General features: G+C 45.0%; 2 protein-coding genes and 1 long non-coding RNA gene across 6 annotated transcripts in view; 2 read left to right on the top strand and 1 right to left on the bottom strand.

Annotated features, from left to right (window-relative positions):
- PXMP2 (peroxisomal membrane protein 2) overlaps window positions 1-5,495 on the bottom strand; it is an 11,190-nt gene extending 5,695 nt beyond the window's left edge. The window contains exons 1-3 of the mRNA XM_034438440.3: window positions 5,222-5,495; window positions 4,278-4,382; window positions 512-674 (exon numbers count right to left, since the gene is read on the bottom strand). Coding sequence (XP_034294331.3) covers window positions 512-674; window positions 4,278-4,382; window positions 5,222-5,370 — 417 coding nt within the window. The 5' untranslated portion in view covers window positions 5,371-5,495. The remainder of the gene's footprint in view (window positions 1-511; window positions 675-4,277; window positions 4,383-5,221) is intronic.
- A 19,117-nt stretch (window positions 5,496-24,612) lies between these two features.
- LOC148111681 (uncharacterized) lies at window positions 24,613-38,768 on the top strand. Its single transcript, XR_015730243.1, has 2 exons — window positions 24,613-24,741; window positions 38,060-38,768. It is a non-coding gene; the product is annotated as an uncharacterized LOC148111681 (long non-coding RNA).
- Window positions 38,769-45,639: 6,871 nt separating this feature from the next.
- On the top strand, window positions 45,640-62,427 carry RFLNA (refilin A). 4 transcript variants are annotated; one of them, XM_034438438.3, is made up of 5 exons: window positions 45,640-45,882; window positions 47,530-47,668; window positions 48,835-49,055; window positions 56,488-56,597; window positions 60,629-62,427. In XM_034438438.3, exons 3-5 carry the CDS (start codon window positions 48,837-48,839, stop codon window positions 60,963-60,965), a joined length of 666 nt encoding a protein of 221 aa, XP_034294329.1. In that variant the 5' UTR covers window positions 45,640-45,882; window positions 47,530-47,668; window positions 48,835-48,836; the 3' UTR covers window positions 60,966-62,427. The 4 variants fall into 4 exon arrangements, with proteins under 4 accessions (XP_034294329.1, XP_034294330.1, XP_087736206.1 ...); XM_034438439.3 differs by having other exon boundaries at window positions 45,872-46,598; XM_087880080.1 differs by lacking the exon at window positions 45,640-45,882 and adding an exon at window positions 45,958-46,797 and having other exon boundaries at window positions 60,629-62,049.
- Window positions 62,428-70,484: the final 8,057 nt, after the last annotated feature.

Here is a 70,484-nt window from a genome sequence, read left to right as displayed (position 1 = left end):
TGTTATATATAAAGAGAAGTTATTGAATCCTGCTGAATCAGTTACTTGTGTGTGCTTTCTGGATGTGATTGCTGCTGCAAAATCTGACAGTCCTTGCAGCAAACAGCCAGGTCAGCTTCAGCACATTATTACAGCCCGATTCAGCACAAGCAGCTGATTGGCGGGTGGATCAGCCTCATGGAATATCCCCAATCAGCTGTTCCAGGATTGCCAAAGACCATCGCCGCCTCCATGCCTCACATTTTGGCTACATTCGGTGTATAAGACGCACCCAAATTTTCACCCTCTGGGGGAGGGGTGAGTGAGTCTTATACTCTGAAAAATACGATACCTGAAAGAAAGAAAAAAAACAAGCCACTCTTCCCAGTAAGAACAGTAGAACTGGATATGTCCAAGCAGAAACTGGACAACTATCCATCTAGATTCTAGCAAGGGGAACAGGAGTTAAACCAGCTGCCCTTGCTTCTAGGAGCCCTGGATCATCTCAGATCATCCCTAAGCTAGATCCTACCTCCAAAAAGTTCATGACCAGGAAAAAGAGGGCCAGGAAGGCCGGGGAGACAATCAGACGGTCCACCAGTAGTCGTTTGATGAGAGCAAATTGTGCGTTCGAAGGAATGAGTTGCTCCAAATAGAGGTAAAAGTAATGGCTGAGAGGTCCGGTGAATAAGAAACTGCAAAAGGAACAAAACCAACCGATTATAAAATCCAGCATCTAACAGATTAATATTTAATAATAGGCTGCAACACCCCTTCCGTAAGGGCCCGGCATCAGTCATTGGCATCAGTCATTGGCTGAGCTGCTGTGTTATCATCCAAGACCCAGGAAGCATTCCAGATACTCCTGGGAAATTGGAGTGGAGTATTGATTCACTCCACTACATAGGGACGCTGTGGCTCAGTGGCTAAGATGTTGAGCTTGTCGATCGAAAGGTCGGCAGTTCAGTGGTTCAAATCCCTAGTGCCGCCTAACGGGTGAGCTCCCGTGACTTATCCCAGCTTCTGCCTACCTAGCAGTTCGAAAGCAGGTAAAAAATGCAAGTAGAAAAATAGGGACCACCTTTGGTGGGACAGTAACAGCGTTCCGTGCGCCTTTGGCATTGAGTCATGCCGGACACATGACCACGGAGACGTCTTTGGACAGCGCTGGCTCTTCGGCTTTGAAACGGAGATGAGCACCGCCCCCTAGAGTCAGGAACGACTAGCACATATGTGCGAGTGGAACCTTTTACCTTATTGGTTCGCACTCTGCAAAGCAAGTAAAAAGCAGGCCTGAAAGAAAGAGGAAAGGATCTTCATGCCAAGAGACAAAGGAAAAGAAGTGCAGACAGAGAGAAAGTGAGAAAGTCCCAGAAAGCAGACAAACGGAGGAGAGGTTAGGGGAGACGGAAGGACAGGCAGAAGACAGAAAGAGAAGGAATGTCAAGGAAAGCTAAAGTGAAGGTGATTGCAATCTGGAACGGAAGAAAAGCTTTTAGCTTGGACTTTGGAATAAAACGCACAAAAAGTTAATAGGATGTAGACAGGCAGTGAAGGAGCAGTGAAGCTCAGCAGCCACTGCAAGAATAGAAGGGGAGTGACAAAGCTGCCATCCTTGGCTCGCAACTAGATGCCAGTCTGCCATCAGCCATGGGGAGAGGGAGCTGGGGGGGGGAAGACGGGGGAAGGGGAAACCGAAAGTCCTCTCGGTGCCATCCCGAGACATCCCAAGATCTTGGTCCTGGGAATGGAATGTAACACCCATCCATTTATCCAACCATTGCTACCAAATCATCTTATTTCAATGTGCCTGGACAATGGGATGATAACAGAAGGGTGTGGAACACAAAAGGGGAAAGCGTGAGACTGACCACAGCTTTACTACTCCCTAGGAAAGAACGACCCTTAACTCCACAGGGGTTAAAGAAAAGGTACTTTTACTAGAGCTGCAGAGTGCAGCAGTGAGCGAGGCAAGCTCTGGAGGAAAAACAGCGTGAAAAATCACATTGAAAGCAATCACCAATGTCCCAAACCCTCTCCCCACTCCTATGAGAGTAATCCAATCAGGTTCTTTTCTGATGTTTTGGGACCCTGGTGCCTTAGGCACCAGAGTAAATGCCTTGGTAGAACAGTGGTTTAAAGCACCCTGTTATTAACACAGCTGCCTGCAATTACTGCAGGTTCGAATCTTACCAGGCTCAAGGTTGACTCAGCCTTCCATCCTTTCTAAGGTAGGTAAATTGAGGACCCAGTTTGTGGGGGCAATAAGCTGACTTTGTATAAAATATACAAAAGAATGAAGGCTATTGCTTAGCGCATTGTAAGCCGCCCTGAGTCTCCGGAGAAGGGTGGCATATAAATCAATTTTTTTTAAAAAAAAGCCTTTTCCAGGGCCGGTGTCCTTGAAGGCAGGAAGATGGCTCAGTCTGGCACCTCTCGTTCCTGTCAGGGTCCATATTCCCCAAATTTCCCACAACATTCCTTTACACCTCCAGCACTCTTCCCCTCCCCAATGCCCCCTGCCCCGTGGCTGCTAGTGAGCTTCAAAGAAAGCAAAGGTAGACGGCTGGCAGAAAGTTAACTAGGGAATTTTTGCGCACAAATTCTTAGTTCTGACTTTGCATAACTGTAACCCCCTGGCTTTTAGTAAAAAAAAAATTTAAAAAAATATTTTCGCCATAAGAAGAGTCAAGAGAGTTCCTTTCCTGAAGGACCAAGCAGGGCCAGGTCTGACATTAAGCCAGAACCGCAATATCGATCTACCCAGAGCTAATAACTAACAGGGAGACTGTGCAAACATTGTGCATCCCTGAGAAAAGGAACATTTACTTTGTATTGTTTGCATGGGAAGTGTTGTGGTCCGCCAGCAGCCTGCGGAGCTGGCAGTGGAGTCGGACAGTAAGAGGCTGAGGAAGAACATGGCCCAGTCCTGGAGGCTGGGGAAGGCCTGGATGAAGGCTCTGCCATTGGGAGTGAGGTGTGGACTCCGGAGCCTCCAGAGGCTGACAGCAGAGAGGCAGAGGATAGGAGGAGCCTGTTCCTAGTGCACGCATGAGAAGAGCTGCCAGAAGGCAGGAGCAGCTAAAGCAGAGAGGACGACTCAGGAGTAAGGCCAAGAGATGATTGGCCCCTCCCATAAGGCTTAAAAGACCAGCAACGGCTCTTGGCCTCTTTGCTGGAAAACAACCGTTGAGAGATTTGCTTCTTGTTTGGCTGTAATTATTTCTTCTGTTCCTGAAGTGTTTTATTTTATTATTCATATTTCTATGCCGCCCACTCTCCGAGGACTCTGGGCGATTTACAGCAAAGACAGTATACTAAATAGCATATTGCCCCCAACAATCTGGGTCCTCATTTTACCCACCTTGGAAGGATGGAAGGCTGAGTCAACCTTGAGCCGGTGAGATTTGATCCGCTGATCTGCTGAAGTAACAGTCAGCTGAAGTAGCTGCAGTACTGTACTCTAACCACTGCACCACCTCAGCTCTTATAGTGTTGCCAAGAAAAGCCTTTGGCAATTTGCCTAATTATCCCAAGGTCAGAGATAAACTAAAGACTGGTGTTTTGAGAAGTTTGCTTTCATTTCATTTGGAATACGCTGACAATGAGTTAATTCTCAGCTGTTTTAATAAAATCTGTTTGTTTTTTGAAACTGTTTTGCATTTAATATTAACTACGTGGGCCTGGGTCACAACAGGAAGATCTCAGATTCAGCTTCGCTACTTACGTAACCATTTAAGCTTCAGTAAAGCGTCGGGAACAACTAGCACATATGTGCGAGGGGAACCTTTACTTAAAAGCAGGGGTCTCCAAACTTGGTAACTTTAAGACTCGTGGACTTCAATTCCCAGAGTTCCTCAGCCAGCTATGACTTGTGGACTTCAATTCCCAGAGTTCCTCAGCCAGCTATGACTTGTGGACTTCAATTCCCAGAGTTCCTCAGCCAGCATAGCTGGCTGAGGAACTCTGGGAATTGAAGTCCACAAGTCTTAAAGTTGCCAAGTTTGGAGACCCCTGCCTTATACTCCTGGCAAAAACAAACAGCTAGGGGTCTTTTTTTGCTAGATAATTGAAGGGGACAGCTGACATGTTGCCCCTGAAAAAAAACCCAAGCTCTAAATGCCAATGGATGGGGTTGGGGGACGCCTCACCAATTTTGGGAACTTATTGGAGAGACTGCGTGATATAACAACATCCAAAAGGCAACCCCAGGGATGAGATCTCCTCCCAGACTTTTCAGGCCACGCAAATTGCTTGGCTGCACCTCCCATGAGCATCTTCCACCAGTTCCCTCTTACCCATAGGCAGCAAATCGAAGGGGTTCCCGCCAGTTAAGGCTCCTCTTTTTCTGGCTCTTCTCAATTACTTGGGACAGGAGACTCCCTAGAGCTGACAGGAAGGCACTGTGGGAAGAAAGGAAGCAAAAATGTAAAAGATGGGAACAAGATGCCACACTATAAAAAAGATGTTGAGACTCTAGAAAAAGTGCAGAGAAGAGCAACCAAGAAGATTAGGGGACTGGAGGCTCAAACGTAAAAAGAACGGTTGCAGGAACTGGGCATGGCTGGTCTAGTGAAGAGAAGGACCAGGGGAGACAGGAGAGCATCTTCCAATATTTCAGGGAATGCCACAAAGAAGAGGGGATCAACTTATTCTCCAAAGCACCAGAGGGCAGGACAAGAAACAATGGGTGGAAACTGATCAAGGAGAGATTCAATCTGGAATTAAGGAGAAACTTCCTAACTGTGGGAACAATTAACCAGTGGAACAGCTTGCCACCAGAAGTTGTGAGTGCTCCATGAATGGAGGTTTTTAAGAAAAGACTGGACAGCCACCTATCTGAACTTGTGAAGGGTCTCCTGCTTGAGTTGGGGGCTGGACTAGAAGACCTCCAAGGTCCCTTCCAGCTCTATTCAGATTGAATGGCAGAGGGGTTGGTGGATGGACTAGAGGATCTCTAAGGTCCCTTCCAGCTGTATTTGGATTGAAGGGCAGAGGGTCTCCTGCTTGAATTGGGGGCTGGACTAGATGACCTCTAAGGTCCCTTCCAGCTCTATTCAGATTGAATGGCAGAGGGGTTGGTGGATGGACTAGAGGATCTCTAAGGTCCCTTCCAGCTGTATTTGGATTGAAGGGCAGAGAGTCTCCTGCTTGAATTGGGGGCTGGACTAGATGACCTCTAAGGTCCCTTCCAGCTCTGATTCTAAAAGCGCGTCCGGAAGGGCGGACAGGCGCACCCTACCTGGAGGCGGCCTTGGTGAGCACCGGATAAAGGCGGAGGAGGAGGAGGTAGCGGGCCAGCAACCTCCGCGAGAGCGGCGCCGAGTCGGGCTTGGAGTGCACCGGAGACATCCCGCAGAGCCAGTACCCCTGGCGAGCCCCTCTGCGCATGCGCCTGGCGGCCAAGGAGCCGCGCCTCCCGCCTTTAAGCCAATCGGCGCAGAGGGGAGGGGGGGAAGGCGGAGCTCCGGGGCGGAGTTCAGGCAACGAGTGGGGCGTGACGGAGGCGGGATCTCCGCCTACCATTGGCTGCCCCGCGGGGCGGCCTTGTATTCGCTGCCGAGGGAAGGTGAAGTTAAAGAATCTGGGTGGCAAGATGAAAGGAGTCCTTTCATCCAATCGGAGGAGAGAGGGCGAGGGCGGGATGGAGCATTAGCGAATGGGCAGGGGGAACGGAGAGGAGGGACGAAAATAGACACTGGGAGGAAAGGAATGGCAAACTGCTCCTTTCCAATTGGTCGTCGCGTAGTACCGAGACCCAGGCGTAGAAATCTGATTGGTTTTAAGGCCAGGGGTGGGGAATCCATGGCCCTTTCATGACTTGTGGACCTCAACTCCCAGAATTCCTACCCCAGGCAAGGCTTGCTGAGGAATTCTGGGAGTGGAAGTCCACAAGTGATAAATGGACTCTGGTTTAAGGACTCTTTGAGGCGCGAGAGCTGCGAAGTCTCGGCGGATCTCGCGAGATATTCCTCAGCGCGCGAAAGGCGGTCGGGTCGCCGGCGAGGTTGTCGCTGAGGGAGGTTGATGAAGGCGGCGAGTGGAGGCGCCCGGTGGGCTGCGGAGCCCCAGAGAGGGACAAGAGGGACACGCCGCGGCCAGGAGGACCCCGAGACCCCCCTCTCGTGACAAGATTCTGAGCAAGGCCTTGGCATAGGCTGTCCTCGACTTACAACGCTTCGTTTAGTGACCGTTTGCCATTACAACGGCACTGGAAAAAAGGGACATGACCGTTTTTCATACTTAACGACCGTCGCAGGATTCCTCAAGGTCACAGGATCAAAAATCAGACATTCGGCAACTGACTCGCATTTACGACTGTCGCAGTGTTCCCCTGAGGGGGAGGTCACACGATCCCCTTTTAGGACCTTCCGACGAGCAAAGTCAACGAGGAAGCTGGATTCACTTAATGATGGGGGTCACTAAGTTAACCACTTCAGCGGTTCACTTAACAACTGTGGCAAGAAAAGCCGCAAAACGGCAAAACTCACTGAACAACCGTTTCGCTGAACAGAAAATTTGGGCTCTATTGTGGACGTAAACTCGAGGATTACCTGTGGCAAGATCTTCCTTGTTCCTATGTCTTCCAACCATGTGCTTAGTGAACGTTCAAAGTTACAACGGCACTGGGAAAAAAAATGACTGATGACCATTTTTCACACTTAACGACCGTTATGGCACCCCTGTGGTCACAAAATTAACATTCAGACGCTTGGCAACTGACTCACATTTATGACGGTTGCAATATCCTGGGGTGGGGTGGGGGTCACATGATCCCCTTTTGCGACCTTCTGACAAGCAAAGCCGATGGGGAAGCCAGATTCACTTAGCAACTGTCTGAGTAACTTTAACAACCGCAGTGATTTGCTTAACAGCTGTGGCAAGAAGAGTCATAACACGGGGGAAAGCTCACTTAAACAAATGTTTTTGCTTAGCAATGGAAATTTTGGGTTCAATTGTGATCGCAAATCAAGGAACCTGTGTATTTAGGAGCCCTGATGGTCCTGCATCCCGAAGTGTCCTAGACAAATGCAGAGCAGAGTAGAGTTGGGAGTAAAACTGACATAGTCCTAGCCTCAGTTCTCATTTTGGGGCTCACCCAGGGAAAGGGGGTGCCCCTGAGCTATGCCAGGAGGGTTTCCTTCTTTCTGACAGGATAAGTGATGCATGGCTCCCCTCGCAGACTTGTGCCCCTACCTTGTTGGCGGGATTGTCCTTTTACACATAATCCTTGACTTACAACAATTCGCTTAGTGGCCATTCAAAGTTCTGCCATTGAAAAAAGTGACCTATGACCATTTTTCACACTTGAGAACACACAATTGTTAAGTGAATCATTTGTTGTTAAATCAGTGACATGGTTGTTAAGTGAATCTGGTTCCCCATTGACTTTGCTTTCGGAAGATCACCAGAGGGGATCACATGACCCTGTGGGACACTGTGACTGGTCATAAGTGTGAAAAATGTTCATAAGTCATTTTTTTTCCTTGCCGTAACTTCAGACGGTCACTAAGTGAACTGTTGGTGCCATTCCCCCAGTCGGCCAGCCAATCTCAGGAATTCCTGGATGTATTCTGCCCCCAGCCATTTCCCCTGTTTAATAGCTAGGATGCGGATCTCCACTCGTCAGTCGGCTCAAGACTCATGTAAAGACATCAAAATGATACAGTTGGATAGCAATGCTCCAACATTGGAAGTTTTTAAGAAGAGATTGGACAACCATTTGTCTGAAATGGTATAGGGTTTCCTGCTTAAGCAGGGGGTTGGACTAGGAGATCTCCAAGGTCCCTTCCAACTATGATTTTGTCTTGCCTCTGGAAGTTGTGGGTGCTCCATCACTGAGGTTTGTCTCATTTAGCCAAGACCACAAAACCTCCCATTGTGCTGACGGAATCCATGTTGCCTGCTTGCAACCACCAACCACAAGCAAACCACAATGCACTACTACTGACTGGAGCAAGCTCTCACTGGGTGTCTATACTCTCTGGGCCCATAACCTGTCAGAGTGTGCATAGGTCTATCCCGTGTATCAGTCCAGGAGCAAGTACAGCCAACAGTGGTTTGTATCAAATAGTGATTTTTATCTACAAAAGGAATATAGAAATAGTATACATACATGTTCTACAAGCAGCATCTAAACAACCAGCAATTATAGCAGGGAAGAAACTCCCCGAACCAATGAACACTCTAGCAGGGCCTCCTCTTATTGCACAGGCTCTTAAAGGGATAACAGCCAAAGACTCTGCTTACTCCCTTCATTGCATCAGCTGGTCAGCTCTTAAATTATCACCTTGACACATTTGTCTGAAATGGTATAGGGTCTTGGGCTTGAGCAGCAGGTTGGACTAGAAGGCCTCCAAGATCCCTTCCAACTGTTATCCTGTAACTAATTCTGAAGCTCCGGGTATTCCTCAGTTTGATAAAGCCAGAAAAGGTGCAATGAATTTGCTAACCTATGAATAACCAGAACATTAACACCTTCCTAGCCAATTTTTTACACAGACCTCAGTTCTCTCTGGAAGAAAAACAATTTAAAAAAAACAACAACCCAAACTCAGACTTAACTCTTGGTGTCTTTAAGACATCTTGGTGTCCCTTCCTCAGCGGTGACCCCAAAATGCTTTGCCTTCGCTAAGGAAAAAACATTTTAAAAGTGGGCAAACGGATTTAAGAGCCATTCTTTTGCCAAATGACCCGGCTCTGTTTTTCGAAATGTCTGTGTTTATTTAAATTGGAGTTCCCAGCGCATAGAACCCCTTCTATTTACTCTGGTGGTTCAGGTCACTCTGTCCGCCAGCTGTTGCTTTAACCGCTCGTCCAGATGTGCAACAGTCACGCTCCACTGCCAGCCACTGAATCGATGCCATTGAGAAGTGCAACACAGCCTAAAGTTGAGAAAGAGGCCGGGATGCCCGGGCGAGGCCCGACAGCTCTGCCTTTCAAGAGTCGTTTGTTTTCCAAAGGGACCGCTGGGCTCGCCATGGTTCTGGGAAACGGTGGGAATTGCTGGATGGCCGGGGAAGGAGGCCAAAAAAATATCTCTGGCTGTTGAAAGAAGAACTGCGACCTCAGATACATGGCACAAATCCGCAGACGGGATGGGATGCACAAGATGGCAGAATGATGGATTGTTCCTTCTTTTGCAACTTGTTTGTTTTATAACTCTAATCCAGAGACAGGTGTGAGATGTATATCTATATCTCTGTCTGTCTGTCTACCTGCCTGCCTGCCTATCTCTATATCTATCTACAGTACCTATCTATCTAAGCCAGCAGTGTGCAGCAGCGGTCAAAAAAGCTAATACAATTGGGTTGTATAAACAGGCATAGAATCAAAATTACATGAAGTATTATTAGTGCTGCTTTATAAAACTCTAGTAAGACTACACCTGGAATACTGCAACCAATTTTGGTCACCGTACTACAAAAAAGACGTTGAGACTTTGGAAAAAGTTCAGAGAAGAGCAGCTAAGATGATCAAAGGCCTGGAGACTAAAACACATGAACAGTTGTAGAATTTGTGTTTGGCTAGAGAAAAGTAGGACTAGGGGGGACATGATAGTATTCCAGTATTTGAGGGGGTGCCACAAAGAAGAACAAATTCTCCAAAGCACCAGAAGACAAGAAACAATGGTTGGAAATTAATCAAGGAGAAAAGCAACCTGGAATTAAGGAGAAACTTCCTAACAGTGAGGACAATTAACCAGTGGAACAGCTTGTCACCAGAAGTTGTGGATGCTCCATCACTGGTGGTTTTTAAGAAGAGATTGGACAGCCATTTGACTGGGATAGTATAGGTCAGTGATGGCTAACCTTTTTGCCATCATGTGCCAAAAGTGGGGGGAGTGCGGGAGGATTGTGTGCGTGTGTGCCCACACCCATAATTCAATGTGCCCCATCCCCCACGCATGTGTGCATGACCCCTCCCCCATTCTCCCCTCACTTTTTGCACACAATGGCACGGTGGGCCCGGTAGGCCCATTTTTTTTCCCTCCCCAGGCTCCAGAGGTTTTCTAGGAGCCTGGGGAGGCCGAAAATGGCCTTCCCGCCCCCACCCCCCGGAGGCCCGGAAACAGCCCGTTTCCCGACTTCCGGTGGCCCGGAAGGCCTGAAAATCAGCTGGCCAGCGCACTGGACTGAGGTAGGGCAACGCTTGCGTGCCCACGAATATGGCTCCGTGTGCCACAGGTTTGCCATCACGGGTATAGGTTCTCCTGCTTGAGCAGGGGGCTCAACTAGAAGACCTCCAAGGTCCCTTCCAGCTCATTCATTCATTATAGATATCTATCATCGCTATACCTGTCTGTCTATCCATCTATGTCTGTCTATCCATCTATATCAGTGATGGCTAACCTTTTCCGGACTGAGTGCCCAAAGTGCACCCAAACCCCTAGAATGCAAGCGCATGTGCTCCCTGCATATGTGCCCTGTGCATGCAGATGCCCCCCACAGCACCCTGCCCTTGTGCACATGCCCTGCCCCCGCGTATGCACACGTGGCTCCCCGCCCTCCTGTGCATGCACAGCAGAGACCCGATGACCAGCTGGCTGGTGGGAGGCGTGCGCGCATGCACGGCAGAGCTGAACTGGGGTGATGGCTTGTGTGCCCACAGAGAGGCCGCTGCGTGCCACCTATGGCACGCATGCTACAGGGTTGCCATCACGGCTCTATACTCATCCATCTATCTATCTTATCTATCTATCTACTTCCTCCCATCTAAGGATCATAACCTTCAGGATAGGTTCTCTGTCCAGTTTCACCCATATCCTGCTCTGATCCCTGCAAATTCCTTCAGATTTTTTCCAGATTTTTCCCTCCCCAAAAGTAATTTGAAATGCTGGCGAGCGGACATGGAAACTAAATCAGCCAATGCATCCCCTCTTATCAACATCTAGAGATAGAGGGAAATGGCTTTATCCTTTAAAGATAGCATCTCTCATCTGTTTCTGATTTGGAGGGGAGCAAAATCACAGTGGATGTTTTGAAGATCTGGTTTCTTGAGCTTTGAGGAGGGCAAAAAGAAAAAAAATAACACGTTGAAAGGGCTGTAATGTGAAGTTCAGGTCAGATAGGAGAATGACTTTTCTGTAAAAGGTTCCTGGTGTTCCTCTCTTCCATTTGGTAAATGAAATTTCAGCTTCTAGAGTTGCAAACTGTTTTTTTAAAACCCTGTTGGCTTAAAAAATAAAATCTTCAGGTGCCTTGCTGTGAATTTGCAACATTATAGCTTCAGGAACATTTGAATCATTTTTGCTTTCTTACAGTTTAGGAACAGAGATGCTTTCCTGCCTGGATGGTGCTTTCCTTCTATCAATTACGGAGTGATTTATTAAGAGCACCTACTACGAGAAAGCCATCGGCTTAACTGCAAGGCGGAGATTTCTTTCTATTAAAAAAGGATAAAATGCCCATAAAATCCACTACTAAGAGTTCCTACTTCTGCTGCTGTGAAAAGCAACATCTGTCTTTAGATAGCCGGTGGTTGCTATCACTGCATTGTTGAAAGGCTACATCTCGGTCATTGGAGGATGAGTATGTAAAATGAGGTGGACAGCTTGGGTCTTTGGTGGTGTGGGAAGTCCTCAAGATGCTTCCGGGCATTCAACTTTCAACTACCCTTGATGAGAAATGAGATTTTAAGAACAGCAAAGTGCTGCTTACAACTTGGGAGGAAGAGATGGTTGACCATGTAGCTCCAGATGATGAGGATGTTATCCATTAAGGCATGACTGACTTGGTGATTTTATGGGCCAGGTCTCTTCACGTCTTCCAATCTTGCAATGGAGCTCCTGGGAAAAAACAAGACATGGGAGAAGACAAGACAGAGGACAATGTTTTGAGCATAAAGTAGAAACTAGCAGAAACTCTCGAATTCCTCAAAACGTAATCTTCAGACGATGAAAATGCTTCGTGCAAAATTCCTCCCCTGCTCATTGTCACTGAAGAACATCTAAAGAAGGTTTGATGGCCAGTTACCTGACACAAACACTTTGAACTTAAGAGATTTAATATTATAGAATCATAGAATAACAGACTTGGAAGGGACGTTGGAGGTCTTCTAGTCCAACCCCCTGCTCAAGCAGCAGACCCTATACCCAATACCCTATACCATTTCAGGCAGTTCAATGGGAAAAATGCCACCAGACATAATCCTCTATAGATAGTCCTCAGCTTACGGCCTCAGTTGAACCCAAAGTTTCTGTTGCTAAGTGAGACACTTGTTAAACAAGCTTTGCCCTATTTTACAACCTTCCTTGCCACAGTTGTTAAGTGAGTCACCGCAACTGTTAAATTAGTGACCTGGTTGTTAAGTGAATCTGGCTTCCCCATCAACTTTGCATGACTTTGCAAAAGGGGAATCCATGACCCTGGGGCACTGTAACCATCATAAATATGAGTCAATTGTCAAGCATCTGAATTCTGATCACGTGACCATGGGGATGCTGCAACGGTCGTAAGTGTGAAAACTGTCATAAGTCACTTTTTTCAGAGCAGTTGTAACTTTGTACAGTCACTAAAAGAACTTGTAAATCGAGGATTATCTTATTTATTTCAAATATTATACACTTGGGGCACACACACACACACACACATACATACACATTGTATTTTTTGGATATAAGATGCACCTTTTTCCCCAAAACAAGAGGGTGAAAATCTGGGTGCGTCTTATACTCTGAATGTAGCCCCGCCGAGCCTCACAAGCGGAGATTTCAGAGGCTAAAAGAAGCCTCTGAAAGAAGCTTCAGAAAAAAAGCCTCTGAAAGGCTTTTCTCTAAAATAATATGGCAAGCAACAAAAGAAGAATCAGTAAAGGTTCTAACTAAACTATGCTAACAAATCTGGAGAATGACACAATAACCAACAGATCGGAAGCTGTTAATCTATATACCAATACCATAGAGATTGAACAGAGTACAGATAGTCCTTCAGAATAAAAGCCTCTGAAAGAGGCTTCAGAAAAAAAGACTTTTTTTCTGAAGCTCTGTTTTGGAGGCTTTCAGAGGCAGAAAAAAAAGTTTTTTCTGAAACAGAGTTTCAGAAGTTTCAGAGGCTGGAAAAAAAAGCAAGGCACAGAGCTCACAACCAATGAATCTGTTGCTAAAATTCACCTCTGGGAACAGCTGATTGGGGGTATTCCGGGAGGCCGATCCACCTGCCTATCAACTTTTTTCTTATTTTCCTCCCTGAAAACTAAGGTGCGCCTTATACTCCGGTGCGTTTTATATTCCGAAAAATACGGTACATACATATGTATAGGGAAATATATATTTCATTCAAAGCAATAATGCTACAAGCTGATAAATTCAAACACAGTCCAGTAAAAAGTCATTTTTTACCAACCTATCCACAGGACTTTTGGGAAAGTTAAACAAACACAGTAACACATTGCAAGGATTCATGAAGCTTGACATTAAATTTCGTATGAATTTTGCACCCATGTTCTCAAAGGGTTCAACAGGCACCCTGACATCTCAACAATAACATTTCTCTACTGCACATGAATAACAAACCAGGAGATTGGAAGCCAAACGGAGGAAAATCACAATATTTCTATATGTCGGCACAACATTCAAACTGCTGAAATATTTCCAGTCATGTATGAAATAACGTTTTTTTTCCGTATCTGTGCAGACTACATCAGCCTGGGTTTAAGAAAGGGAGTTGCAGGGAGTCCTTGACTTATAACCATTTGCTTAATGACCATTTGAAGTTACAATGGCACTGAAAAAAAATAAACACTGGTAGCCATTTAAATTGTAAATGGAGGGTTTCTCTGTCTGGAGTTATACCATTGGTGACCACAAGGTGGTGCTGTGCTGTATAAATATTTTGCATCTCTAAAAATTGGTACATTGGTGGCAGTGTTGATGGATATTTTTGGATATTTTTAAGGACTTACTTCCAATGTAAAAACATGCCTGATTTCAGATGAGTGATTTGCAAGCAAAGCTACAGAAATGTTTTTTCCCCCTGTGATCAGGTTTTCTGGAGTGATCCCCTCCTCTGGCCCACGTAAAATTCAAGGCTGGATTACCACTTCCAAGGCATTGTAAATTTTAATTTTAAATGATACAACTGCTCTAGAAAACTTTGATTCTTCAGCATCGGGAAATCCAAGTTGGGGAGCATCTACCCATCCATCTTCTCAAAAAAGAAGTTCCTTCTTTACTCTGACTACACATTTACTCTTTTATTTTATAAAACTGTGGCAAGCAAGGTCAATGGGGGAACCAAATGCTGGTTCAGTTCCAAGCCAGGAGAAAGACACTGGAAACATGGAGGCTGATTGGAAAGATGGTTTAATGATGAAGCAAAACCACATGGATTCTGGGTACCTGACCACATTGAGGTGGGGTGGGGGGTATTTATACTTTCTATTGGGCTTTGAACTTGAGCTTCCTGTTCCTGTGCAATAACATGTATTCTACTGGTTGTCGTATGGATCATAGCTGGTTCTGTAGGTTGTCTGAGCTAAGTTTGGTTGAAGTTTGGAGGGTGATGCAATGTCCTTAGGAGATTGTGTAATGTAGTGAGCTCTGTGTTTTAGTGGGTTAATCCTATTATGTCCTGGAGGGTCATGTCTTAATCCCTTCACCCTGGAGCTGAAGGTCTTTTGTTTTGTAGATAGGCTGGCCCAGTCTCTCTTAATGGGCACAAAATATCTGCTGGGGGCAGGGAGCTAGGGCTCCGAGTTTCTGTCTCCCTTAAGATTTTTAATTTCTCTTTTAGGGGAAATATTTTATCCGGCCCTTTTTAACATTCCTCAAAATATTTCATTCTTCTAGGAAGGGGGTGGGTGCTAACTTTCTACAGCAGGTTTGCTTAATAACCATATAATTCATTTAACAACTGCAGTAGTTTGCTCAAAACCCGGCAAAAAGAGGTCGTAAAATCCAACACGGCTCAGTTCGTTTGGCAGTGGAAATTCTGGTCCCAGTTTGGGTCGTAAGTTGAGGACTACCTACAAATCTGAATTTGAAATACTTCTGATTTAAAAACTGCTGTGCTTTCTACCCTCCAGGGCATCCCTGCCGCCATTTGTGGCCTGCCCGAACATGGCTAATTGGTTGTTTGTTTAAAACAGACAGCCTTTCAGCAAAACGTCTCCCCAAATTTGAACGCAAGGTCTTCTCACTCCGAAAACAAAACTTTTACACTTCGGTGTGTCTACGCTTAGCTGTGGCTCCAGGCTCCTTTCAAACAGGCTGAGAGATTTTGCAAGAAATATTCACCCTGTTCAAGACTAGGGTTTATTTTTTTATTTTTTTAAACCAAGCTGGAGAGATCAGCTTACTGTAAAAAGAAAAAAAAAGAAAAAAAGGAAGGGAAAAGAGGAAAGAAAAAATAAGAGCTAATAATTAACTTTGTGAGGAGCGGAGCCAGCTGCAAAAGCAGACAGCAAATGAAGGCAAACAACTTCGTTGCTACAAGAACCGTATTTTGCTGCTGGATGAAATGTTCTTTTGTTGTTTAGAGCCATATCCCCAATATTTCTCTGGCCAAGCCAGATTTAGAAGGAACAGCTCATTCCAGCCACATGCAATGTTCATAAATCATCACAATCACACCTTCGGCAATAGGTACAACAAATTCCATTTTCTTTTGTCAATCATCAAAGCCATTTTTTTTTGTCTCCTGGGATTGTTGGATCTCTCCAGGTAAGTCCTTGATTTTGGACCAGTTGCCTAGCGACTTAAGTCAAAGTTAGAGCACCCAAAAGGTATTTATATCCCAGATTTGAAGTTTTGATGGCCGTCCACCCTCCTGTGGTCACGTGACCATATTTTGGGCACTCAAGCAACCAGACAGCATTTGGAATCGTTTTCAGCATCCTGCAATCACATGACTGTTATTTACGATTTTTTTTTATTTTTTTATGGAAACCGGTACTTATTTTCAGTTTTTGGCACAACTGGCTCATAGCAAACCGTGGGTTCGCTTAACGACTTTGCTTAGCTGCCATAAAAAAGATTTGTAAAACCAAATGCAGTCCCCTGGTGACCCACTTAATGACTGGCATGACTTAACAACTGTAATTCCGGATCAACTGCAGTCATTAGTCGGGGACTATCTGTATAGAGTTGCCCTGTGACGAGATGGGCGGCAAACAAATTTATTAAATAAACAGTCCATGTTCAGATGACTAAAATGGGCTGGCCCAGCACCTGAGGCCTCCCCTCGACTTTTTCTCTCCTATTAACATTTGACGTTAAAAGCAAGATTTGGAAAGGGCACCTCCAGGTGATCTCTTTCTTTCTTTTTTTTTTTTCCCTGCATCTTCCAGGTGGGAAAATTAAGGCTGTAAAATCCAGGCTGTGAGTTTCAGAGAGCTCAATTGGGCCCTTGGCTAATCCGGCAATGAAAGTTTCCGCAGCATCTTCGGTGGAATTTCACCAGCCGGTTATTCATCATTTCCTAAATTGGAAAAGGATTCGCTTTTTTTAATTCCGTAAATTACGGTAAAGCTCTGGGTCGTAAAGATAATAAGGAGCCAAAATGAATGCCTTAAGCGGCGAGAGGCCAAACGTGCGCAGTTATTTTAGGAGAAACAGGTTTCCAGTTGGGGTGCATTCCAGAGGTGTTGGACAGCTACAATTCCCATGATCCTCAGCCTAAATGGTCTAGCGAAAGGACAAATTCTTCCAATAGAAGGAAATCTCTAGCTCAGGGTTGAACTGTGGGGTGATCTCTGAGCTGCGGGGGTGGCTTGCAGATCCTGGCCCCGCCCACCTGCATGGCCCCACCACTTAGCATCTTGCACCCTCCCTTCTGCATCTATTGGAGCATTCTGGCCCCACCCACCTGCATGGCACGACCACACCCACTCAGCATCCCTCACCTGGCGCCCTCCTCTCTGCATCTATTGGAGCATCCTGGCCACGCCCACCTGCATGGCACGGCCACGCCCACTCAGCATCCCTCACCTGGCGCCCTCCCCTCTGCATCTATTGGAGCATCCTGGCCCCGCCCACCTGCATGGCATGGCCACGCCCATTCAGCATCCCTCACTTGGCATCCACCCCTCTGCATCTATTGGAGCATTCTGACCCCACCCACCTGCATGGCATGGCCACGCCCACTCAGTACCCCTGCCCCTTCACTTTTCCAACTGTTAGAATTTCACTTGATCCTGCATTCACCCACATTTTCCTGGACCAAGCCAATTTATTCCAGACTGTTCAAGCCTTAACCGCTTCTATTTTTTATTTTTTTAAAATGCCTATTTATTTTAGAAAACAGAACAAAGCATGAGACAAAGCAGCTGTGAAAACCAGAAGGAAGACAAAATCAATACAGCCCCCATAAATATTATCCATCACATTACGCATCTCCTTGTGTAGATATGTGTATAAAACTCTTTCTTTCCCATCAAGGAGGAATGTATTTCACCGCCTGTCCTCTTGTCCATGATCTACGACTGCAAAAACTTGTACTTACAAGTCACATCCACTGAGTAATGGGCTCCATAAATTTATCATTTCAATGTCAAAAGAACTCCGGTCTCTTACTAATAAAAAGGACATTTCTTTTTTGCCAGCCAGCGGGATATTTTTATTTTTATTTATTTTTTCCTGATTTGCTCCAGTGAACGCTCGGCTACTTGCCGGCGACTCATAAGGCGGAGAAATTAATTTCAGATTTTGGAGAGCTCTTACGAAACGCTTTTGCTGCCTTTCAACTCCCCAGCTGTGGCTACCAGGTTGTTGGTTTTTTGTTCTTTTTTTGTCTGTCTGTCTGCAAAAAAAAACACCACCCAAGATTCTTTTTCCAACCAAGACAGGGCCGTGGGTTGGGCTCTTCAACGTCTGCAAAACAGGGCAATTAAAAAGCAGTCTGACAGGCGGTGTTAATTAGGAGTTCTTTTCCTTTTTTAGAGGCTTGATGACAAGCTACTCCTTTTGAATCTCGGTTTCAAACAGGCATGATGGTTGGGGCGTATCCAGGATTTGGGGTGGAGGAAAAATCTATCCCTTCCAGAGGTGGTATTCAACAGGTTCTGACAGGTTCTGGCGAACCGGTAGCGGAAATTTTGAGTAGTTCGGAGAACCGGCAAATACCACCTCTGCAGGGCCCCATCTATTCTCTGCCTCCTGAATCCAAGCTGATCGGGAAGAAATGGGGATTTTGCAGTAACCTTCCCCTGGAGTGGGGAAGGAATGGAGATTTTACAGTATCCTTCCCCTGCCACGCCCACCAAGCAATGCCACACCCACAGAACCGGTAGTAAAAATTTCTGAATCCCACCACTGATCCCTTCGCTCCACTTTGGAGGCCCAAATTGGGACTCCATGGATGGATGGATGTGGAATTAGCTTCAAAAGCAGGTGAGACTCAGCTCCATAACTGGGTCTTCTCTGTGTATGGACAGCTAGTCCTTGACTAATAAAAATGAAAGAGACAGACAGACTTCTAAGTTAAGAATCATGGAAAGTAGAATACAGGTAGTCCTCGAGTTACAACGCTTCATTTTAGTGACCAAAGTTAAAATGGCACTGAAAAAAAGGGAGTTGGGGCCTTTAATGATACAACCGTTGTGGCATCCTCATGGTCACGTGATCAAAATCCGGATGCTTGGCAACTGGCATGTACTTATGACGGTTGCAGTATCCCTAGGTTACGTGATTCCCCTTTTGCGACTGAATGAAAGACACACACCCCTCTCCTAGAAGAATGAAATATTTTGAGAAATATTAAAAAGGCAGAATATTATATTTCCCTGGATGATAAAAGAAGAAATATGTTTTAAAAACAGAGAGCAGCTCCCTGCCCCCAGTAGATATTTGGTGCCCATTGAGAAGGACTGGGCCAGCTTATCTACAAAACAAAAGGCCTCCAGCTCCAGGGTGATAGGTTTAAGACATGACCCTCCAGGACCTAATAGGATTAACTCATCTAGCAGCAGATGGCACAATCACCTGGGGACATTGCATCACCCAGCAAGCTTCAACCAAACCTGGGACTCAGACAACCTAAAAAGTTAGCTATGACCCCCTACAACAGCCAATAGAATACATGTTCTTGCACAGGAACAGGAAGCTCAAGTGCAAAGCCCAAGAGAAGGTACAAATACCCCCCTCTCTCTCTCCACTCCATGTGGTCAGCTGCCCAGGACCTCAGCTGCCCATGTGGTTCTGCTTCATCACGAAACCGTTTTTCCAATCAGCCTCCATGTTTCCAGTGTCTTTCTCCTGGCTTGGAACTGAACCAGATGGATATGCCTTCCAACACGACCTTTTGACAAGCAAAGTCAATGGGGAAGCCAGATTCACTTAACAAATGGGTTACCAACTTCTCAACGGCAGTGGCTCGCTTAACAACAGTGGCAAGAAAGGTCATAAAATGGGGCAGAACTCACCGTCTCACTCAGCAACATAAATTTTGGGCTCAACGGTGGCCCTAAGTTGACTCCCTGTATCAAGAGGTCATCAAGCCATCTGAGAAGAACTCCACGTTACATCACCCCCCCAAAAAAGATGGGAAGTCCAACCTTGACATAGTGGAAAACAGAGTGTATTGTTTTTACAGAATTGTAGGAAGACAGGCTGGTCTGTGAAGAAAATACATTGTATAATATACAGTACATTTCTAATCTCATGAGCTAGGCTGAAGGCTGACAATTGTATGTAGGAAGGCCTCTGCTATGCTAGAAACTGGCCTTAACCAGAATTTACTGATATGATAGTTATTGTAGATAGTAAAATATCTACAGACTCCTCATATCCTGGATATAAATTGCTTCAACTTCTACCCTCAAAAAGACGCTATAGGGCATTGCACACCAGAATAACAAGATACAAAAGCAGGTTTTTTTATGAAATCTGGAACAAATTTTATTATTGGATGGAGAGGAGGAGGAATACCGGGATAAAGGATTATTGATGAGTTGACTGTTTAGAAATTTCTATGTTAGTTTTCTGTGATATATAGGAATGAATTTGGTATTGATGTAACCTTCACAGACGAAAGCACTTAGGTGTTTGAAATGTGATAAATATTTGAAATGTGATAAATGTGATGAGGAAGTATATCTGTTGCAAGGTAAAACGATGAAAATTTTTAAACCGGAGAAATCAAACCATGTCCAATGTTTTTAATTTGTATTATTAATAAAAAACTTTTTAAAAAAAAAACAGTTTTTTCCCAAACGCCATCAGACTGCTTAACAACTAATTCCCACAATACTGTCAAATAATTTACTAAGACAGTATTACTATTCTTCTTCTCTTCCTTACTAGTATCTATCTCTTCCCGCTTATGACTATAACCGTGTTGCTTGTCTCTTTCAATTTATATTGTTTTTATTTGTTTCCTAGTATGATTTGATAGCTTATTAATAACCTTGTGGTATCTTTTTATTCTCGATGAATGTATTTTATTCTCCTTATGTACATTGAGAGCATATACACCAAAGACAAATTCCTTGGGTGTCCAATCACACTTGGCCAATAAAGAATTCTATTCTATTCTATTCTATTCTATTCTATTCTATTCTATTCTATTCTATTCTATTCTATTCTATTCTATTCTATTCTATTCTATTCTATTCCAGCCTAGCCTAGCCTAGCCTAGCCTAGCCTAGCCTATTCCTATCCCTATCCCTATCCCTATCCCTATCCCTATATCCCTATCCCTATCCTATTCTATTCTAGAGCAGGGGTCTCCAACTTTGGCAACTTTAAGACTAGTGGACTTCAACTCCCAGAATTCCTCAGACAGCTTCAATTCTGGGAGTTGAAGTCCACAGGTCTTAAAGTTGCCAAGGTTGGAGACTCCTGCTCTAGAGACAACCCCTAGGAACTAGGACCATAAAAGGAAATTCATAAATAAGGGCAGGGGGAGATAGAATTAGAGTAATGGGAGATGTAATCAGGGCCCCCGGAGATAATGTATTCATTTTAGACACTTTGGATAGGTCGTGACATCATAATTACTAAGCCAATGAAGAAAAGGTGGGAGGTAAATTTGTAACCGCACTAGAAAACATAAGGCAGATGTATTGATTATGTGTCCAGTTGTGTGTCCACTGTACCTACATGTGCGTGGTGGTATACCCTCTTTGCAAAGGAGTAAATAAAATTACCATCTCTGGGAAGTTTTGGCTGGTGATTGTTTATTTCTAAAATTGACAACGAATCCCACAACGTTGGACATTGTGAGATCTCACCACCCTTCTGGACATTAAGTCCATGCACTCATAATAGGAGAAAGCTTTTCTCCAACATTTAACCAGAGAAGAGAAGAGAAGAGAAGAGAAGAGAAGAGAAGAGAAGAGAAGAGAAGAGAAGAGAAGAGAAGAGAAGAGAAGAGAAGAGAAGAGAAGAGAAGAGAAGAGTTGGAAGGAACCTTGGAGGTCTTCTAGCCCAACCCCCTGCTTAAGCAGGAAATCCTGTAACACTTCAGACAAATGGTTATCCAACTTCATCTTAAAAACTTCCAGTGTTGGAGCATTCACAACTTCTAGAGGCAAGTTGTTCCACTGATTAATTGTTCTAACTGTCAGGAAATTTCTTAGTTCTAAGTTGTTTCTCTCCTTGCTTAGTTTCCACCCATTGCTTCTTGTCCTGTCCTCAGGTGCTTTGGAGACTAGCTTGACCCTCTTCTTTGGGGCAGCCCCTGAGATATTGGAAGACTGCTATCATGTCTCCCCTAGTCCTTCTTTTCATCCAACTAGACATACCCAGTTCCTGCAACCGTTCTCCATATGTTTTAGCCTCCAGTCCCCTAATCCTCTTTGTCGCTCCCTAGTTTATTTGTCCACGTGATACAGAACTATGGCAATCAGGAGTTGGTTTTGTTCCATGGGGCTTCTTCCTGATGTTCCCCAGGGCTGAAAAAGACCTTCATGGGCTGAAGAACCATGATTCCAAATCTTGGACTTGAAGATGATGGAGAACATATCTCGGCTTTCTTCTCTTGGGATCTCCTATTGGGTCCTTCCCACCCTGCCTTTCTTCCTAGCATTTTTCTTCTAACCTAAGGTAAAGGTAAAAGTTCTCCTCGCACATATGTGCTAGTCGTTCCTGACTCTAGGGGGTGATGTTCCTCTCCGTTTCAAAGCCGAAGAGCCAGCGCTGTCCGAAGACGTCTCCGTGGTCATGTGGCCGGCATGACTCAATGCCAAAGGCGCACGGAACGCTCTTCCCCTCCCACCAAAGGTGGTCCCTATTTTTCTACTTGCATTTTTTACGTGCTTTCAAACTGCTAGGTTGGCAGAAGCTGGGACAAGGAACGGGAGCTCACCCTATTTTGTTTTGTTTTTTAAAAATAATTTTTATTGAGTATTTTACATTTTAAAACCAAACACACAATAGCAAAAGAAGTCAAGAGACAAAAAAAAAACCAAAAACACATACACTTACATCAAACATTAAAATACAATACTAACAACAGATATATACAATTTTACAATTTTCTGCATCGACTTTTGTCTTTACTCTTAGCTTTTATCCTCCTGCTCCTTCTCTTTATTTTTAAATATTCATAATTAACTGTTTTGTTAGCAGGATCATTATTTACATTTATATCCAGTATGTTAATATCAAATTTCACTTTATATTCTTATTTCTTAATTTGGTTTCTGTTTTCTAACCATGTATAAAACCTATTCCACACTTTGTAATAATCCGAGTCTCCTCTTTCTTTGATCTCCATCGTTAATTAACCATCGTTAATTAATCGTTAACACTCACCCTGTTATGTGGCACTAGCGATTCGAACCGCCGACCTTCTGATCGACAAGCTCAGCGTCTTAGCCAGTGAGCCACCGCGTCCCTTATTTTTTTTCTAGGTTCCTCCTAATGGAGGTGACCCAATAAAGAACGAGGCTCATGGTTTCCACATCACAGGAGGAAAAAAGGAAATAAGAGTTTGCTTCTTTGGGAGTGTGCACTCAAGATGTTCCTTTTCGAGTGTGGCTTTCCGCCGCCTTCCAAACTTGGAAAAGGGTTGCATCACTTGGAAAACCAGCTTGGAAAGGAGAATTGGATTGGGGTGGGGGAAATGCCAAAAATGGTAGAGAGGAAATAAATCTTGTATTTTTCAGCTCCCAGCTGGGGATCACAGAGAGAAACTCAGTGGAGAGCACAGCAGCTTTGGAAGAATCTCACAAACTGCCCTCCACCAGGCCAAAAATGAATTAATCAGCCATGCCTTATTGCCATTATTAGTTGTGCCTTCATTCAGGGGTGAAATGTAAAATTTGTTACTACTGGTTCTGTGGGCGTGGCTTGGTGGTGGTGGGGTAATGTGACTGGGTGGGCGTGGCCAACTTTTTTTTTTTTTTTAACTTTTCAAACATTTTTTCTAATGCTTTGAAAAGCCTCTGCCGATCAGACAACTCAGCTGGGATCGTCAGAGACTTCTCAAAGCAATTTTTTTACCACCTCTTCGGCCAAGAGGTTGCAGAAAAAATGCTTTGAAAAGTCTCTGACGATCCCAGCTGAGCCGTGCAATCATCAGAGGCTTTTTTTTTTACTTTTAAAAGCATTTTTTCGTTGGAAGAGGTTGTAGAAAAAATGCTTTTAAAAGTTTTTTAAAAAGCCTCTGATGATCATGCAGCTCAGCTGGGCATGGGGGAGGACAGGGATTTTTGCTACCGGTTCTCCGAACCACCCGCCACCATTGCTACCGGATCGGAGCATTTCACCCCTGCCTTCATTGGAAAAAGGAATCAGATTCTGGGGTGGGCTTTGAGCCAGCCAGGGTCCCTAAGTCTTAGTAGGTTGTGATAGTGGGGAGAAAAATTGAAGAAACGACGGTCCCACCATCTTGAGATGTTGGTGAAAAAGATAGGGAGATACTCTAACGAAGCAATGATATTATGGGGTCCTTGGTGCTCTGAGCTTGGTAGTTTTCTTGCAGGCGTTACCTAAGTTTAATAATGAAACATCTGCAAGAAAACCACCAAGTTCATCGAGCAACAGGAAATGGATGCTTTACCAGACAAGGAATAATGGATGGAAACTGATCAAGGAGAGATTCAACCTGGAAATAAGGAGAGTGAGAACAATCAGCCAGTGGAACAGAAGTTGCCTTCGGAAGTTGTGGGAGCTTCATCACTGGAAGCTTTCAAGAAGAGACTGAGCTGCCATCTGTCAGAAATGGGGTAGGGTCTCCTGCTTGGGCGGGGGGTTAGACTAGATGACCTCCAAGGTCCCTTCCAACTCTATTATTCTGTTATTCAAAGGGTAGTTGGCTTGAGTTTTCACCAGCTCATCGCTGCATTTGCTGAGCTGACATTGGGACTACAAAATCCAGCATGCTGGGACGTCCCCCACCAAAAGGAGCACCCTGCACTTTGTTCTAGATGCCAAGGCACTTTTTTCCCAAGCTGGGAACACAAAACTAACACGTCAAAAGACACCAACCCAGCCTCCGAGTCAGCTCAAGCTCCAAGATGGAAGAATACCTCCCAGCACCCCCAAGAGACGGATCTGCAAACTGGGCAGAGTTCCCAGGCAAAATTCACCCAGCTGGAGCGAACCCCACCTCCCCACCACCCCCAAACAAAGTTGCAAAAGGGAATAGAAGCTCTTTGCGGGATGGCTCGGTCGGTGCGATGGCTTCGAAGCATGAGAATCGCTTCTCGGAGCCTGGGAGTGAGCGGCTTTGAAGTGTTGAACTCTTGGCACTGCCAACTATGAATTAGAACTTGAAAGCATGCCGCCGCTGGCATTCTTGGGAGTGTTTTTTTGGCTCCGCAGACAGACTGAAAGGGAACCGAGTGGAGGCTTTGCGTCTTGGAGCATGTGCTGAAGGGGTGAGCCGCAGATGGATGGAAGATTTGGGTGGGGGTGTATTTCTGCCTGAAATCAGGCTCTGTTTATGGCCTGGGAGGAGGTGTCTTGACTTTGAATTGGGGTGTGAATTTGGACCCCGTCTTGTATTTTCTACCTCACAAGTTGGGTTATCCTTGAAAATTCACTGTTCTTGTATTTTACAATGGATAGATTGATGAAGGAAGAGGGGAAGGGGAAGGGGAAGGGGAAGGGGAAGGGGAAGGGGAAGGGGAAGGGGAAGGGAGGGAGGGAGGGAGGAAGGAAGGAAGGAAGGAAGGAAGGACAAAATGAGATGGAGGAGGATGGAAGTAAGAGGGCAAAGAAGGATGGAAGAAAAAAAATAAGGATTGAAAGGAAAGGAGGGTGGAAGGAATTGTTGGAAGAAACATCCTTCTGGGTTCTGCTCCAAGTGGGGAAACAGACACTGGAGACATGGAGACTGCTTGGAAAGATGGTTTAATGGTGGACAGGATCACATGGCTTGAGTTCCTGAACAGAAAAGGGGCAGATACAGAAAATCCTCGGGTTTTTATGCTCTCTCTGGCTCTGCATTTCTTGGGGCCCCAAAAGAGTACCCTGATTGGTTGTCAGACTCCCAGGGGGTGGGGGTCTTGCTGGCTGATGCAATCTTCCCAGGTGCCATGTGGTGAGCCTCTTCTAGATGGGTCCCATTGTGTTAGTTTCTGTTGCTATTGTGTTGCAAATGTCCTTTGACTAAGGATTGGGTTTCTGCCTCTGTCCCATTAACAAAGGGTGGCGGGCAGGAAGGTGGGAGCTGCTTCTCCCAGGGAACATGCTTCTCCCAGGGAAATATAATATTCTGCCTTTTTCATATTTCCTAAAATATTTCACTCTTCCAGGAGAGGGGTGGGTGCTAACTTCCTACAGAAGAAGAGAAAGGTGAAGGGTGGAAGGAAGAAGAGAAGGAGAAGAAGGAGAGCAAAAAGAGATGGAGGAGGATGGAAGTAAGAGGAGACAGAAGGATGGAAGAAAGGAAGAGGAGGAGAATGGAAGAAAAAAATAAGGATTGAAAGGAAAGGAGGGTAGAAGGAAGGAAGAAGAGAAAGATGAAGGATGGAAGGAAGAAGAGAAGGAGGAGGGCAAAAAGAGATGGAGGAGACTGGAAGTAAGAGGAGAAAGAAGGATGGAAGAAAGGAGGAGGAGAAGAATGGAAGAAAAAAGGATTGAAAGGAGAAGAAAGGGTGGAAGGAAGAAGAGAAGGAGGAGGAAAGGAAGACGAGAAAAGGGAGGAAAAGGAGGAAGATGGAAGAAGGAAGAGGAAGAAAATGAGGGGTGGAAGGAAGAAGGAGAAGAATGGACAGCTGATGAGAAGGAGGAGGAAAAGGAGAGGAAAGGACTGCACTGGAAAAGAGTTTGCATAAACCTCATGCAACATAATCTGAAAAAAAAAACCCCTATGTAGAACGTCTTTAAAAAAGAAAAAAGTAAAAAGTGCCATATGCTACAGGGTATGATTGACCAAAAGCGTGCTCATCACCAGCAAACATCTAACCAGCTATATAAAGACTGGAAAAGTGTGCGCAAAAATGCATTCCATGTTAGTAGCAACTGGAAAAAAAAACACACACACACACACACTTTGGGGCCACTTTTTGCCACACCCACCCAGGTACCCCTGCTGGCCTCTTCTGCTGCCTTTACACCACTTCCACCAAGCCACCAGGGGAAGATAAGACAGCATTCTTGTCCCCGAAAAGGGCCCGTTGGAGGAGCCACCAAAACGTGGCAAGAAAGCAGCGGTGATTGTCCTCCACCGTGGCCCCATTGCAATCCAGGACCGTGGCAACTGCATGATCGACAGTGCCCCCCTTGGTCTTCCTGCAGGGAGTTTGGCACGAGTCTTGGCCATCCCAGCTGGTAGCCTGGAGATCTGTCCCCATCCCTCTCAACACTTCACGCTCTTCTGCTGTTGAGAGACAAAAGGCTCTTCAGCCAACACACAGTGGTGGATTGATCCTAAAAGGGCACCCGGCTAAGAAAATACCAGCTTTTTAAAAGCTGCGGAGTCCCTTTTACCGAAAACACACTAAAAAGGAGGCTGCAGAGTCTCTTGGCTAGCCTGGAGCAAAATCCATGTTCTGAGAAAGCTGGCACTCCCTGACCTTCACCATGTCAAGTTGGCAGTTGGCACTCTGAAAAACAAGTCAAGAATTCCAATAGAAGAGAATCTTTGTAGCTCGGGGTTGAACGGTGGGGTCCTTGGTGCTCTCTGAGCTTGGGGGTTTTCTTGCAGACGTTTCACGACCCCACTAGCTAACATCATCAGTGCTAGAAGGGAGTGGAGATTGGAAGAGGAGGAGAAGGGAGGAGGAGGAGTATGTGGGGTTTATGATGCTTTCTGAACTTGATGGTTTTTTTGCAGACGTTTAATGACCCAACTAGGTAACATCAGCAGGCTAGAAGGGAATGAGGTTTGCAGGGAGGAGGGGGAGGAGGAGGAAGGAGGAAGAGGAGGAAGGGTGTGGGGTTTCTTGGTGCTTTCTAACTTTGATAAAGGTAAAGGGACGTGGTGGCTCAGTGACTAAGATGCTGAGCTTGTCAATCGGAAAGGTCGGCAGTTCAGTGGTTCGAATCCCTAGTGCCGCCTAACAGGTGAGCTCCCGTGACTTGTCCCAGCTTCTGCCAACCTAGCTGTTCTAAAGCAGGTCAAAAATGCAAGTAGAAAAACAGGGACCACCTTTGGTGGGAAGGGAACAGCGTTCCGTGCGCCTTTGGCATTGAGTCATGCCGGCCACATGACCACGGAGACGTCTTCAGACAGCGCTGGCTCTTCGGCTTTGAAACAGAGATGAGCACCGCCCCCTAGAGTTGGGAACGACTAGCACATATGTGCCAGGGGAACCTTTACCTTTACCTTAACTTTGATAGTTTTCTTGCAGATGTTTCATGACCCAATTAGGTAACATCATCAGGGCTAGAAGGGCGTGAGATTTGCAGGGAGGAGGGGGTGGAGGAGGAGGAGGATTGTAAGGTCCTTGGTGCTCTCTGGGCTTGGAGGGTTTTCTTGCAGACACTTCGTAACCCAACTAGGTAACATCATCAATGCTAGAAGGAAGTGGGTTTTGTAGAGTGGAGGCGGAGAGGGGGACTGTGGGGTCCTTGGGGCTCTTTGAGCTTGGTTGACCCAACTAAGTAACATCATCAATGCTAAAAGGGAGTGTCACTTCAAACTGTTGTTAAACAAATGGCCATAAGTTGAGAACCATCCCTTTTTTAGGAGACTCTAGTCTGTTGCCAATTCCCAGCGTTTGTCAATCCCAAAATCAAACCATTCAAAACAGTGTCAGGTTGAACGCACCTATTCCCTTCCTTTGATGCGATTAACACATTCACCGCTCTAGTATTATCTAAATACCGCGTGGGTGGAAATTAAATCCACAACTGCCACAACATTGGGTGTGACCGGCTTGGGTTTGGGTTTCCATGCTGGCTTCCTTCACTTAGCATGCAACCGAACGACTTCTCCATGGGTCCTTTCCTTTAAGCCAGGAGTCTCCAAATTTGGCAACTTTTAAGACTTGTGGACTTCAACTCCCAGAATTTCCTCTGCCAGTTGGGGAATTCTGGGAATTGAAGTCGCCAAAAGTCTTAAAGTTGCCAAGAGCCTTGGTGGCGCAGCAGACTAAAGTGCTGTTAAGTAGCACCAGCTGCCTGCAATTACTGCAAGTTCAAATCTCACCAGGCTCAAGGTTGACTCAGCCTTCCATCCTTCCGAGGTAGGTAAAATGAGGACTCGGATTGTGGGGGCAATGAGCTGACTTTGTATAAAAAAGAACACCGCTTGGGGGGGGTGGGGGCGAAAGCCCTACTAAGCAGGTATATACAAAAGTATGAAAGCTATTGCTTAACGTATTGTAAGCCGCCCTGAGTCTCTGGAGAAGGGCGGCATATAAATCGAACCAATAAATAAATAAATAAATAAATAAGTTTGGAGACTTCTGCTTTTAAGCTCATTCTTCATTTCATTGTAGTGTTGAGTGTTTATGATGATTTCTTCAGCTCCCTGTGCTCGGCAGACTCCTAAAAGAAAAGATAAAACAAAACGGGCTGAAAGAGTTTGGTGCAAAATTGAAAAACTCTATGCTTAAGGGCAGTGGTGAAATCCTGCCACCAGTTCACTGCCCGGGCATGCGCAGTGCACATCTAATGTGCGCTGTGCGTGCACATGTGCAGTACACACCAAACGCATGCTGCATGCGGGAAAAGGAGGATTAACAAGGTAGGTAGAACAGTGAGGGGGGAACAGCTGTGCCATGCGATTTAGATTCGCACAGGATTTCCTGCTTTCTAGCGAATATAAATCGTGCGGCACAGCTGATCATTGGAAATACTGGGCCAGACGAACCGGTAGATTTTATTTACTACCAGTTTGCCCAAACCGGTAGCTTTTATCACTACCGGTTCGCCCGAACTGGTGCGAACCGGTAGCATTCCACCCCAGTTTAAGGGGCTTCTTCCTCTTTTCTTCTCCTCCTCCTCCTCTGCCTAGCCAGGCTAGAAAAAAACGTTAGAATAAATGTAAAAAAACACAGAGGATTGTTTGATGAGGTTTCTTTGAATTGGGGAAAATCTGGGTATCCAGAAGAAAACAGAACATGGGTCTTGGTAGAATTTGCTGAACCAGAGAAGGGCATGAACTGAATCTCGTTCCAGGCTCAGCGAAGAACACAGAGTGGCTTTCAAAATGCACAGGGTTGGGTTTAGTCAAAACATCTGGCTTAAAAAGGGAGGGGACACATAGAAAAGGCCCAGAACCAGGAGGGCAGCATACAAAGAAATAGACGGGTAAGATGCAGAAATGTTAAGAAAGGCTACAGTTTGGCAGGAGAAGAGGTTTTCCATGCCAGCTGTCCAGGGTTCAGTCCATACCAGGTAGAAACTACAAAGCATGACCGCTCGAAAATTTCAATCAAACTTTATCCTCCTTTCCCACCATTGCCGCTACGATGTTTCTCCGAGCAGCTTGAAAAGGATGCAAACAATTAACCGAGCTTCGAAAATATAAACCCACAATTGGGAAGCCAGGAAATAATTAGGGAGGGGAAAGGGGGAAGCTCAGAGACACCCAAGCAAAGTGGAAAGTGGAAGAATATTTAGGAAAAGAGATTGAAAAGGAGGGGGAATCGGCGGCTGGGGAAAGTCTGCTGTTAGAAGTTGGGAGGGATTTTTGAAGATTGTTAAGCGTGGGTTTAGCACTTCTGCTGATTTTGCACTCTTTGTATTTTAAATAAAGTTACTCTAGTTCAGTGTTTTGGCAACCTGAAGATGAGTGGACCTCAATTCCCCAGTCATAATTCTGGGAGTTGACGTCCACTCTTTTGAAAGCCTATTGGCTGAGGAATTTTGGGAGTTGAAGTCTACCCATCTTCCACTGCTCTCAGTTTGAACACACAAGGCAGCTAACAATTGGTGGAGTGCCACGTGGGTACTGTTGTGGCCCCGTTACATGAGCCTGTGTCATCGGCAGGAGAGGACTCTGAGAGTGAAGGAGAGGAGTTGGCAAGGCCTCCCTCTCCAGGACCCTCCTCTCTGGCAATGCCTTCGGTGTCTGCCGAAGGGCAAGAGATAGGGCCGGGGCCAAGCACGTCCACGCAGCCACAGATGGACAGTGATGAGGGTAATGAGTCTTGGCTGGATCCACGCCAGCATCGCAACAGAAGAAAAGGTGTGCCCGAGATTAGGCTGAGTCACTGGACCACACCCCACAGGATATAAAAGGGAGCATGGTGGCCAGTCTAACCTTCTGATGAACAAAGCTGAAAGCTTCCACGCCATTCTGCATTGCCGGACTTTTTGCTATAGACTTTGCTGGATTATCTCTGGACTTGATTGACTCCGTAATTATTGAGCTCTTTCTTTTGATGTACCAGGAGTGGGGAGAAGTTATCTCTCCTCTTTGTAAATAATAAACTCTTGGCAGGCAGCCACTAGGTTGTTGCCAAGTTCCGTTATCATAAGGAAAAGGATTTTGCCGGCTGGTTTGGTCTTTAACTCTTGAACATCTGTTGGTGTGTGTGCATGTGGTTGGGGACAGAACAGGTACAAAGGACCAGGAAACCACAAAGTTAGCTATTGGAAACAGTCTATGGAGATTCTCCGTCCTCCAGGTTGTCCCAAAGGTGCTTTTTCAAGAGGCAACTGGACTTACCAGTTTTTCTTTGAATACAATTCGCTTCTCATCCAAGAAGTCTTGGATGAGAAGCGAAACGTCTTCAAAGAAAAAACAGAAAGTCCAGTTGTCTCTTGAAAAAAACACCTTTGGGGCTGCTGTGTTTCTCCCAAAATAAGACCTAACCAGAAAATAAGCCCTAGCATGATTTTTCAGGATGCTTGTAATATAAGCCCTATCCCAAAAATAAGCCCCAGTTAAGATTGTCAGCCATACAAACACATTTAGTACCGTATTTCCCTAAAAATAAGACCTAACCGGAAAATAACCCCTAATACGCCTTCGGAACAAAAATTAATATAAGACCCAGTCTTATTTTCAGGGAAACATGGGTATCAGAAGCAGTGTTTTGATATTTGAGGGGCTGCCACAAAGAGGAGGGAGTCAACCTATTTTCCAAAGCACCAGAAGGCAGGAGAAGAAGCAACGGATGGAAACTCATCAAGGAGAGAAGCAACCTGGAACTAAGGAGGAATTTCCTGACTGTGAGAACAATTAATCAGTTCTCAGAGATTGGACAAACATTTGTCTGGAATGGTATAGGGCAGGGGTCTGCAACCTTAAACACTCCAAGAGCCATTTGGACCCATTTCCCAAAGAAAAGAAAACGCCGGGAGCCACAAAACCCTTCCCGTGCCTGAATGGCCACAAAACTAGCTGAATTAGTTGAATTAAACGTTCTGTTTTCTTCAGAAGCTTTTCTTTTCTTGGATTTATCCATGGTTGGCCTCCCAGGAGTCGAAAAGCTCAATAAATCACGTGCAGGCGGGTGTCGCACATTGGCAATTGTGACGTATATTTTGAGTGGCAGGGAGCCGCAGCAGAGGGGTGAAAGAGCCACATGCGGCTCCAGAGCCACAGGTTGCTGACCCCTGGTATAGGGTCTCCTACTTGAGCAGGGGGTTGGACTAGAAGACAATGGCAGATAGGACAGTGCTCCAGAGGGTCAATGTCATTGCCCAGAGGATCATTGGTTGCCCCCTCCCCTCTTTGGAAGAGCTTGATCGCCCCCATTGCCTTAAGAAAGTTCAAAACTTTCTTAAAGATCCATCTCATTCTGGGCACCCTCCTTTTTTTTTTTTAACTATTACCATCCGGCAGACGGTACAGGATAATAAAAACAAGGATGAATAAGTTAAAAAACAGCTTCTATCCCAGGGCAATAACTATATTGAATTCTACTGTATATAGTGCAATACTAATGCGATATCAGGGGTTTTCAATTCAATTGCATAGAATGCGAAGAATGCGTGTTTTATTTTTATAGCTATAAGGTACACTGAAGATGGCATTTAATTTCGTTGTACGAGGTGCAATGACAATAAAGTAAACTAAACTGAACTAAACTTCAAGGTCCCTTCCAACTCTGTTCGATGGTGATAAAATATAATCACCGATACATACAAACTCATTTGCAAACTTTGGATCTTGGTCAGACTTAATCTGGGGTTGCATAAACTTCATCAGGTCAGGACCACATCTGATTTTGGTGGACCAGGTTCTACACTCCAGAAAGACCTTGGAGCTTGTATGAAATCTAAATTGGATTCTGCTTCCATTTGCTACATAATTAAATGTAAAGATGGCCCCTATGATTTGACTCAAGGAGGGTATTTCTTGTTTTTATATATATATAAAAAGTTTTTTTTATTTTTTACACAAACACACACACAAACATACAATGTATTTTGCTGAACAGAGTATTTGGCCGGTTAACAAATTTAAACAGTTTTTAGTCCTTTCAACTAAAATTACAATTTCTATACCTCCTTTTTTGCCATAATATTGATTTTCATCTATTTTTTTTACCGATATTACCCTTCATTTTCATCTCTAATTTTAACCAAATTCCATTTTTCCCTTTTATTCTATATTAAAGCCCTAAGGAGGGTATTTCTTGTTTTTCCCTTCTGTCGCATTAAAAGTCACCGTTGGATAGACCTTTGGACTTCTTTGAGTTTCTAACCATCCTAATTCAGACTGTGCCTTCTTAACCGGCCGAGAAGAGAAGCCATAGTATCAACAGTGACTTCAGAAGACTGTAAAGCCACGAGAAGACAATTAGATGGATCCAACTGGGTCTCCTAAAAGAGAAAGCAAGGAGTGGCTGTGGGTTGTGTGGAATTCAGAAGCCTACCGAGATCCAAGGGGTGGGTCTTCCAGATGTGAAACAGTAGAGCCGAAGAGTGTGAAACCAGAAGCCAAGTCCTGCTCCACTTTCCTCCAGCTGGATGGGGAAGACCTCGCCCTTGAGAAGATCCACTTCTGGCTCACAGCTTCTCCAAAAAGGAGGCGGGTGAAAGGTGAACCCTGAGATCCAGAGAAGAAACTGCTCTAGGCCACCACCGAAGCTGAAGCAGTCAAAATCTTGGCCAGGCATTCAGCTGTACAGATGAAGGTTCCATGTGATGAACCAGCCGCGGTCTTCTCTCTCGTTCTCTCTCTCTGGTTTCTAACCTGGTCCAGACATAAAGTCTCTCTCTCTCCCCACTTAATCTTTAGTTCCCCCCTCTCTCCCTCCCTCTCTCTTTCGCTCTCTCTTTCTCTCCCTCTCTCTCCTCTCTTGTTCTTCTCTCCCACTCTCACCTCTTTCTCCTCTCACTTCTCTCTCTTTATCTCTCTCTTCTCTCGCTCTCTGGTCTCTAACCTGGTCCAGATATAAAGTTCCTCTCCCCTTAATCTTTAGTTCCCTTCTCTCTCTCTCTCTCTCTCTCTCTCTCTCTCTCTCTCTCTCTCTCTCTCTCTCTCTCACTCTCTTTCTCTCCCTCTCACTCCTCTCTTGCTCTTCACTCTCACCTCTCTCCTCTCACTTCTCTCTCTCTCTTCTCTCTTTCTCTCTCTCTCCTCTTTCTCTCACTCTTCTCTCTCTCACTTCTCTCTCTCCTCTCTCTCTCCCCTCTCTTCTCTATCTTTCTCTTCTTTTTCCCTCTTCTCTCCCTCTTCTCTCTCTCTCTCTTCTCTCTTTTTCTCTCCTCTTTCTCTCGCTCTTCTCTCTCTCCCCCCTCTCTCTCCCCTCTCTCTTCTCTCTCTTTCCTTTCTCACTCTTCTCTCTCTCTCTTCTCTCTCCCTCTTCTCTCTGTCTCTCTCTCTCTCTCTCCTTTGGAATTTTTTTTTTTCAAAGGCTTTAGCCACATGAGTGTGAACAGAAATACAGAGCCCTGTTCTTAGGGAGGATAGCAAATAGTCAGCAGGGTTGACTGCAGCTGTTCTAAGATTTGAGAAACTTTCGTTTTTAGGAGGAAATGCCATAACTGCCAAGGTTCAGGAGGTAACCGGAAAGGAAAGTATTATTAAATTGAGGGCGTCTTCAAAGATGATTTGGGGAGACCCATCCTATAGTCCATAGCCCATCTCCTCCCCAGTTCCTCTCCTCCGCTTGCCCCCACTTGCTTGTGGATCCGCTAGCAAAAACAACCCAGAGGTTACAATAATTTAAGACTGCAAAGAGACCAGCAACTTAAGAGTGGTTACAATCAAGGCTAGTTGGCTGTTTGTTGAGGGTGCTCGAGTTTGTGAGGTTCCTGCACATAGCAGGGGGGTTGGGCCGGATGCCCTCAATGACCCCTTCCAATCCCAAAGGGGTTAATTCTGCCCTTCTAACCTGTAAGCCGAGCACGGACCTCTCCAAATTGAAGCACAGAGATATCAGCTGTATGTTTGAACTCCAGCAGCTACGGATCATTTTCACAGCCTATCCTGGCTAATCCTAATCCAGGGTTTAGCATTTATATCTTGGTTTGTTGGCCATTCAGTGGCTGGGTTCTCTGAGCCTGCTTAACCATCTTATGTCTACGGAGATTCTCAATCATCCAGGTCACAGTTGTCCCTAAAAACAACTGGACTTTCTTCTTCTTGTTGTTTTCCTGAAAACATTTCACTTCTCATCCAAGGAGCTTCTTCAGTTCTCAAATGTTTTCAAGGGGAAAAAAAATAAACCAAGAAAGTCCAGTTGGAAAAGCACCTTCGGGACTTAAACCAGCTTAAGTGACAGACGCCACAGCTGCCTTCGGGCTTGGTTAGCCTTAACCTTGTTTTGGAAATTTTATGACGACGCCTTTTGCACGAACTTGTCCCATTTGGTTAGCTTAGAATTCACGGGGTTGATTCAGGAACCAAGCAAAGTGTGTGATGAATTACCAAGAAATCCAGAGCCGAAGCAACAATATTGCACAGTGAATTATTTATTTGTGGTTGGAAAGCAAATGCCTGCGACGTGGCATCCTGCCCTCTGGACTGCAACAATTCCCTTTTGTTATTCTGAGCCAGGGGAATTTTCTTGGAAGGATGCCCCCAAAGCCAAGTAAGTTTCTGAATACAAAATGAGAGTTTGGGAGAAAGGTAAGAGCAGAACAGATAGGCGCAATCTTAGCCAATCGTAAACGCCTCAAGGAATCCCATAAACTTTCCACCTTCCGTGCTCTCCTTCCTCCTTTCCTTTCCTTTGCAAACGTGACCGTGTTCAAACCGGGCGGCCCTCAGTAAAACGATAAAATATCACCCTCGCCAGGGCGGTTGAAAACTAAAAAAAACTAAAAAAAAAATTAGATTTTTGTTGCTCCTTTTCCAAACGCAGGGCCAGAACGAAGCTTGAAAAAGGGCCCGTTTTTAATGCTCAGACATTCTGGAAATTTGGCAGACCGCTGAAGGATGCTCAGTCCAGTTTTTATGCTTTTTCCTCGCTTATTAAACAAAAAATGTGCTTTCTCCTTGCCCCGGTGCCCGTAGAAAAGATCACCACAGGAACGAACACAAAACGTGTTATTTTTATTTTATTTTTTGCATCATGCAGGGTATAGATACAGATGAACCGAATTGGAAGGGACCTTGTAGGTCATCTAGTCCAACCCCCCAACTCCCATCCAAACCGACCCTACTTAATCACAGGCAGTGAGAAAGATAAGTTTGAACTCAAATTCAAATTCCAATCTTTATTGTCAGTGCACAACATAGGTGCAATGAGATTTGTTGAGCGCCCTCCGTGTGCACCCCCTCCCAACACAATACAACTCACAGTGAAGACAGAAAATCCCTAACCCAATAAATCATATTAACAAAACACCCAGTCCTATTGCACCAGTGTGAACATGTTACACATTGCACTGGCCCTGCAGTCCATCATACTATGTAGTTATGATGTTATTCCTCATTCAGGAGTCTGACAGCCCACGGATAAAAAGTTTAGTTTAGTTTTATTAAATTTATATACCGCCCTTCTCCCGAAGGACTCAGGGCGGTGTACAGCCAAGATAAAAACCAACAGTATAAAAGTTAAAAAACAATTTAAAATTGTTAAATCGTTTGGCCCATAATCTAAAATAACATAAAATAACCCATTAAAAATCATATTTTAGGCCAGCCCTGCTTTTTTTTTTTTTTTTTTTAAATTGATTTATATGCCGCCCTTCTCCAGAGACTCAGGGCGGCTTACAATGTGCTCAGCAATAGCCTTCATCCTTTTGTATATTTATACAAAGTCAGCTTATTGCCCCCACAAACTGGGTCCTCAATTTACCTACCTTAGAAAGGATGGAAGGCTAGGCGAGATTCAAACTTGCAGTAATTGCAGGCAGCTGGTCTTAATAACCAGCTTAATAACAGGGTGCCTTAGACCACTGTACTACCAAGGCTCTGCTTGATGGAATAATAGTGTTTTAAGGGAGCGGCGAAAGGTACGAAGGTCAGGAATCCGACGAATCTCCGGGGGCAGCTCGTTCCAGAGGGCAGGTGCCCCCACAGAGAAGGCTCTCCCCCTGGGGGTCACCAGTCGACACTCTCTAACCGACGGCACCCTGAGGAGACCCTCTCTGTGGGAGCGTACTGGTCGGTGGGAGGCTATCGGAGGCAGAAGGCAGTCTCGTAAGTACCCAGGTCCCATGCCATGGAGCGCATTAAAGGTGGCGACCAACACCTTGAATCGCACCCGGAAGACCACCGGAAGCCAGTGCAGCTCGCGCAGGAACGGTGTTACATGGGAGCATCGAGTCGCCCCCATAATCACCCGCGTGGCCGCATTCTGGACCAGCTGGAGCCTCCGGGTGCTCTTCAAGGGGAGCCCCATGTAGAGAGCGTTACAGTAGAAAAACTGTTCTTCAGCCTGTTTGTGCGGCTGGCTATGCTTCTATATGTCCTTCCCGACGATTGGAGGGTAAAGAAGTGATGACCAGGGTGAGAGTTGTCCCTGAGGATTTTCCTCACTCTTCTAAGGCAGCGAGCCGTAGCGATCTCACCCAGTGGTATCAGGGGGCAGCCCACAAATGTTTTGTGCTATACTCACCACCCTCTGTCGTGTTTTTCTATCCGCGGCTGTCGGACCAGCGTGCCATACTGTGACGTAATAAGTGAGGCAATGGTGAAATCTAAAATTTGTTACTACCAGTTCTGTGGGCGTGGCTTGGTGGTGGAGGAGGGTAATGTGACTGGGTGGGCGTGGCCATTTTTTTTTTTTACTTTTAAAATAATTTTTTCTACAACCTCTTCAGAGAAAAGGTTATAAAAAAATTCTTTCAAAAGGCTCTGACGATCCCAGCTGAGTTGCCTGATCGTCAGAGGCTTTTTTTCTTTTAAATGCCTCTGACGATCAGGCAACTCAGCTTGGATCGTCAGAGGCTTTTAAAAGAAAAAAAAAGCCTCTGACGATCAGGCAACTCAGCTGGGATCGTCAGAACCTTTTGAAAGCATTTTTTCTACAACCTCTGAAGAGGTTGCAGAAAAAAATGCTTTGAAAAGCCTCTGATGATCCCAGCTGAGCAGCGCAATCATCAGAGGCTTTTTTTTTTACTTGTAAAAGCATTTTTTCATCTGAAGAGGTTGAAAAAAATGCTTTTAAAAGTTAGATTAAGCCTCTGATGATTGTGTGGCTTAGCTGGGCATGTGGGGGGGGGCAGGGATTTTTGCTACCTGTTCTCCGAACCACCCACCTCCATCGCTACCAGATCGGGCGATCCAGTCCAAACCGGGAGCATTTCACCCCTGAAGTGAGGGCGCTTTCTATTGTGGACTGGTAAAAAGAGGTCCTCAGTTGTTGTTCCACCTTGTTTTTACGCAAGACCCTAATGAAATGCAGTCTCTGTTGGGCCTTCCTGACCACCTGGATTTTGTTGTTTTTCCAGGTGAGGTCTTCCCTGAGATGGACTCCCAGGAATTTAAAGGAGGAAACTCTACAGCTAAAAGGCGCACAAATTAAGAAAGAAAGGAGGTTGCTCTGGAGGAGAAGGGGTAGAACCTAGCTGTTGCGACCCCGACTCCCGAGCCTGTCCTAACAGAGGAAGAGGACTCAAAAGGTGATGGGGAGGAACTGACAAGGCCTCCCTCTCCAGGACCCTCCTCTCTGGCAATGCCTCAGGTTCCATCTGAAGGCCAAGAGGAACAGCCTGGGATATGCTAGGAGGAAAGCATATCGGAACAACAGATAGGGAGTGAGGATGATGAATCCTGGCTTGATCTCAGGCAGCGTCGGAGGGAGAAGCATGCGCAGCAACGAAAGAGGCGTGGGAGGGCCAGAGATTGAGCTGAGTCACTGAGCCACACCCCACAAGGAATAAAAGTGGGTGTGATTGCTCTTCAGGCTTTGTGACGGTCGAAGTTAAAAACCTGAGAGTCACATCGCCTTACCTGAAATCTGGCTTGTACATATTTGGATTGGACCTTGGCTAACTCTTGCTTCGTGGATTACTTTTTGCTACTGAACCGGACTGAGGATAAACTCTCTCTTGCTGACTGTGAGTGAAAACTGACTTGGCAGACATTTCGCAGTTTACTGCCAAAACTCTTATCTGCAAGGGTTTCTAGTCTGACTGCTTAATAAAATCTTGGCAGGTGTGCCTGGTTGTGTGTTTGCCTGTGTGGGGAAGGGGGACAGAACACTAGCTAGAACTGTACTGAAGACCACAAAGCAAAAGTTAAACCTTACTCTAATCCTAACATCAGCGCATCAGCTCTATCAATCAGAATAAATCTGAAGGGACCTTGGAGATCTTGTAGTCCAACCCTCTACCATTTCAGATAAGTGGCTGTCCAGTCTCTTCTTAAAAACCTCCAGTGATGAAGAGCCCACAACATCTGGAGGCCAGCTGTGCCACTGGTTAATTGTCCTCCCCTTAATTCCAGGTTGCTTCTCTCCTTGATTAGTTTCCATCCGTTGTTTCTTGTCTTGCCTTGCCTTCTGGTGCTTTGGAAAATAAGTTGATCTCCTCTTTTTTATGACGGCCCCTCAAAAAGTGGGATACTACTATCGTTCCCCCCCCCAGTCCTCCTTTTTTGTAGACTAGCCAAACCCAAATCCTGCAACCGTTCTTCATATGTTTTAGTCTCCAGGCCTTTAATCATCTTAGTTGCTGTTCTTTGCACTTTTTCCAAAGTCTCAACATCTTTTTTGTAACCAAAGCTGGGTGCAGTATGCCAGGTGTGGCCTTACTAAGGTTTTATAAAGCAGTACTAATATTTCACTTGATTTTGATTCTATGCCTCTGTTTATACAACCAAGGATTGTGTTCGCTTTTTTGGCTGCCGCCACACATGTCTGGCTCATATTCAAGTAATTATCCACTAGGACTCCAAGGTCCTTCTCACAGTTATTGTTTTTGAGCCAAAAAGAACAATTATCTATTCTTGTACCTTTGGTTTTTCCTGCCTCGGTGTAAAACCTTGCTTTTCTCCACATTAAATTTCATGTTGTTGGATAGGGCCCATTGTTCAAGTGCCAAGATCTTTTGGGATCCTGAGCTTGTCTTCTGGGCTTTTGGCTACTCCTGCCAGCTTAGTGTCATCTGCAAATTGGATGAGTCTCCCTTCTATTCCCTCATTTAAAAGTCATTTATGAAGATATTGAAGACTTGATTCTTCGCAGGATAAAAAACCAGAACAATATATAACCAAGAAACCAATGAAAAGCCATGCCTTAACCTGGACTTGCAAGAGATGCAGAATCCCGAACTAGCTCAACTTAGGTTAAACATGGTTAAAAGCAAGCTTTGCATAGGTAGTCCTTGATTTACGGCTGCAATCGGGACCCAAACTTCCAGTGCTAAGCCAGGCAGTCGTTAAATGAGCTGCACCCAATTTTGCAACCTTTTTGCCATGATTGTTAAACAAATTACTGCAGTTGTTAAGTGAATCATTAAGTGAATTCCACTTCCCCCATCGACTTTGCTTGTCAGAAGCTGCCTGGGATTGGCTGCATGTGGCGATCGCAGGACCCAAGATCTTCTCCATGTGCAGCCAGCATTATTTTTAAAAAGGGAAAATTGCCAAGGAACGGGGAAGAGAAATTATGGAAGGAGCCTTTAGGGAATTATATTCATTGCAACACCCAAGTGATGCTGTTCTCAGATCGCTGTGCTTCCTTTACCTGCCACACCTGGAGGTGTTATTTGGCAACTCGTAAAAACTGGCTTGGGAGGCTGGGATTTGTTCAGGAGGCAACATACAGCTGTTGTGTCTTTTGATGCTCACGGAAATTCACACTCCAGGAAATTGAAAATTTAACAAGGCAAAGGTGAGCCAAATGCACCCAACTCATTTGTAATTATTGGAGATGGCTTTCTTTCTTTCTTTCTTTCTTTCTTTTTTTCTTCCTTTCTTTTTTCTTTCTTTCTTTCTTTTTCTCTCTTTCCTTCTTTCCTTTTTTCTTTCTTTCTTTTTTCTTTCTTTCTTTTTTCTTTCCTTCTTTTCTTTCTTTCCTTCTTTCTTTCCTTTCTTTCTTTCTTTCTTTTTCTTTTTCTTTTTCTCTTTCTTTCTTTCCTTCTTTTTTTCAAAATGCAAAAAGTAGTTTGGTGGTTTTAAAAGCAAGACTCCTGGCTGTTTCGCTGACTCACAGCTGGAACATCTGGCTCAGGCCCAACTCTTATTTTGTCCCTAACCGAGAGGGCTGCAGAAGATGTGACAATTGATTCTTTCATCGCAGTTAACGCCATTTTTATTTTGTTTTGTTTTGATTTTTTTTTTTTAACCACGGAGCCATCAAACCCTTCAAGCTCTAAGACCCAGAGAAAAATCCTTGAATTGCAAACGAGATTCTGGATCTCAGATCTCCATTGATTTAGGTGTCCTTATAAATGACAGTGGCTCAGTGGCTAAGACGCTGAGCTTGTTGATCAAAAGGTTGGCAGTTCAGCGGTTCGAATCCCTGGCGCCGCCTAACGGGGTGAGCTCCCGTTCCTTGTCCCAGCTTCTGCCAACCTAGCAATTCGAAAGCACATAAAAAAATACAAGTAGAAAAAATCGGGACCACCTTTGGTGGGAAGGTAACAGCGTTCGGTGCGCCTTTGGCATTGAGTCTTGCCAGCCACATGACCACGGAGATGTCTTCGGACAGCGCTGGCTCTTCAGCTTTGAAACGGAGATGAGCACCGCCCCCTAGAGTTGGGAATGACTAGCACATATGTACGAGGGGAACCTTTACAAATGACATAAAAACTGTGTTGAGGATTGTCGACCTTCATGGCGAAGAACTTGTGGTTGTTTTTAAGAAGAGATTGGACAGCCATTTGTCTGGAATGCCATAGGGTGTGATGGATGGATGGATGGATGGATGGATAGATAGATAGATAGACAATGATAGATAGAAAGATAGATAAGGAAAGATATAGAAAGATAGCTAGAAAGAAAGAAAGAGAAAAAAGAAAGAAAGAAAGAAAAAAGATGGATGGATGATAGGTAAATAGATAGATAGGTAAATAGATAGATAAATAGATAAATAGATAAATAGATATGGATGGATGGATGGATGGATGATAGATAGATGGATGGATGGACGGATAGATAGATAGATAGATAGATAGATAGGTAAACAATGATAGATAAAGGCAGATAGACAGACATAGATAGATAGATAGATAGATAGATAGATAGATAGATAGATAGATAGATAGATAAATAGATAGATAGATAGATAGATAGATAGATAGATAGATAGATAGATAGATAGATAGATGATGGATGGATGGATAATAAATAAATATAGATTATAGATAGGTAAACAGGCAAATAGACAATTAGAGAGGATAGACAGACAGATGGACGGATACAAAACCTGACTGTGGGCCATGGAAATTGAATTTTCTATTGCTAAGAGGCGAATCCTTCAACTTTGGAGAGAGATGCTTGTGGCTCTAATTATTCTGGAATGAAGCACTGGGGCTCCTTTACAAGTGAAGCCCAAATTGTTAACGGATGTGGTGACCATGAGCCATTCCAGTAAACATGGCCCTCCTTTAGGGAAGCACTTGTTAAACTTGTATAAACCGATATCCAATGGGGGTGACACCGATTTAGACGGAGGAGGAGCTCGTGGGTTTGAGTGTGAACAGGGCGGCTGTTGATTGCCCCTTCTTTTTATTATTATTTTTCTTCCTTTTCGTTTGTGTTTTTTTTTCTCCTTTTCATGTAATAAACACACATGCTCTCCATCACCCACGGACAAGTTGAGGTACGGCCTTGGTTCAGTTGGGGAGAAATGCAGTTCTTAAAAGGTTTATGTCTTTAGGCCTGATTTCTACACTACCCAGAGTCATTTTGTTGTGATTATTGTGATTTTAAAAAAAAATTCCATTCCTCTTCTCTGCCCATATATTGGATACGTCTTGGGTACAAGTTATAGAAAAGTATCTGTGTAGCTTTCTGGTCTGCTTGTTTTCCTTTCAGCAGCCAAAGCCCAGGAGTTCCCAGCCTGCTGCGTTCGTTTCCCTTTGCTTGTGACAAAACTTAAGCTGGCTACAAAAACAGAAGTTGGAAACACAGGCTGCATGTGGGTTGATGAATCAGGCGGGGGTAAATGGCACAGGGAAGGCGCCGTTTGAGAGGGAGAAATAAAGAAAAAGAAAAAGAAAGAAAAGAGAGAGAAGGAAAGAAAAATAAAGGAAAGAGAGAAGGAAAGAGAAAAAGAGAGAGAGAGAAAGAGAGAAAAAGAGAAGGAGAGAAAGAGAAGGAAAGAGAGAGAAAGAAAGAGAGAGAGAAGGAAAGAGAAGGAAAGAGAGAAAGAGAGACAGAAGGAAAGAGAGAAAAAGAGAAAAAGAGAGAGAAGGAGAGAGAGAGAAGGAAAGAGAGAGAAAGAGAGAGAGAAGGAAAGAGAGAGAAAGAGAGAAAAAGAGAGAGAGAAGGAAAGAGAGAGAGAAAGAGGGAGAGAAAGGAAGAAAAAGAAAGGGAGGGAGGGAAAAATGAAAGAAGGGAGGGAGGAAGAGAAAAGGAAGGAAGGAGGGAGGGAGGGAAGAAAAAAGAGAAGAAGGAAGGCAGGAAGAGAAGAAGGAAAGAAGGAAGGAAAAGGAAGGGAGGAGGAAAGGGAAAGGAAGGAAAGGAAGGAAGGAGGAAGGAAGGAAAGGAAGGAAGGAAGAAGAGAGAAGGAAAGAAAAGAGGGAAAGAAAGGAAAGGAAAAAAGGAAGAAGAAGAAAGAAGAAGAAAAGAAAGAGGAAGGAAGGAGTTGTTGAGTGAATCAGGTGGCCGTGTTCCACTCCACACAATCTTCAAATTGTAACCCCCAGCCCCAATAAGCCACCCATCCACATTAACGAAACCTAGTTTGCTGTGCACATCAGCCCCTAAAGGTAAGTGCCCTTCCCTCCTGACCCCGTGGCATTCCTCTCGCCTTCCGGGCATGAGCGGGTCAGCAGGCCCCTTCCTCGCTTGGGGTCAGGGAGGATAATTCCCCCCGAGGTTACTGTGTGGGCTGCTGCCCAGCTCGGTCTTTGACATTTCTCCATCTTCCAAAGGTCTCCAGCGCCCAGCGAGTCTGCCAAGGGGATCTGTGGGAGGCGCTTCTTTGCCACGGAGAGAGGAATGCAGCCCCCCCCCCACCAGCGCTGGGCTTTGACCCACCGGCCATAAATGTCAAGGGCAACCCATCCTTTTTATCCATGTGCGAAATGTTTTCCCCCTTGAATGCCCGGCCTGGGGGAAGGGGGAGGGGGAGGGAGGGCAGGCATCTGGGCCAGGCCACAAAAGAATCCAAACAGGAAGGAAATCCCCAGGGGGCAGAGAAAGTGGGGCTCCTGACCCCAAGCCTTTTCTGACAAATCTTTGCCCTCGAAAATGGCATATAAGCTATTCCTCATCTCTCAATCTATCACCTACATTACCTACCTACTGTACCTACGCCTGCCTGCCTGCCAATCTCTCTCTTTCTGTCCATCTCTGTTGTCTGTCTTCCTGTCTATCATATATATATATATCTGTCCATCTCTCTGTCTAGCTATCTCTATCATCTATCTATCTATCATCTGTCTATCATTTATCTATCTATTTCTATTTCTGTCTATCATCTGTCTATCATCTGTCTTATCTGTCTGTCTATCATCTATATCTATCTATCTATCTATCTATCTATCTATCTATGTCTCTCCTTCTTTCTTTCTTTTTCTTTCCTTCCTTCCTTCCTTCCTTTTTCTATCTGTTTCCATCTGTGTGTCTGTCTGTCTGTCTGTCTCTCTTTCTCTCTATATATTTCTCTCTGTCCATCTCTGTTGTCTGTCTGTCTGTCTATCATCTCTCTCTGTGTGTGTGTGTCCATCTCTCTGTCTACCTATCTCTATCATCTATCATCTATCTATCTATCTATCTATCTATCTATCTATCTATCTATCTATCATCTATCATCTGTCTATCATCTGTCTATCTCATCTGTCTATCATCTATGTCTATCTATATCTATCTATCTATCTATCTATCTATCTATCTATCTATCTCATCTGTCTATCATCTATCTATATCTATCTATCTCATCTGTCTATCATCTATGTCTATCTATATCTATCTATCTATCTATCTCATCTGTCTATCATCTATCTATATCTATCTATCTCATCTGTCTATCATCTATGTCTATCTATATCTATCTATCTATCTATCTATCTATCTATCTATCTATCTATCCATCTCATCTGTCTATCATCTATCTCTAGCTATCTATTTATCATATGTCTATATCTATCTATCTATCTATCTATCTATTTATCATATGTCTATATCTATCTATCTATCTATCTATCTATCTATGTCTATCTGTTTCTTTCTTTCCTTCCTTCCTTCCTTCCTTTCTTTTTCTATCTGTGTTTCGATCTGTGTGTCTGTCTGTCTGTCTTCTATTAATCTTTTGAATAAAATAAAAATTTAAACAAAAAGAAAAAAAAATGGTATATATTCAAAATATGTCAGCCTAGTTCATCACCCATTCGTAACAATTTTTCATCACAGATATTGGGGTTGCAGTTCCTCAATCTGACCTGGAATGTTTTTGCTCTTTCTCCTTTTCTTCCCCCCCCCCACCCCCTCCATCAAACTAGTTTTAGCAAAATGCCCCCCCCCATTCCTCCTCCTCTTTTCTTTACCTCCCCAAATCAAGCTGAAGGCTGCCCGTATCCCAGATTCACTGAAGAACCGTAGCACTTTCCTTAACCACAGGGACCAAAAAAAAAGGTCATAAAATCAGGCGTGACTCACTTAACAACCAGCTAGCTTAGCAATGGTAATTCTAGTCCCCATTCTGGTCATAAATCGAGGACTTCTTTCCTAAATCATATTTGATTTAGCCCTCCAATAATTAAGGAGGGCTCTGGAAGCCCAATCTCCCCCCCTCTCCTGGACTGAAGGCAGCCTCCCCCGAGCGCAACCCTCGCCCCTCTCCAAAAAGCGCACGTGTGGACGCGTCCCCACCCAGAAGCACAGAGGGGGGGAGGGCGGACGGGCGAGGAGGCGTCCCCACGACCACCAAGGCGAGCTTGCTGGGGCGAGGGGAGAGCGAGGGGCCGGCTCCGCTGCTCGCGAGGAGGAGGAGGAGGAGGAGGAGGCGGGCCAGGCTCGGGGAGGGGAAAGAGGCGGCGGCGGAGGAGGAGCAGCCGGGAGGCTCCGCTCGGGGTCCGGGCCGGGCTCGCCTCGGGGACCGAAGGGAGCTGCAGCTGGAGCGGAGCCACCGCCGCCGCGCTGCAGAAGAGCTCGCCGCTCCCACGTAGGGCTTGGGGCTGGCCGGGCTCCGTTTCGCGCTGCTCCAGCCGGCCAAGGGGCTGGGAGGGAGAAGGGAGAAGGAAGGAGGGAAAGAGGGAGGGAAGGAAGGAAGGGGGGAAGGAAGGAGGGAAGAAAAGAGGGAAGGGAGGAAGGGAGGGAGGAAGGAAGGAAGGAAGGAAGGAAGGAAGGAAGGAAGGAAGGAAGGAAGGAAGGAAGGAAGGAAGGAAAAAGGGAAGGAGGGAGGGAAGGAAAGAGGGAAGGAGGGAGGAAAGGAAAGAGGAAGGGAGGGAGAAAGGAAGGAAGGAAGGAAGGAAAGAGGGAGGAAGAAGGGAGGGAAGGAGGGAGGAAAGGAAAGAGGAAGGAAGGAAGGAGGGAAGGAGGGAAGAAAAGAGGGAAGGAGGAAGGGAAGGAAGGAAGGAAGGAAGGAAGGAAGGGAAGGAAGGAAGGAAGGAAGGAAGGAAGGAAGGAAGGAAGGAAGGAAGGAAGGAAGGAAGGAAGGAAGGAGGGGGCGCGCCGCTGGACATCGCCCGCTAGCTCTGCCTTCTCCATCCTGCGCTCCGGGCATCCTCCGAGCAACAGCGGAGCCGGGGCAGAGGCAGGAGGCTGGGAGAAGCAGCCGGGGACCCCCGGACACCCACCCACTTACCCGCTCACCCACTCACCCACCCGGGCACTGGATTGCCCCGGAGCGGAGGGTGCAAACTGTGCGCCCCGGACGATGTGCGCGCTGGTGCAATCGGGGCTCCGGAGCGGGGACCTTGGCTGGGCTGGGCTGGGTTGGGGTTGGGGTCGGCTATGGGCAGAAGCGCCCCGAGGAATCTCCGCGCTCCGGTCGGGCTGGCTCGTCTTCCCCGGGACCCGTTGAACCCGGGAGTCTCAGGCGAAGGAACTCCCAACTCTCCTGGGAACTCAACCGCGGGTCTCTGGGGCGCAGGAGGATGGACGGGTTTTTTCCCCCCCCCCAGCCAGCTTTCCTGGAGGTTCAGAATTGGAAATGAACGTGTGAATGCAACTCAGGGTAGAGGCAGGCAGGTCGGGTCAGGGGGTGGGACGGAGCAGAAGAAGCGCCTTGAGAGGCTTTGGCCGATTCCTGGAAAGGGGGGGGGGCGGAATCGTTATTTCGGGTGGAGGTTGCAGGAAGAGTGAGATGCATATTGCTCCCTCATTTCTTCTAAATTGGGTTTGTGTGTTTTTGTTTTTAAGAAGGATCCGGCTTTCCTTCCAGGGGTTCAAACCCTGAAGGAGAGCGAGCCTGTCTTTGGGGCAGGCAAAAACCAGCACCTTTTCCCAATTTGGGAAAGGGTGCCAACCCTTTTGGGGGGAACCCCGCAAACTTCCCCGTGGGTTCGCAAGTCCCTGGCGAGCAGAATGCGGGATTTAAAGTCAAGGTTTTGGAAGACTTTGCATTCCAGCTCAAGGTTGCTAGCAGAGTCTGCAATTCTTGTTGCAGGTTGAATGTCTGTCTGTCTGTGTGTGTGTGTGTGTGTGAAGACCAACCCTTAGAAGCAGATGGGGGGGGGCTCCAGAGGGATTGCCGGACCCCAAATCTCAGCTTGGGAGCTGTGCTGAAGATAACCGCTCTTTCATTTTGCTATTTCTCGTCTTCGGATACTCTGGGTGAGACTTAATTCTTGATTCTTTTCCTCCCTAGCTTGAGCTGAGACTGGGAAAGGTCACCCCATGAGCATTGGGGGGCTTGAGACGGACTCTTCTGGACCCCCAGCAGCTCCCCCTTAACCCTGCCTCTGAGAAACAGAAGTATCGGAAGAGCCTGCTAACCACCTTTCAAGGTAGGCCATGCTAAAAAGGACCGGCAGTATCACAACTGTGATTTTTTGAATCTTTGACCACAGGTTTGGCCAAGAGGAAGGGGGCAGCTACTCTCTCCTGTCCCCTTCCTCTTGGCCAAATCTGGGCATTTTAGAGTCCCCCGGGCCACATTTGGCCCTTTGGCTGCCCCAGTCCAGCCTACATGAGGTCCTTTGGAAAACAGAAATCACGTAAATTGTTTTGTTTGTTTTTTTTTAATTTGATTTATATGCCGCCCTTCTCCGGAGACTCAGGGCGGTTTACAGTGCGTTAAGCAATAGCCTTCATTCTTTTGTATATTTTATACAAAGTCAGCTTATTGCCCCCACAATCTGGGTCCTCATTTCACCTACCTTAGAAAGGATGGAAGGCTGAGTCAACCTTGAGCCTTGGAGAGATTCGAACCAGCAGAAATTGCAGGCAGCTGTGTTAATGACAGGGTGCACTAAACCACTGTACTATCAAGGCTCTTTGTGCAGAAATGAATAGATTAACTATGATGCTAAAGGAAAGGGAAGATTCAGAATATTTTAAGATATGGAATACATTTTACTATTGGTTAGAAAAGGGATACAAATAAGTTTTTAAAAGGGATTTTAAAAAAAATTGTTGTAATTAGAATATTATATTTAGTGAAAAATCTTTGTAATGGACTTGGTGAGATTGAAGAGAGAAGAGGTAGAGAAGAGAAGAAACTTTTGAAGATAACACCAAAATGTCACATGGAAGAAATGAATGATGCACTACTATATATTTGTTTGTCTTAAAAAATAAAAAAAACCTTTATATATATAAAAAAGAAAAATAGAAATCACGCATAAATAAATGTACGACATGCACGCAGCAATACAACGGACGTCGTTTTTAGTTTAAAAGCCAACTGCTATTTTGTTTTATTTTTTCAATTTACATGCGTGTGTGCAATGCACTTTCACACCCCTTGTCGATTTGGCTCTCCACAACAGGCCCAGTTTCTCAGGTGTCCCCCTTGGGAAAATGAATTGCCTACCCCACCCCGCTCCCCATTCTCGGGCCCCCCCAGGAAGAGGTGGATTATTATTATTATTTTTTGGCAGCTTGGCGGATTTCATCTTCCTGACCCACTTTTCTTTCCACCTTCCTCCTCCTCCTCCCCCCCACCTCCCAGTCATGGTGGGTCACCTACAGTTCCAAGGTATGGACAACACCAACAAGGAGAAGAACCGGGAAAGCTTGCTGGACAGTCCTGATTCGGGGCTGCCCCCCAGCCCGAGCCCCCCTTTCTACTCCTTGTCTCCGGGCGGAGCTGAGAACAAAGCCGTGGACAAGAATTCCTGCACAGAAATCCTGGATCAGGGACCCGCGAGAGATGGTCCGGAAGGGAAGCTGGTAAGTTAGGCAATGATTATTATTATTATTATTTTACTTTGGACTTTCTCTGTGTGTGCGTCTGTGAATTTGGCTTTGCAATTTGCCGGCCTCGTTCAAAGAAACTCAGATTTTAATTTGGATTGCTGCAATCTTTGCAAGTAGTTTCTTGCCGAGGTGGAGGCTCTACGTGCTGTAATAGCTGAACGTGCTTTAGGTGCTGAATCACTGAAAGCAGGAGACGGTGAGTTCTAGTTCCGCCTTAGGCATGAAAGCGGGCTGGGTGACTTTGTGCCAATCACCAGGAGACTGGGAGTTGTAGTCCCGCCTTAGGCATGAAAGCAGGCTGGGTGACTTTGTGCCAATCACCAGGAAACTGAGAGTTGTAGTCCTGCGTTAGACATGAAAGCGGGTTGGGTGATTTTGGGCCAATCACCAAGAGAGGAAGAATTCTAGTCTCGCCTTAAGTGTGAAAACCGGCTGGGAGACTTTAGTCAATCACCAGGAGACTGTGAGTTCTAGTTCTACCTTAGACATGAAAGCCAGCTGGGTGACTTTGGGCCAATAACAAGAAGACAGTGAGTTGTAGTCCTGCCTTAGGCATGAAAGCGGGCTGGGTGACTTTGTGCCAATCACCAGGAGACTGGGAATTCCAGTCCTGCCTTAAGCACAAAAACCAGTTGGGTAACCTTGAACCAATCTCTCTCTCTCTCAGCCCAACCCACTTCACAGGGTTGTTGTTATTGTGGGGTAAAGAGCAAGAGGAAGACGGATTAGATATGTTTGCCGCCTTGAGTTATTTATAAAAACGACAAAGACGGGATAAAATTAATAAAAACCAATTGCAACAACTCCATACCATTTGCTTTTCTGGAATGAATTAGCTTGGAAACCGATACTATTGGTGGACTGGTTTGCTGGTTGAACTATCACCGTTTCTCATCCAAATTGCAGGCATGGTAATGTTTCTATTATTTTTTTAAAAAAAATTCCCAGATGTCTGATTGCTTGACCATCGGCTAGTCATTAAATACTGAAATATTTGGTTTAATTATGTTTTGCATCCAGAACATTATATATATATAGGAATCCAGTTTTGTTCTATTTTCTTATTTAGAAGACGAGTCTCGTTTCACACAACAAGGGTGGGGCTCAGCAGGCCAAGTTTCTGCAGGATATTATATTGGCTGGGCCAGTGTGTTTGTGGAAAGTTTCAGGTTCCCAGTCCTCATGGAGGAGAGAGAGAGAGAGTGGGAGAGAGTCAAAAGCATGAGGAAGCGTCTAGGTTAACCAAAACGGATTAAGGTTGTGAAATGCTAAGGACGAAGGCGGAATGTGTTATCTCCTAAAATAATTAATTGGGCGGCATCCCCTCGCACGCTAAATTAATTAGCAAGCTGTAGTTATGTGTTTTATTACCGTGAGCAAATGCATCTGTAAGTTCTTCACCACACTGAGGATAAGTGTCCTGTGCATTTAGCCACGACCGGAGCAAAATGTGGGCGAGTGGACATTTTTGTCTGTGTGGGTCTGTGTGAGAACTAGTTGCAATTCATCCATGAGCTCAGCGGAGTTCAGTTCCATGGATTTAACAGTGACAGAGTTGGAAGGGGCCTTGGAGGTCATCTAGTCCAACTTAGGGATTCGAACCGCCGAACTGCCGACCTTTCTGATCGACAAGCTCAGTGACTTAGCCACTGAGCCACCTACTACAGAAAGTCTACAAATTTCTAAGTACAGAAAGAAAAAGAAAAAAAAAATTAGAATTTTCCAGAGCGCGAGCTTTACTTCTTCCGGCGATCAGATTAAAAAATGAAGAGGCCCTACAGTTTTTTAACCCTAACCCTAAACATCAAAGGAAAAGAAGACTAGGAATATTTTATTCATTTCATTTCATTTCATATCATTTGATTTATATACCGCCCTACTCCCGAAAGACTCAGGACGGTGAACAGGCACAAGATAAAACACATAAAATATAAAAATTTAAGAGCAGAAGTAAAATCGAATTAAATCAGTTATCCCAAGACAATTTAAAACCCCAGGTTAAGAACAAATTAAAATTTACATTAAATTTTATAACATGGGAACCATTCTACAAATGATTAATTGACAGAGACTGAGGTTAGAGGAGTGGATTTATGTGAAATATGGATTACATGAGAAAGAAAAACTGATGGATAAATATTTTGATGGTTGTATAATCGATACTGTAATGGAAGATAGTATACTTTTCAATAACAATTGATATTATCGCATATATATTAATATATCAAGCTGATGAAGGGAGGAGAACTTGTGGCTCAGAGGTTAATACAACTGCCTAACATGCAGGCAGTCCAAGTTTGAATCCAAGGAAGGGTATAGCTAGCTGATGAGAGCTAAATAGCTTGAAATAGGTCTATACTAGTCTCCCTTTAACAGGGAAATATAAATTTGGTATTTGTATATATTATAATGATTATGATGATGTTTATATGTTAACACTTTGGACACCTAGAAAACACACTGTTCAACAGAGAAATGGAATATATGATATAAAACAATTAAAAATATTTAACAACAACAACAACAACAAGAATTTTCCAGAGTCCGAGCTTTACTTGTTCCGGCGGTCAGATTAGAAAATGAAGAGGCCCTACAGTTTTTTGTTTTTTGTTTTTAATTGTCTTTATGGCAGACTTTCCTTGGGAAAATTGAGGTCTTGGCAGGTCCCCTCCCTTCGGTTGGCTGGCGGAAACTTGCTAATCTGTCCCTCTCTAAACAAACAAAGGAGGAAAAAAACAAAATCTTTGGGTTCTGGATTTGCAACCTCAAGGAACCCCAAGGAATTGATTTCTGTAACACAGAAACCATTGGCTGGCTTGAAAAAGAGCTAGCCAAGAGTCACATTAAACCCAGTTTAAGGATGTGCTGGATTTTTAATTTTTTTTAAAACCTGTCTCCGGGTTGAGCATCTTGGCGTGAGGATTTTCTGAAATTGTATACTTCTCAGATCTTCTTAGGAAAAGTCACAAGTTGTGTTTGCGAGTGAATCTCTTACAGGTAGTCCTCGGCTTACGACCGCAGTTGGGAGCAGAATTTCCATTTGCTAAGCAAGGCCTAGGTTTTGTGAAGCGAGTCGCCTCCGATTTCACCTCCTTTTTTCGTCATGGTTCTTAAGCGAATCCCGGCCGTCGTTAAGTGACTTGTGCGGCCGTTAAGCGAATCCGGCTTCCCATGTTGACTTTTGCTTATCAGAAGCTGGCTGGGAAGATGGCAAATGGTGATCGCGTGACCCCAGGGTTATAGATTACACATAAACAGAGTTGGAAGGGACCTTGTAGCAGTGATGGGATTCAGCCGGTTCGCACCACTTCGGGAGAACCGGTTGTTAACTTTCTGAGCAGTTTGGCAAACTGGTTGTTGGAAGAAATCATTAGGGCAGAGAACCGGTTGTTAAATTACTTGAATCCTACCACTGCCTTGTCCAACCCTCTACCCACCCAAGCAGGAGACCCTACACCATTTCTGACAAATGGCAGTCCATCAGACGAATGCAGCAACCGTCATAAATGCCAAGTGCCCAAATTTTGAACACGTGACCATGGGGATGGGTGACCATGGGCAATGGTTGTAAGCGCGAGAACCGGCAAAAAGTCACTTTTTTCAGGGCCGTTGTAACTCTGAAAGTTCGCTAGCCCTCCTGCGTTGATCCTTCTCTTGATGGCTCCTCCAAAAAAGAGAGTCAAATCTATCAATCAATCAATCAGAATAGAGCTGGGAGGGATTTTGGAGGTCATCTAGTCCAGCCCCCTGCTCAAGCAGGAGAATTTATACCATATCAGATAAGTGACTGTCTAATCTCTTCTTCAAAACCTCCAGTGATGGAGTACCCACAACTTCTGGTGGCGAGCTGTTCCACTGGTTAATGGTCCTCACTGTTAGGAAGTGTCTCCTTAATTCCAGGTTGCTTCTCTCCTTGATTAGTTTCCATCCATTGTTTCTTGTCCTGCCCTCCGGTGCGTGGGAGAATAATTTGACCCCCTCTTCTTCGTGACAGAAAAGGAAGACTGCTATCATGGCACCCCTAATTCTTCTTTTTTCTAGACTAAACATATCCAGTTCCTGCAACCGTTCTTCATATGTTTTAGTCTCCAGGCCTTTGATCATCTTCGTTGCTCTTCTCTGGCATCTCCTAGTGGTCTCCCAACCCTGCTTAAATCCAAGCCTGATTTTCAAATCAGTCCTCTGCTGCATTCTTAAGGAAGTCCTCAACCTATGACCAGAATTGGGAGTAGTATTGCCATTGTTCTTAGCCAGATTCAAGACCTGCAACAGTTCTTTGTATGTTTTAGTCTCCAGGCCTTTGATCATCCTAGTTGCTCTTCTTTGCACTTTTTCTTCCCCCAAAAGTCTCAACCTCTTTTTTCATAATGCGGTGACCAAAACTGGATGCAGGATTCCGGGTGGGGGTCTGGAAATCGTGGCCACGAAGGCGTTATGCCTTGCAGGAAGCGCGGGAAAACTTCGCTTGCCTTCCCCAACTTCTTTGGAGTGTCCCATTCCCGCTGCCTTGGCACCGAGCTAAGATTCCTTGGCCTAAGATTGTTTTTATTTTGGGTTGGTGTTTTGTTTTGTTTTGTTTTTTTCTTTCTTTCTTTCTTCATTTTTTTGGCCAGGGGTGCCTCTAGTTCTGGCACCACGTATCGGTTGCATTGCTAGGATTTCAAGCCTTCGTCTGTTTGTGGTTACTGAAATTGTGCCTGGCAGGCTTGCTGTAGAAGTGTGTGGTGTATCTCTGCGTTTAACCCCTCAAGGGTAGCTCGATTCCCGCGGTGGTAGAAATAGAAATTGTGTTTTTTGGGGGGCCCACTTTAGATCCAAGATTGGAGGGGATGGCTTCCCTTGTTTTGCCTCTGACAACTGGAAGATCCAGAACAGAATGAAAAGTCCTGCTCAACCATCGATTTCATATTTAAGTTGCATCGCTGTTCTGCACTCCTCCTGGTTTGGGTCTCCTCTCTTCTTTGAGCTGCTAAAACCCCTCTGAATTCTCCCCGACTTTTCCTGTATCGGCAGGTAAATGTAAAAGGAGCATATATTCCAGAGAGAAAAGTTGTGCTGGTTCTAAAAGGAAATATTAGGGAGAAAAAAGCTCGTTCCTTGTTCCGCACAGAATCCGGAAGACATTCCTGTCAACTTTCGAACAATGCCAAGCAAAGTGCTAGTCCCTAAGAACTTTGCGTATGAGATACTTTCTGTTTTTTGTTTTTGTTTTTTCCAGGCTTTCAGTCACAGCTTTTAATTCAGTGCCGATTTCTCTTATCTTTTTGCAATGAATGTCATTTTGTTTGCTCATAGTTCAGGGTTTTATTTTCAGGGATGTTTAATTCTCTCTAGGTTGTCTGATGTTCTTCCTTCCTTCCTCCCTTCCTCCATCCCTCCCTCCTTTTCTGTCCTTTCTTTCTTTCTTTCTTTTTTCTTTCTTTCTTTCTCTTTCTTTCTTTCTTCCTTCCTTCCTCCTTCCCTCCCTCTGTTTCTGTCCTCCCTCCCTCCTTTTCTGAACTTCCTTCCTTCCTTCCTTTCTCCTTCCCTCCCTCTGTTTCTGTCCTTCCTTCCTCCCTCCTTTTCTGTCCTTTCTTTCTTTCTTTCTTTCTTTCTTTCTTTCTTTCTTTCTTTCTTTCTTTCTTTCTTTCTTTCTTCCTCCCTCCCTCCCTCATGTTCTGTCCCTTCTTTCTTCCTCCTTCCCTCCCTTCATTTCTCTTCTTCCTCCCTCCCTCCTTGTCCTTCCTCCGTCCCTCCTTGTCTTTCCTTCCTTCCTTCCTTCCTTCCTTTCTCCCTCCCTCCTTTTCTGTCCTTCCTTCCTTCCTCCCTCCCTCTGTCCCTCCCTCCCTCCCTCATTGTGCTTGGAAATTTTTTCTTCTCCAGGCAGTTCAAGGGAAAAATACACCTGCTGCTCTTTAATGTCCTTTCTTTCTGTTTGCACCAGGAAGATTTAAGACGATTGTTGCTCCTGATTGGAGCCCTGAGTCAACACACTCTGCACACATCCAAAACCTGCATTGTTCTCTGTTTCGTTTTGATGCTCCCTGGAGTATGTAAACAGCCTTATGCATCTCTGGATACTGATAAAGGCCGCTATCCAGAAAATTCCCATCTGCTATTTCATAAATCTCATGCCAAAATATCATCTTGGGTTTTTTTTTTTTTCCTTCATGCAAATTGCCCCCTGCAGCTGGGAATGCTGCAGCCTTTATGCGTAACCAATTAAAGGGAAGATTTCCAGATGTTTTAGAACAGTATCTCTTAACTTCGGCAATTTTAAAATATGCGGACTTCAACGCCCAGCATTCTCCATGAGCCATGAGGAATTCTGAGAGTTGAAGCCCATCCGTCTTCAAGTTTCCAAGTTCAGAAAACATTTGACTAACCCTAATCTGTTGGAAGTTCAGATGATCTCTTCAGTCACAAGTGGAAGACTACTGTACAACTACAACTAGTATCAGATTAATAGAGTTGGAAGGGACTTTATAGGTCATCTAGTCTAACCCCCTGCCTAAGCAGGAGACCTTACACCATTCATGACAGATGGCAGTCCAGTCTCTTCTTGAAAGCCTCCAGGGATGAAGCTCCCACAACTTCTGAAGGCAACTTCTGTTCCACGGGTTGATTGTTCTCACTGTCAGAAAATTTCTCCTCATTTCTAGGTTGAATCTCTCCTTGGTCAGTTTCCATCCATTCTTCCTTGTCTGGCCTTCAGGTGTTTTGGAGAATAGCTTGACCCCCTTCCTCCTCTCTTTGGCAGCCCCTCAAATATTGGAAGACTCCTCTCCTGTCTCCCCTGGTCCTTCTCTTCACTAGACCAGCTGTGCCCAGTTCCTGCAACCGTTCATTGTCTGTTTTAGCCTCCAGTCCCCTCATCATCCTGGTTGCTCTTCTCTGCACTCTTTCTAGAGTCTCAAACATCTTTTTTTATAGTGTGGTGACCAAAACTGGATGCAGGATTCTAGGTGTGGTCTTACTAAGGCTTGATAGAGTGATATTAGTGTTTATTATTTATTTATTTATTTATTTAATATAACTTATATGCCGCCCTATCTCCATAGGACTCAGGGCGGCTCACAACAATTAAAACAAACCAATAAAAACATAAAATACATACATAAACAAATATTAAAACCCGTTAAAATAATCGAAAACCCCCTCAGTCCAGGCTAGGTGCCGCGAACAGCCATGTTTTAAATTCGTGGCGGAAGGTACGGAGGTCAGGAACCAGCCGGAGCCTCAGGGGGAGCTGATTCCAACTCTACCTCCCTTGATTGTATCCCAAAATAAAATTTTGTGGGCCTGTCTACATCTGCCTTATGATGCTGAGTGGTTTCTGCAACACGGATGGAATTCAGAACGTTGATGGATTTGTTCCTCTTCTTCTATTATTTCTGGTTGATTTCCTGCCTTTCTCTCCCTACAGATTCCTTATGTGTTTCTGAACTCCTACGCTTCTGAAATCAGACCTCGAATGTACCCGGTGTTTTTCGGAGAAAGCATAGAGGTCAACCCTGAGCCGGCACAGGAAATCAGGTAACAAGACAGCTTGCTCTTGGGTGCGCCTTCGGTCTTTCTCCACCTCCTGCAAGAAAAGAAATACAAGTTGCAGAATTTATGGATGGATTTGAGGGCTGTTTTAATGCAATGGTTTTGTGGGAATGAGGAAGGATGGGAAACGATGGCTTGGACTGTGGGGTCCTTGGGGCTCTCCGAGCTTGGTGGTTTTCTGGCAGACGTTTCATGACCCAACTAGGTAACATCATCAGCGATAGAAGGGAGAAGGAGGATAATGATGACTACTATGAGGGTTTTGGTGCTCTCTGAACTTGGTAGTTTTCTTGCAGACATTTCATGACCCAAGTAGGGCACATCATCAGTGCTAGAAGGGAGTGGGGTTTGGGAGGAGGAGGAGGAGGAAGAGGAAGAGGAAGAGGAAGAGGAGGACTGTGAAGTCCTTGAAACTCTCTGAGCTTGATTGTTTTCTTGTAGACATTGCATGACCCAACTAGGTAACATCAACAGTGTTAGAAGAGAGAGTGGTTTGTGGGTGGGAGGAGGAGGAGGAGGAGGAGGAGGAGGAGGAGGAGGAGGAGGAGGAACTGTGGGGTCGTTGATGCTCTCTGAGCTTGGTGGTTTTCTGACAGACATTTCATGACCCAACTAGGTAACATCATCAGTGCTAGAAGGGAGTGGGGTTTGCTGTTTATTTATACACAAACAATAAACAATAACCCAATCAAGGAACTACCAAGAAGAGATCAATGCTCCCACCAATACTGACAGGGCAAGTAACTTATATATAAACAGAGAACAAACCCCTCTCCCTCCTAGCAGTGATGACGTTACCTAGTTGGGTCATGAGACATCTGCAAGAAAACCACCAAGCTCGGAGATGGACCACTTAGTCCTCCTCTTCCTCCTGCTCCTCCACACACACCCTGCACTGATGATCTTAGCTAGTTGGGTCATGAAACGTTTGCAAGAAAACAACCAAGCTCAGAGAGCCCCAAGGACCCCACAATCCTCGTCCTAATCCTCCCCCCAAACCCCACTCCCTCATAGCACTGATGATGTTACCTAGTTGGGTCATGAAACGTTTGCAAGAAAACAACCAAGCTGAGAAAGGACCCAACAGTTCAGCCCTGAGTTGCAATTATTCTCTTCTGTTGCTAGCAATGCCTGGACTTCAAAGAGAGGGAGATGAAGATGGGAAGCACTTAGGTTTTGCATTGCATTTATCTCAAGATTTGAAGCAGAAAATTGGGCCTTGAATTCTGTGCATCGAAATGGGTAGGGAGATAAATGAGCTTGCAGCTTGACACCTCCCCGTTGAAGTCAAATTATCTCCCACGCCTTAAACGTTCCCCCAAAGGGGTCATCGCCAAAGGTAGGGATGGGCTGAAAATATCCCAGCCACATTTTGCAGGGCGGTGTAGCTGCTAAGTTGCTGGGAACTTATTTGAAAGATAAATCTGCAAAGAGGCTGCCAACTGTGGGTACCTTTTTATTATTATTATTAGTATTATTTTTTTTCCCCCAATTGTCTCCTCCACCCAGCCTGGTGTTTTCCCCACCAAATTCTCTGCAGGGCTCTGAACTGAGCTGCAAAACTCATTAAATAGATTGTGTTTCGCCTGCTCTGCTCCGGGCCAAGCCTGGTTGAGGGCGTTGGCAGATGCTAAACGCCAACGCCTGGCTTTTAATCTTTTTATACCAGGGCTGCAGTTGCTTCAGCTACTGCTGATTTTTTCCCAGAGAGAGAGAGAGAGAGAGCAGAGGAGAGAGAGAGGAGAGAAAGAAGAGAGAGAGGCAAGAGAGAGAAGAGAGAGGAGAGAGAGGCGAGGAGAGAAAGAAGAGAGAGAGGAGAGGAGAGAGGAGAGAGAGAAGAAAGAGAAGAGAGAAAGAAGAGAGAGGAGAGGAGAGGAGAGGAGAAAGAAGAGAGAGAGGAGAGAGAGGGGAGAGAAAGAAGAGAGAGGAGAGAGAGGAGAGGAGAGAAAAGAGAGGAGAAAGAAGAGAGAGAGGAAAGAGGAGAGAAAGGAGAGAGGAGAGAGAGGAGAGAGGAGAGGAGAGAGAGAGGAGAGAGGGGAGAGGAGAGAAAAGAGAGAGAGGAGAGAAAGAAGAGAGAGAGGAGAGGAGAGAAGAGAGAGAGAAAGGAGAGAGAGACAAGAGAAAGGAGAGAGAGGAGAGAGAGAGAGAGACGGAAGCAGCAAATTGCCCACAGCCAGTTTTCTGTTGAAAAGAGCTGTTTTTCTTAGAGCAGAAAAGCTTGCTACTTCATTGGCTTTGCCAAAAACTGTCAAAAGCGCCGTTGGCCAACTTGCTAATCATTGAATTATAGGGAAGGGGGCTCTCGAGGTCATCAAGTCCAGCCCGTTGGCGTAGGCAAGGAGACGAAATAAAAGATGGCTAACAGAAGGCTTTCTGGGCTCAGCATGAAGATTATCTGGCAGAGGGGAGCAAACCACCTCCTTAAAAATCGTGTTTCTCAACCTTGAGAACTTTAAGACGGGAGGACTTCAAGTGTTCACAGCATCTTCATGTTGCCAAGATTGACAAACAGTGCCCTCAAAATGTCTTCCAGTTAAGATTTAGAAATGGGTTAGTTAGTCCAATATTTTCCAATCTTGGCAACTTCAAGATGGATGGAGGTCAACTCCCAGAATTCCCCAACCATGGGGAATCATGGGAGTTGAAGTCCGCCCTCTTCAACTCCCAAAATTTTTGAAAGCCATGGCTGAGAAACACAGGTTTAGACAATTTTCCAGAACATTCCTGTGGAGAAAGAGGATGGAAGACCAAGCAGAAATAACAGCCCTTCAGAAAAAAACAGGAATAGCTATTCCAAGCCAGAGAACTTTAGTGGTGTGGCCTACCTCAAGGGCAGACACACCACTGAAGAGACCCTCAGAAGGTTGAGTTTGGAGGTTGAATTTGGGGTTGATACAGCTAACAAAGTTCAATGAGAAGCATTCATCATCATCATCACCAGAGGTTTCGAGGGTGCTTTCTAAAAAGGCAACTGAACTTCCTTGGGGGTTTTTTTCCGTGAAAATCTTTTGCTTCTCATCCAAGATGCTTCTTCTGTTCTAAGGAATGGTGGGGGATTCTTCAGTTAGAACGGAAGAAGCTTCTTGAATGGGAAGTGAAACATTTTCAAGGGGAAAAAAAACCAAGAAAGTCCGGTTGCCTTTTGGAAAAGCGTCTTTGGGACAACCAGGACCTGGGTGATTGAGAATCTCTGTAGACTTCACCGGGCCTCTTCTAGTCAAGCTCTTCTCCAAAGCACCAGAAGGCAGGACAAGAAGCAACAGGTGGAAACTAATCAAGGAGAGAAGCAATTTAGAACTAAGGAGAAATTCCCTGACAGTTAGAACAATTAATCAGTGGAACAACTTGCCTCCAGAAGTTGTGGATGCTCCAACACTGGAAGTTTTTAAGAAGAGGTTGGATAACCATTGGTCTGAAGTGGTGTAGGGTTTCCTGCCTAAGCAGGAGGTTGGACTAGATGACCTCCAAGGTCCCTTCCAACTCTGTTATTCTATTCTATTCTATTCTATTCTATTCTATTCTATTCTACTCTACTCTACTCTACTCTACTCTACTCTACTCTACTCTACTCTACTCTACATTCTATTCTACTCTATTCTATTCTACCCTACCCTACTCTACTCTACTCTACTCTACATTCTATTCTACTCTATTCTATCCTACTCTACCCTACCCTACCTACTCTACCCTATTCTATTCTACTTTACTCTACTCTACTCTACTCGATTCTACCCTACTCTACCCTATCCTACCTACTGTACTCTACTGTACTCTACTGTATTCTATTCTATTCTATTCTATTCTATTCTATTCTATTCTATTCTATTCTATTCTATTCTATTCTATTCTATTCTATTCCATTCCATTCCATTCCATTCCATTCCATTCCATTCCATTCTATTCTATTCTATTCTATTCTATTCTATTATCAGTTGATGGTTAGCTGTGACGGATGCTGGCTTAGATCCACCAGGATTTCCCCCTCCCCTCCTTACCTTTTCTTTCCCCTCTCCCAGGTGCAATTCGGAGATCAAGTACAGCTCGGAGAAACACTACCGGGATGACATCTTCTACCACCCCACGCCCACCATCACCACCTACCGAGAGTCCGTCACGGTGGCCCCCAACTGCACTTGGCGCAACTACAAGTCTCAGCTCCTTTTCGAGCCTCGTCAGAAGCCTCTCCGGTATCAAAGCACAACCATCATTTTCCCCAAACGTGCCAGAAACCTTTACCGGACCACGCTCAACTACCAGCTGGGCTGTGCCAAGCGGTGGTTCGCCTCCAGCGTCCAACTCGCCTTGTGCGAGGACAACAACACCTACCTGACGCATCCGGAGAACTTGTCCTAGGCTTTCTGGAAGGTCGGGCTAGGCTACACCGTCCATCTATGGCATAGGTCCACCTCTTGGAGACACGTTTATGGACTTCATCATCCCTCGGCTGAAGGCATCTCAGAGACGTCCGTCCGCAGGGTTACAATTTCATCCTTTGCCGAATCGATTGTGGGCCAAGCCAAGTGTCTTTCACACTTCCAAGAACCAGTTGGAGGAGAGAGCGTCCTCTGAAGATGTTATTTATGTAGCACTTAAATGCCGCTTTTTAATCCAGAAGGCTGTCTTTAGTACTTTGCTATTTAAATCTCTCTAAAGTATGAAACTTTTTTGAAGATTTCCCTGGTGCTTTTAGGAGGTTTTTTCCCCTTGGAAAAAAAGTATTATCCAAGAATCTCATTGGCCAATCGAGCAATCATCATCATCATTTAACGACCCCATAATTCCTTGCGGGGTGGAATCTGGGCAACTGAATGGAGCTAGCAGAGTGTTTGAATGGCCGGATGCTCTTCCTGTTGCCAGTGCGGAGTTTTGTCCAGCAGATATATTTTCATCATGCCCAGAGAGAGAAAAACACCTGCCTCTACCTAGGATCAATCTCACCACCTCCTGATTGTGAGGCGAGAGCTCTGCCTCTAGGCCACCGCGCCACTCATTGGCCAATCGAGCAGTCTAAGTGTTGATTTCATCTGGGGGATATTATTGGAAAGTGTCAAGATCACCATGATGGGATTAACACACAAAATGGAGGAATTTTACGCAAGAATTATGCATGATAAGCTTTTTGGGGGTGGAGCCAATAGTTGTCTTGGACCAAATGTCTATTCCCCCCCAAAAAAAACATTCTGTGAAAAAAAGCGTTTCAAATTCATAATTTCAAGAGTTTGCCTCTCTAAAACGTTTGGGAAGGATTTTCAGAGGAGAACCGGAAGTGAATGCATGGAAACCCGAAGGACAAATGACTTCACATTGCCAGCCGTTAGGTAACCAAAGAACCGGAAGAAGGAGAAAAAAAAAAAACTTTGCATATCCTCCGCAACCATCTCCTTGCTATTATATTTCCTGCTTTTAAAGATTGGGATTTTCAGCATTTTGAATGCTGCAGCTATCCGCACCATCATTAGAAGTAGCAAAACGAAGAGAGATATTGATTTGATCTTTCTCTGTCGGCTTTAAAACAAACCAAACCAAAGAAAAAAAAAAGCTTTAGAAAGGAAATGAAATCCGAATGAATCTTTTGGGGTGATCTGAAATTCAGAACGTCGGAGAAATTTTTAACCATGAATGATGGTTAAACTAACTGGCTCGGTGAACGATGGCCAACGCAGTTTTAAATTTTCAGTTTGGGGGGTATTTAAGACTAGAGCAATGGAAACAAGAGGAGAAATTAGAAATGTGTGTGGTTGATAGGTGGAAGATTATAGAGAGGCCTCAGTTTCCCAGAAATGGTTCGGGAAATAAATCATTGTGGATAGTCCTTGATTTACGACCACAGTTGGGAGCAGAACTCTCCATTGCTAAGCAATGTTCAGTGAATTGTGCCTGATTGACGACCTTTGTGCCACCCTTGTTAAGTGAATCCCTGCAGTTGTAATGTCAATCATGCGGTCGTTAAGCGAACAACCCAACTTCCCCTCCCCCCCATTGACTCTGCTTGTGGGAAGCAAAGCCAGGAAGGTCACAAACATCGATCCCCTGACTAGAGACACTGCAACCAGGGCGGTCGTAAATGTGAGGAACGGTCGCGAGTCACTTTCGTAACTCTGGATGGCCTTTCCAACCGTTTTGGAGCCCATCGGGGTCCCCCGTGGTCACACACACAGCCCCAAACTAAACGACAGAATCGTGCTGCCTTAGAGACTGAAAAAAGCGGCCCTCCAAAGAATTTAAACCAAGTCTTTGCGTTTAAAAATTTGCATTATTTGAAGGGTGGTGGGGAAAAAAGACGCCGATATGAACGGGAGGTTTCCCAGGATCGGACTGCAGCTTTTTTTTTTTTTGCTTTTTTTTGGTGTGTGGGGGGGGAAGGAATAAAATCAACCTTCAGCTGCGGCGAAGTTGCTTTTTGAAGAACCAAGATGACAAGATTGGGGAAATCCAAGGCTTCCTGCCAAGGAGCTGAAATTCTCCCGTTTGTTTTCCTCCCTTGCATTCCTCTTCTTCCGTTTCTCACAAGGAGCGAGCCTGCTCAGGCCCTACACCCTCACCCAGGTGGTTTAGATTAGACCCCCCCTTCCCCCCCCCCCATGCAAAATATCCAGCGGGAAAGATGGCAAACCGGTTGCAACGGGCCGAATGCCGGTTTCTGCACCCCATTGCATCCAAGGCCGGTTCTGAGTGGAGGGTTTTTTTTTTTTCCTCTTGGGCCGACGCAACTCAGTTGGACGTAGCCCCAAATCTCACAATTCAGGAGCTCGGAGGGTGGATTTGGGGCGTGCTTTCAGCTGAAGGGCCTTCTTTTTTTGCAGCTGTAGAAAGTCTACTTGTAGAAAGTACAAGCTATAGAAAGTAGACTGTAGACTTTCTACAGCTACCAGCCCAACATTTCTGTTGCTAAGTGAAACATTGGGTGAAGTGAATTTTCCCCCCCCATCTCATGACCTTTCTTGTGACTTATTTAAGTGATTAATTTAGTAATCCGGTTGTTAAGTGAATCTGGTTTCCTCGTGGACTTTGCTGGGCTGAAGGTCACAAAAACAGTAACGGTAACAAGAGTTGGAAGGAAGGGACCTCGGAGGTCATCTAGTCCAACCCCCTGCTCACGCAGGAGACCTGTACTAGGGATTCGAAACGCTGAACTGCCGACCTTTCTGATCGACAAGCTCAGTGTCTTAGCCACTGAGCCACCTAGTCAGGCAAAAAGGGGATCACGTTGCAACCGTCATAAATGGGAACCAGTGGTCAAGCAACGAAGATGATTAGGGGATTGGAGGCTAAAACATATGAAGAATGGTTGCTGGAATTGGGTATGTCTGCTTTAATGAAAAGAAGGACTAGAGGGGACATGATAGCAGTCTTCCAATATCTCAGGGGTTGCCACAAAGAAGAAGGAGTCAAGCTATTCTCCAAAGCACCTGAGGGCAGGACAAGAAGCAACAGGTGGAAACTCATCACGGAGAGAAGCAACTTAGAACTAAGGAGGAATTTCCTGACAGAACAATTAACCAGTGGAACAACTTGCCTCCAGAAGTTGTAAAAGCTCCAACACTGGAAGTTTTTAAGAAGAGATTAGACAGCCATTTGTCTGAAGTGGTGTAGGGTTTCCTGCCTAAGCAGGGGGATGGACTAGAAGACCTCCAAGGTCCCTTCCAACTCTGTTATTCTATTCTATCTAAATTTTGATCACGTGACTTATAGGGATGCTGCAATGGTCATAAGTTTGAAAAACGGTCACGGGTCCCTTATTTTTCAGCCCCGCCATAACTTCAAACGTCACTAAAGGGACGGTTGTATGTGGAGGACCACCTGCCAATGGATTGCAGCCTGCTTGCCAAAAGCAAGGATTCTTGTAGGAAAAGGAGCCTGGATAGCTCAGCAGACTAATGCATTGTAATTTAACTCCAGCTGTCTGCAATTAAAGTAAGTTCGAATCTCACCAGGCTCAAGGTCGACTCAGCCTTCCATCCTTTCTAAGGTAGGTAAATTGAGGACCCAGTTTGTGGGGGCAATAAGCTGACTTTGTATAAATATACAAAAGGATGAAGGCTATTGCTTAACGCATTGTAAGCCGCCCTGAGTCTCCGGAGAAGGGTGGCATATAAATCAAATTTAAAAAAAAATCGGATTATTATGCTGGTGAAGTCTTGCTTGAGTGAATGGGCTGGTTTTGGCTCAGTTGGATTGTTGATCCTTGGAGATGTTCGTTGCTTGGATTTTCCCAATCTTGTCAGCTTAAGTTTTCAAAAAACAACTTGGCCGCAGCTGAAGGATGATTTTATTTCTTTCCCCCCCAAAAAAAGAAAAACTGCAATCCGATCCTGAGAAACCTCCTATTCGTATCAGCATGTTTTTCCACTACCCATGCAAATTTTGAACGCAAAGACCTGTGGCTTGGCTTAAATTCTTTGGGGGGCACTGTTTTAAGTCTTTAAGATGACATAATTCTGTCATTTAGTTTGGGGTGTGTGTGTGTGACCATGGGGACCCCGATGGGCTCCCAAGATGGTTGACAAGGCCATTCAAACTTACCTGGGCATCAAATAATAGTCACATTGGTCGTGAAGCTACGGTGTACAAAACCAGGTTGGATGCATCAAACCTAAAATGTTTTATGGATGTTTTTAAGCAAAGCTCTTTCAGAAGAAGGGTTGATAACTGGTTAGTAGGTTTTCAATCTGGTTATGTCTGATGCGACACCAAATTGTCAATTAGATTCTAGGTTAGATCACAGTTTTCGGACATAACGGATGAATCGTAGATGACTCTTTGCATCTCCTGATAACTATCTCAAATCGTAGCAACATGTTGGTTCGCTTCTAACCCCAAGCCGACATTTGCAAAACTCTTTGGTTTGCGTGCTGAGTTCAGATCCAGTGTTTGGACGTCTAACCTTGTCGTAGTAAAGGTGTATTGCGTCTGAACGATTTGTGGCTCTGAATAGCCTTCATCAAGCATCGTTGTAGTGTTAGAAAGTTGACGTTAAGACGTAAGCGTGCGAACGTGGTGCGGGAAGCTGATTGGGTGGTCAGACGTGGGACGATAGAGAATAAAAGGGCTTGGGATTTTAGGTCTGTAATTATGACGTCATAGCTCTGCTCTTCCTGAATGCTAGTGAAAGTATTTTTGCTGTTTTATGTATTACAATAAGTCCGTGTTTTTCAAACTGGACAACTTTGAAGAGGTGTGGACCTCAACTCCCAGAATTCCCCCTGCCAGCAAAGAATTCTGGGAGTTGAAGTCCATCCCTCTTCAAAGTTTCCCAGTTTGATCAACACAGGGATAAGGCATTTTGCGGTTCCTTTTTTATTTTTATATCTCTATAAATGTATATATATATTCCTCCTGTTGCATAATGTCCGACTAACAGAAATAATTTAAGGATTGTCAAAGGTGTTTAAACACGTATCTAGCTTTAATAAAACGAGGAGAGAAAAAAATCCCGATTTTTTTGGATAGCTCGGCTGTGATTTCACGAACATACAATGACACCTTTAATCGTGTCCAGATGGAAGTAATAAATTAACACATTCGAATTAGCCCTGAAAAGCTCATTGGACTGATCTCTTGAGGTTCATTTCGGGGAATAGTCTGCGAGTCTTCTAGCCAGACCATGTTTGATGTGTACTTTCTCCCTCCCTGAAGCGAGGAAAACGTGGGAGGGAAGAAAAAACAGAAGCTTGGAAATGCAAGGGGCAAGTTTCTAAATTTGCCAAGCAGTACCAAGCTGTGTGTTGTTTTGGGTTTTTTTTTGTTTTTGTTTTGTTTTTTTTTGTTTTGGAGGATTATTCAGAAAGCCTCTCCTCTTGGAAGATGCGTTTATCTATTCTTCTTGGGAGTGGAAACCATCCAATTATCTGGAATTTGCAAGGCTCCCCCTTCGTGAAGTTTGTAAAATAAGATCTCGACAAGCCACCGCAGACAGCTCAAGATTCAGGGTGGAAATCTGCCCATTAGCCATTTTAATAAATACGCTTCTGGCCTATTTTGAGGGTCTGAATATGTGGGATTTGGGTTACAAGGAAAACAAACCCAGGCTATCCTGCGGGAAAACCTGAATGGCAGTTTTCCTTCGTTCCCTTCTCGCCTAAGCAACATCAAAGCCAGGTTAAAAATAGCTTGGTCTTCAAGAAATCCATGCTGGAAAAAAAAAAAATCAGAGTCATTCCCAGCTCATCTGTATGCCTGAAAGGGGTTCTACTATGGTCCTGAATCCTGCAGGATTAAAATTGGTGCAAATATTTAGGGCGAGACTGTTTGAATATTTGAATTGAGTAGGTCTAGTTTAAGGAATTGGGAATCTCTAGTCTAGTGAAAAGAAGGACTAGGGGAGACATGATAGCACTGTCCCAATATCTCAGGGGTTGCCCCAAAGAAGAGGGAGTCAACCTATTCTGCAAAGCACCAGAAGGCACGACAAGAAGCAATGGGTGGAAACTAATCAAGGAGAGAAGCAACCTAGAACTAAGGAGAAACTTCCTAACAGTGAGAACAATTAACCAGTGGAACAACTTGCCTCCAGAAGTTGTGGGTGCTCCATCACTGGAGGTTTTTAAGAAGAGACTGGACAGCCATTTGTCCTTCATGGTATAGGGTCTCCTGTTGAGCAGAGGGTTGGACTAGAAGACCTCCAAGGTCCCTTCCAACTCTGTTATTCTGTTAATATCTAATTGCAAGCTGGGGTGAAGCAGACCGAGTTATGCAATACTATCGCACTATGTTTTACGCTGGATCAACTGGAAAGATTATTAATTCAGGCCTAACATCCAGAACAAAGCAATCCTATAAAAACTTTTACGTTTTTTGCATGTAGCATTCACATTCTCTGGGAGATGACAGAAACCCTTGATATTTTCCACCTGTTTGTCTCTTGTGGCCCAAGAAATGATTTGGCATTATTTTTTTCGTTTTGAGGGTCATTTGTTCCCCTTCTTGATCAAAAATCATCATTTCAAAACGTTTGTGTTTCTAAAATTTGTTTTCTGTTGTGGGAACAGCCCAATCATTTGATCCAGGGGTGAAATTCAAAATTTTTCCCTGCAGGTTCTGTGGACGTGGCTTGGTGGGTGTGGCGTGGTGTGGCTTGGTGAGCATGGCTTGGTAGGCATGGCAGGGGAAGGATACTGCAAAGTCCCCATTCCCTCCCCGCTCCTGGGGGAAGGATATTGCAAAATCCCCATTCCCACCCCACTCCTGGGGGAAGGATATTGCAAAATCCCCATTCCCTCCCCACTCCTGGGGGAAGGATATTGCAAAATCCCCATTCCCACCCCACTCTGGGGCCAGCCAGAGGTGGTATTTGCCGGTTCTCTGAACTACTCAAAATTTCCGCTACTAGTTCTCCAACTGCTCAAAATGTCCACTACCAGTTCTCCAGAACCTGTCAAAACCTACTGAATTGCACCCCGATTTGATCTTGTGTTAGAGAATGAGAGACAGAGAGAGATCAATAAAAAGCGGAATTAAATTAAAAATTCCACAAAGCAGAATGTTTTATTCTTCAAATCTCATTGCATCCACTTTATCAATTCGTTGGACCTTTCTAACTAAGTCTGAAAATCCTGGCTAGAATTTGGTCGTATTTAAACACCGTAGAAATGTTATGACTTTGGGATTATTATTATTTTTTTAATTTTTGGAAGTGTGCAATTTCGACAAATAGCAACAGAAACAGCCGGGCTAAATTTGGGAGTCACTTCACTCCAGACGTGGATATAAATCCAATTCGGAACTAACTCCTCCCTCCCCCCTTGGGCTTCACGGCAAGATCTGAAACATTTTTCTTTAAACTTCATAAACGAGACCACATGTTGCCGTATTAAATATCCCGATGGCTGATCCTTGTAGCTTGCTGCAGGTTGCTGGGTTTTAACCTTGAAAAAGGGAAAAGGCGGCCCTTGAATTGAATTACAGCCTCGGCCGCCCCAGCGTTAAGGGCTGGGTTGAGTTAAGGGAGCGACCTGTGCTTAAGATCAGAGAGAAATCAAATGAGGAGTGACTTGGTGGTCTCAGCTTGGAGGTTGCCGATGAATATGCAGTGCAGGATGGGATGTGTTTGCAATTAGGGGAGGAGGAGGAAAAGAAGAAGAAGAATGAAAATGAGAAGAAGAAGAGAAAGGAGGAGGCGCAGGAGGAAAGGAGATGGAGAAGAAGTGAAGGAAAAATGGAAAAGGTGAAGAAGTAGAAGAAAAGGAAGAGAAGAGGAAGTAGAAGAGGAGGAGGAGAGGAGATGGAGAGGAAGAGGAGGAGAGATGGAAAAGGTGAAGATGTAGAAGAAAAGGAAGGGGAGAAGAGGAAGAGGAGGAAGAAGTCAAAAGTCAGGAGGAGGAGGAGGAGGAGGAGGAGGAGGAGGAGGAGGAGGAGGAGGAGAAGAAGAAGAAGAAGAAGAAGAAGAAGAAGAAGAAGAAGAAGAAGAAGAAGAAGAAGAAGAAGAAGAAGAAGAAGAAGAAGAAGAAGAAGAAGAAGAAGAAGACGACGACTACTGTGGGGTCCTTGATGCTCTCTGAGCTTGGTTGTTTTCTTACATATGTTTCATGACCCAACTAAATAACATCATCAGTGTTAGAAGAAGAAGATTCAAAAGTAGCCCTAACCATGGTGAAGAAAACAATGGGATGGAGTTAACTAACTTTAAAAGCAGCCTTAAACCTGAGGACAAGGAGAAGAAAAGGAGTTATTCCATTTATAATCTGCCACTTTGCCTCTGACTCATATTCCTACTCTTCCCTCCCAACTCCGAGAGAAGAGAAAAGGCATTGAGCACCTACTGAGGCCCATTAAAGCACTGTAAAAGTTGACTAGGGGATGCGGTGGCTCAGCGGCTAAAGCCGCTGAGCTTGTTGATCGAAAGGTGGGCAGTTCAGCAGTTCGAATCCCTAGTGCCGCGTAACGGGGTGAGCTCCCGTGACTTGTCCCAGCTTCTGCCAACCTAGCAGTTCGAAAGCACATAAAAAATGCAAGAAGAAAAATAGGGACCACCTTTGGTGGGAAGGGAACAGTGTTCCGTGCGCCTTTGGCGTTGAGTCATGCCGGCCACATGACCACGGAGACGTCTTCGGACAGCGCTGGCTCTTCAGCTTTGAAACGGAGATGAGCACCGCCCCCTAGAGTCAGGAACAACTAGCACGTATGTGCCAGGGGAACCTTTACCTTTAAAAGTTGACTCTTGTTTATCGTTCTTCTTCTCGGCTGGGCATGAAAACATAGAAGACCAGAAATGGCCATTGGAAACATTCTGCATGGCTCTGAAGGGTTTATTTGAATCCCCACCTCCAAAACGGTGGTATATCGACCACAGGTTCTGAATGAGAACATTGTCCTGACGCTTCCAGGTGTCAACCTTTGAAATGACCCATGGAAACATTTTTTTTTTAAAAAAAAAAATTGGCCCTGAAAAATGAAGGCTTCTTCTTTAGCCCGTCCTGAGCCGTAGCCTTCTTGAAACATAGTCTTCATTCATTCCCTCTGCTGGAAAGGAAGCAGTCTCTTCAATGTCCAACTCAACATTTGTTTATCTTCAAGGCTTCTATGGCTGTTCTGTCTTGTAGAACACGACTCTGGGTGGCTCACAATGGTAATAAAATCCTAGTGGTAAAAACGAGGGGGAAAAAAAACCCTCCAAGTTACTGGTCAAACATCTACATTCCTTTATCTATACAGGTGTTTTCAGGGTTGACAACTTTTAAGATGTGTGGACTTCAACTCCCAGAATTCCTCAGCCAGCCATATCTTAAAATTGCCAAGGTTGAGAAACATGGATATATATATAATTCCCAGAATTCTTAGTGCTGTTTTACAACATTTACTAAATGCCAAAATTTTGATTCTCTCTCTCCCTCCCCCCTCTCTCTTTGTGTGTGTGTGTGTGTGTGTGTGTGTGTG

The sequence above is a fragment of the Pantherophis guttatus genome, chromosome 17, assembly GCF_059756535.1.
Source record: "Pantherophis guttatus breed Tessera chromosome 17, ASM5975653v1, whole genome shotgun sequence".
Taxonomy (NCBI): Eukaryota; Metazoa; Chordata; class Lepidosauria; order Squamata; family Colubridae; genus Pantherophis; species Pantherophis guttatus.
The sequence above is the reverse complement of the archived record's forward strand: the minus strand, read 5'-3'. Positions and strand labels throughout refer to the sequence as shown.

Coding starts and splice junctions, on each gene's coding strand:
- RFLNA (XM_034438438.3), top strand. CDS start 48,837: ATGGTGGGTCACCTACAGTTCCAAGGTATGGACAACACCAACAAGGAG. Junction 49,056..56,487: donor ATGGTCCGGAAGGGAAGCTG/GTAAGTTAGGCA, acceptor CTCTCCCTACAG/ATTCCTTATGTGTTTCTGAA. Junction 56,598..60,628: donor GAGCCGGCACAGGAAATCAG/GTAACAAGACAG, acceptor CCCCTCTCCCAG/GTGCAATTCGGAGATCAAGT.